Genomic DNA, 72,089 nt, shown 5'->3' with positions numbered 1-72,089 from the left:
AGCTTTTGAAAGCATAAAAGAAAGAACAGAATAGAAAGAAATTGTTTTGGAGAAAATAAAAGTTTTGGAGAAGGAAATAGATTTGGAATCATAGTTTATATAAGTTAAAGTTGGTTTGTTGTTGAAGCTTTAATGTCAAGTTTTAATGACAATTTTTGATGGAAAGTTTAAAGTTTGAAATTGAAGATGTTTTAAATGGCAAGAGTTAATTTTAGGTTGTTCAAGTTTTAATGACAAGAGTTCATCTAAATCTACCAAGCAGCCTAAATTTACCACGAAGCCTAAAAGATCATTTAATTCCCAACCACTTACAGCTAAATCTACTTAGACAGGAAATACAATTTACCTCTTCTCAGCTGTGAAATGATAGACAGAAGCTTTGATGTGATCATGCTTTAAGTCCTCCCCGTTGCCTTTCTTCCACGGACATCCTCAACCCTAACACACAAACAACAAACAAAGAATAATTAAAATCTTTCTCTCTATAATCAGATAAACGAAAAAAAAACAGAAAACAAAAACAACAAAGAAAGCACAATTCGATTCCACAAACAATCATTCCCACCATCGCTAACTTATATAAAACATAGGAAAAATTAAACTTAAGCATTTCGATTTCCAGAAACAATGTACTAGTAATCTAACAGTTTTCACCGTCCTCAATATTATCAAACAATCACCAACGACATCAATTTTAAAAGACAAGGATGTTCTGACTTATCTTGTTTCTTCTTCATCTTCAATCCGGTCTGACTCCTTCCCTCAGTGGTGCCTTCTTTTGAAGCTTCTGTCTTCTGAACTTCATAACCTGTGGAAGAAGAAGAAAAAACAGATGAATCACGAACAGAGAATGGGAGATAAACCAAACCGCAGAAACAAAATCGAGACAGCAGTAACATAAAGATCAGAAAATGAATGCTTTCTTACCGATAAGGAGATGGAGACGAGATTCCAGACGAGGTTCGAGAGAATTTTTGATGGAAAGTTTAAAGTTTGAAATTGAAGATGTTTTAAATGGCAAGAGTTAATTTTAGGTTGTTCAAGTTTTAATGACAAGAGTTCATCTAAATCTACCAAGCAGCCTAAATTTACCACGAAGCCTAAAAGATCATTTAATTCCCAACCACTTACAGCTAAATCTACTTAGACAGGAAATACAATTTACCTCTTCTCAGCTGTGAAATGATAGACAGAAGCTTTGATGTGATCATGCTTTAAGTCCTCCCCGTTGCCTTTCTTCCACGGACATCCTCAACCCTAACACACAAACAACAAACAAAGAATAATTAAAATCTTTCTCTCTATAATCAGATAAACGAAAAAAAAACAGAAAACAAAAACAACAAAGAAAGCACAATTCGATTCCACAAACAATCATTCCCACCATCGCTAACTTATATAAAACATAGGAAAAATTAAACTTAAGCATTTCGATTTCCAGAAACAATGTACTAGTAATCTAACAGTTTTCACCGTCCTCAATATTATCAAACAATCACCAACGACATCAATTTTAAAAGACAAGGATGTTCTGACTTATCTTGTTTCTTCTTCATCTTCAATCCGGTCTGACTCCTTCCCTCAGTGGTGCCTTCTTTTGAAGCTTCTGTCTTCTGAACTTCATAACCTGTGGAAGAAGAAGAAAAAACAGATGAATCACGAACAGAGAATGGGAGATAAACCAAACCGCAGAAACAAAATCGAGACAGCAGTAACATAAAGATCAGAAAATGAATGCTTTCTTACCGATAAGGAGATGGAGACGAGATTCCAGACGAGGTTCGAGAGAGAGTCGACGAGATTCGAGAGAGAGAGAGAGAGAGAAGACGGAGAAGTCGAGAATGAAAGTCACCGATAGAGCGAAGATGGAGAGGTTGAGACAGAGACGACGAGGTTCGAGAGAGAGTCGACGAGGTTCGACAGAGAGAGAAGACGGAGAAGTCGAGGATGAAAGTCACCGAGAGAGAGAAGATTGAGAAATCGAGACAGAGACGTCGAGGTTGAGAGAGAGACGACCGTGTTCGAGATAGGGACGCCGAGAGAGACACGACACTAGTCGATTCAGAGACGCCGGCGGAGACGTCGCGGAGCTCGCCCAGAGAGAAGACGGAGAAGTCGAAGACGGAGAAGTCGAGAAACAAACTCTTCTCTTCGGTTTTCTCGCGAGGAAGGAGAGAGACAGCGCGGTCCAACGAGAAGGTGCCACGTTAGGGCTCCTTACCGAATCTAGAAAGCCCAATTTAGAGAGCGGTACTTCATTAATTCAGGCTTTCTCATTTATTTTTATTCTGTTTTTAAAGACCTCTTGGACTAAGTACTCCCCAATGGAGTTGCTCTAGGCAAAGCTTTTAGCAGTGTCACAAAAAAAAAAAAAAAGGCAAAGCTTTTAGCATGTGTTTTTTTGGAACAGAGAAGTATTAAGTTGAACCAGAGTTATATCATCTTTACACTTATAATACGAATACAACATAGGGTAGTATTTGTAGACTGTAGTAATATTGTAATTTGATATATTATTGTAGAAACATATAATCTGTAAATATAACCATATATATACACAATACAGTTACAATTTAGTTAAGGTAACTAGAAAAGGTGTGTTAGTTTAGCTCTAAAATAATACAGAAATTTGAAACTTGCTGAAATGGGACGAAACTCTCTTAAGTCTAAACAAAACAGACTTGACTCCAGACTCGATAACAAAATTGATAGTATGGAGTTCATAGAGGCCATATATTTTATTTAATAAAAATAAAAATGTTCTCTGAATTTCTAACCTATAACAAATGTTACTATTCATGCTTTGTGTGACTTGTGAGTCACGAGTCATATGCCATTTTTCTTCTTCTGAGTACAGGGGCAATAAGGCTAAGACTGACAAGTTTTACATGTTCATGTTAGTAACGGGGTTCTTTGACAAACACAACAAAAGGATAAACGACAAAGCAAGAGAGGTCTTTGTCTGCTTGTGCAACTTCGAGAGTCGTGCGAACCTTTGTTGGCCTCGTTAATCCTAAACTTTTGCAGAACTGCTTGCTAATGCTCCGAAAACTGTTGGGGTAGGTTTGCAACCCGCACTTATCTCTTCGCAAATCTGAATTGGCCCAATAAACAAAAGAAATAAGTCTGGCCAAAAATGAAAAATTGGTGACCAAGTTAGTTGGTGACCAAGCTATTTTCACTATAAATATAACTCTCACATCTTCACAAAGAGAGATCCATTCACTTTTCTATTTATGTAGAAAACAAGAGAGAGAAACAAATAAAGGTTTTAGAGAAAAGTCTCTTTGGAAAATCTAGAAAGCCATCCGTCTGATGACGACACGCCGACGCTGATGTGTAATTGGAACCGTCAACACCGCACCATCACCGTCAAACGCCGCACCGTCACCGTCGAATGCCGCACCGTCACCGTTAAACACCGCACTGTCACCGTCAAACGTCGCACCATCACCGTCGAGCGCCCCACCGTCAACGCCGCACCATCACCTTCAAACGCTGCACCGTCATCATCGAACACCGCACCGTCAAACGCCGTCACCGTCAACGCCGAACTGGCACTGTCATAGCCGAACCAGCAACGCCGAACCGGCACCATCTTCACTGACGACCCGGGCATCTTCTCCGACGACTCCGTCACCGATGAACCGAGCATCCCTTCCCGACGACCTCACTCCGACGACGACAACCAAAACTATCATCTCAAAGAACTATGATTTCATATCTCACCATCCATATGCTCCCCCACTCTGATCTGGTATCAATCCTAATCTCAACTTCAAGATATGAAAATACCCTTGAAACTACCGTGTGATGAACTAGCTTTCTCTTACGAGTGTACGTAGGCAACTTTTCACAAGGTGCAACTATAACACAAAACCACCTTTTATCTCTTTGCCATCGCTAGATACAACTTCATTAATAAGATTCTCGGAGCTCTGTATCTTACATGGGTTAATTCTAATCCTTGTTTGACCATTTATCATATTTGTTGACGTTACCGGATTTGGGCTTCAACAAAAACGATAAAGCAAGCTACTACAACTAGATTTTCCATTTCCCAGTTTGACTAAAGTCACTAAACGGTGCTTAGCTTACAATAATTAGTGGTTACACACATTCAGGTATATTAGATGTTTAATATTGCCTAAATTTGTTTAGATTCCCTATATAAAAAATTGTATAAGCCGTTTATACATTAGAAAAACATGCATCTATCAAATTCACAATTTTACAACAAAGATATGCTTACACCATTTTGGAAGTCACAATAGTACGGACATTTACGTTGTTAATAACATTTGTGATAAGACGAATCACATAAGAAACACAATCAATTTACTATGATCAACTACTGCAGTTCTACTTGTTATATACAGTGCGTTTCCAATTTCAGGAACTGGCTTGCTTGTGCTCGAAGCCAACGCTCCTTCTCGAATCTCTTCTTCATGTTCCATCAATAAGTAATTATCAACGTACTCAATCATTTAACCAAACCATGTGCTTGTTTGCTCAAATCTTCACTAATAAGTTGCAGTTTCATGAAAATTATACCTCATCATCCGACCCTTCTTCTGATTCAGACTGAGATTCTAGCAGTTCGACTGTATCTTTCGCAACTTCTTTGTTCTACTTTTGCGCCTCTCTTGTTCTTTTAATTTTCTAAATCTGTTGTAATTCAATATAAACATCATTTGTTTGACGTACTTGTAAGAAAATATAAGCATCGTCACGTTGCGTTTTCACTTACTGCAGGCGTTGCACCGCCTAATTTACACAGCCATACTTGTTGGGCAGTGCTAAGTACATTGTTTGTAAACCTAAAATAAATTTGAATTCAAACGCAGCGTTTAAAATATGCAATTCAACAACTAGCTGCGTATATACATTCTGAGCATGAAGCCAACTATCTTTCATGTTTGTTCGCGTACACATCTTAAATAGAGGAATAATCTGTCTTATGGTCAATTTACACATGTGTAGATCAGGAACATGAACAAAATGGCTAGATGAAAGTTTCAAGGTGAGGGAAACCAACCAGTAGATAGATAATCCTAATGGGATAAACAATGCAAAGTAGCCGATCATGAGTGGTAGAAACTTGAAAACAAAAAGCGTCTTCTTCTGAGCAGGATCGTTTGTCCGTTAAAAGAAATGAAGTTGGGCTTAGAACTTTGACAATCATAACAAAATATTTTAGTTGTAAGGAAAATCATTTCTTCATTGAGGAGGCTTCATAATCTCCATTGACACATACTGCGGCTGTGTCACCCCATGTCCCCACCCCAGGCAATGGTGAATGCCCGTCTTGCACCACCGAAAGATATTAGACTATGATAAAAGTTTATTGCACACAAAAAATTTACTTGCACTCTCTCTCTCTCTCTCTCTCTCTCTCTCTCTCTCTCTCTCTCTCTCTCTCTCTCTCTCTCTCTCTCTTTTTCCTCGTGCCATCCGTCGAGGTTTGCTTTTCATGGTTGTTTTGTGTGATGTTTGCTTTTCACTTTCAGATCTATGTTTTAGATTTACTTTTTTCTCGAGATCTACTTTCCAGGTGAATACCGAATTGTGGGTCCTTTGTTAATGTTGTTTAGATATTGTTGATGATTGTGTTTATGAGATGAACTGTTAGATTTAGTTGTTGGTGTGTTGGAAAACACCGAGATGATGTTAGGTTGTTAAATGGTACGTGTGAATGAGAATGATTATGGTGGTTATGAGTTGTGTGATGATAATGATTGGAATAATGACTTGTGTTGAAGAACGATAGGGATGATGTGATGTATGATGAAGTGACACCGAGTCTGGGCATAAGTGACTATTGTACTGGATGGTGGACAGTTCCGGAGGGGCTAATGGGCCACGACCGGGTAGTTACGCAGGAGACACATGGTGGATAGTGCCAGTTGAGCTAACATGTCAAGAACAAATAGTCCTAGAGATCTAGGTTGAATGTTGTATGCTAGGTGATATCAGTTATAGTTGTGCTTGTTTTCTTGCTTGTCATGTGATGAGTTCGTAGGTTCTTTGAACTTATTCTTACTGAGTAATTTCCATTACTCACCCATCTTTTTATAAAAGTATGAATCATGGATGGTGCCACACATTTGAGATTTCATTTCTAAAACTTTTCCTTAATTATTTATGACTATGGTTCATTTTATCCGGGTTTTCGTTTGAAGTAAGTTTTTTTGCAAGAAAATTAGTTCTTTTGAATAAAACAAGTATTGAACATAAAGGAAGTATTGTGAGTATTGTGAAGGTGGAAAGCAATATTTTCGAGACGAGGGTAAAATCCTCGAGACGAGGATTACAGGTTTGATGTCATTGGATTCACATCATTGAGCTATAAGGCTTCTTAAAGCATAGTTTGGTGTGACGGTATCGCTTTGAGTCTTTGGAAACGTCGAGTGTCATCCTTCAAGCCACTTCTTAATAGTTAATACAGTCACGATCCTATGTCTTTAAAATATTTAGACGAGGCTAGAGAACAAACCTGGAACTTACTTAATTATTGGGCTGTAGAAACAACCCACGTTATATGGTGGGCTTAACTCAGGATTGGTTTGGGGATATAGCTTCTTTTTTTATATGTTCGCCAATAATAAGGGTTACTGCTATATTTCGTTAAATGACTAGTCAGAATCTTGGTCGAAAAGTCAGCTAATTTTGCATTCTTCTCATCTCCATCTAAAGACCATTTTCAGCCACCTAATTGCGTATAAGCAAACCCCATGAAAGCTACTTACCAATTTAAAATCTACTAATTAATTATCTTAATCACATCTTAATCCGTCTTTCTATTGGACAAACACCTCTCCTGAGTCTTGTTTATTTCTCACCACCATTAATTCGTATTAGTTAGATGGAGACTTTATCTATATTTTATAATAGCATTTTCGAGAAGTCTTATTTGAATTTAAAATGCATCATACGTGATCAATTTCAGTGTTTCTTAAATAAAGTATCTTAGATATTTGCAAAGTTACATCTGGCAGATATTTCAATTATATAACTCAATTCAAATTTAATTTCTTTTCATTGACATACCTGGCCTACACACAAAAAGAAGAAGAAGAAGATACCTTGTCTACATAGATAATTCTGATATCAGTTGCTCATTAAAAGATAATTCTGACATAAAATTTATCCACAATGAACTTATAATCAAATACTCACGATAGTATTTGGAAGAATCTTATGGGATATTATGTCATTTGATTTAACCTTTATGCTACATGTCAAGTTATTAAGCCGTACAAGCTTTAGAATCTAAGTGATAGGATTCTCTGATATTCTCTTACTTGTGCTATAACAAGATAAGTATTTCTTTGCTACTCAACGGAACGTTTAGGAAATGGATGTTTGTGTTAAAAGAAACATTAATGCTTTCTGATCTTATAACAAAATCATTGGAGGAATATCATTTGCTTAAGAAACAAGCCTTGCAATATTAGTTTTATGTGTTAATCTGTTCCTGTGTATATCAATCTAGTTATGGATTTACGTTTTTGATGTAGTGATTGAATATTAGTATTTTTATTGTCTATACTAATACAATCTAATACGTATAGTTAAAATGTTAAATATGTTTTGTGATTACTATTTCTGATTTGTTACTGATTTACCAATCTGAAAGACTTTGTAATATGTGAATCTGTTTTAATGGTTTTAAACAGAACTTGCCACATACGACATCTAGATCCACCAAGCAATTTTTTGCAATGAAAGTAAAGAGACTTCTTGATGTTAGTTTCTATATACTTAACTTCAGATCCCAGTAAATTTAAGACTATTATAGTAGATGTTATCTTTTTATTTTCACTGTTTATTTAAAGTAAAGAATATCATTTACTTGACAGGCTAATACATCAATAATAATACCTAACCAGAATTTGTTTTAAATAATGGAAGGGCCAAAAAGAAGTATTCCAAGTTAATAACTTTGCATTGACGTTATGAATCCACTTGGATTGTCTTATTTAATTTGTTTAAGCGATATGAAACAAGGGTTATAACTTATAAGTTTACTTCTTGCACACCTAGAAAATTCAACTGCTAACATTTTAATTACTACAGTACAATCCAGTTTAGCGTAGCTTAGTTAAAACAAACCCACTTCGCACTTTGAAGAAACCTTAAACAAACATTAATAAACTTTATTAGGAAGACGATTATTCGTTGACTATGTGAATTCATCATCTATGTGTTACAAATTAATGAACACGTGGTAAGAGAATGCTATTGTTTGTGAAGCTTGTGGCAGTATCGTTGCTGAAGATGGAATATGCATTTTCATAAAAAGTTCTTAAACTAAGAGCCCTGAAAAAAAAAAAAGTTTTAAACCCTGATCGCAAGTCGAAAAGGAAATCAGTATAAATAAAGATTTTTTTTTAAAAAAGTAGGAAAAGGAAAAAATTAACATAATACATATATAAATAAAAAGGCATATCAAGATAAAAATTCATATTAAAAAAATTTAATATAATTTAATATTGATTTTCTATAAGTCAAATTCAAAAACAATTATAACTAATCAAGTTGTTTTATTCCGACTTTCCAACGAAAATAAGATCATTCTCATGTTTAACAAATACAAGTTTATAAATGTGATCCTATAGAAATATTGAGAATTCTTTTTCTAGTCAGGGTTATCAAGGTGATTTCAAACCAACCAGTATTTCTCGTAGTTTCAAAACTAGGCTGAGCTCTATGCTCGGGTTGGACCTAGAGCAGAATGAAAAAATCAAAAATTAATTAGAGATTAGTTTTGAATTTATTTTTATTTTTAAAATAAATTCATGTATAACATGTAGTTTATGTAAGAGATGACAAGAAAATTTACGTGGTTCAGTGGTGGCAAACTTCCTTATACTAGCATAGGTCTTAGGTCCGAAGGAAGGAAACAATATTAGTATATGTTTCACCTTTTGGGGTTAATAAGGATAAAAAGATGGATATGCCCTCATCTTCAACCTTAAATTTGTAAGCACGCATGCGGTTTTTAACGATTTCATCAATTTTTTCACTTTAATCTCATGGATTTAAAGCGAAATACGTCAATTCTAAAACATAACATGCTATTTGAACTTAGAGCATCTCCGACTTCAAAATGAAGATTTGAGCGGGTGGTTACTCCAACCATGAATCCTCAAAAAAATTCTTAAAAATTTATCTACTTGCATTATAGTCCTCGACATTAACAAAAGTTACTAATAATGATAAAAACTTCACAAATACATATAAAACATATATTTAATATATTACACAACACACAATATTACAATATTATATAGCAAAGGATGATATAAATTTCATGTTTTTATATTGTGTGATCTTTATTTTAATGTTATGTAATATATATCTTATTTTATTTTATTATGATGTACTTAAATTATTCTAAATTAAGTTTAGTATATGTATTTATAAATACCACATTCATAGTACCACTTTTCATGTTTACACTAATCACTTTTATCCTCACTTTTAATAAATGGTAAAAAACATTTATACTCTTAAGGTTAACTAATCTAGACTTAGGGTTTAAAGTTGAGGGGCGAGGTAGGGTTCTTGGAATGTGAAATTTAGGATTCTAATAAATATATAAATAAATACTTTAAAAATATAAAAAAAAAAATTAAAAATAGTTTCAAACATAATTTTTCGATTTTCAAAAAGAAATGTTCAAAAAAAATAAAAAATAAAATTTCGAAAAACAAAATTCAAAAAAGAAAATTTATAAAAAAAGTTCGAATTTGAAAAGTATAATTCGAAAACATAAACTTTTTATTATTATTTTTATTTATTTAAATAATAATTTATTATATATATAGATAATAAGGGTATAAAAGTCTTTTGCCACTTAATGAAGAAGATATTTTTGAAAATGTCCATTTAGTAGTGGTAAAGATGAAAAGTGGTACTATGAAAGTGGTAAACATGAAATTTCCCCTTGATTCAACTAGTTATTTGCTTTAAAAAAAATTGATTTGTGTTCGTGCATAACAATAGCTATTAAAAGGAAAAATATATCATGTAAGTTCGAAAATACTAAAAGGAATAAAAAAATAAACGAGTCATGGTTAAAAGAAAATAAAAATAAACGAGTCATGGATCTTGGCTTGGAACAAAGACTCCAAAGAGGCGGACTTGGCGTGGATCTTCACGAATCAAGCAGGAGAAGAACTCAACCGGGGATGTGTTCACTAGGATCACGTCTCCTCGGTGATCATGGCGGAGGCTATAGCGGTTCGAGCTGCCCTAGGTCATGCTCTCTCTCTCTCAACATCAACATCATCTGGCTCAGATCATATTGCAAGGAGCCTATTCAAGCCATCATCACGAATCAAAGATTGGTAGAACTCTTTGGGGTACTATCTATCACTGAATCGCTTGTCGTTTTCTCTTTCTTTACTTTTCACGTATCTTTCATCTCTAGATCTTCTAATGGGTCTCCAGACTCTTTGGCAAAGGCTTCACTTTGTAACAGACTCTTAGTGTTGGGCTTATACTTTCTCTTTAATGAATTTATCAGCAGTACCGTCAAGATATTTGGCCCTTATAAATAAAATATTTATATATAAAAAATGGTTTGAATCACTCCCGGAGGGTCCACGTCGAATGCCACATCATCAATTCGTTCACCCGCGTGCCAACACGTGTCCTCCTTTAATGAAACGCAGCGCTTTGTGTTTTGTCTTTCGTCTGGGCTTAAATTTGGGCTTACCCTCATCTATTGTTCGCGGCCTATCGAACACCTAACTATGCGGAAACCCTAACTCGAGATGGTGAACGCGTTTGTGTTCTTCGTATCCCTTCGATCGGCAGAGAAGGTGACGATCCAGTTACATAACGGAGGCGTTGTGATTACTATGTCTTTAATCTTATTGTCTTTAATCTCATTAAATCAGACGCCCACTACGATGTCTTCAGATGCTTTGTGCAGTCGGCGATTTCGGTATAAATAGTTTCGTACCTCTCTTCTGCGAATCGCGATCTTGAAATCTCTCTGCAACTCATCTCTCTTATACTCGGGAGTGATCTAACATTTTTTTTGTTTCTTCTATATACTGATTGTTCCGAGTTATTATTCTCCGGTGTACTGTTATTATTTTCCGGTGAACTTTATTCTGTTTATTAGCACTGATAGTTTTTTCCGTGAACCTTTTTCTGTTATCTTCACTGTTACGCAACCAGAAAGGAGCTACTCTGTCAAACAACTGTTATAGAAACCAGACATCTTCTCTAAATCAACATAACAAATTCAGTTTCAATCAAAAAAGTTGCAGCCTCATTACTTTTTCCGTATTAAAGTCGAGTATGCAATTTTTTGTTGCTACTTTCATATTATCACCGCTACTCTGTCCAGTTTTGTCAATCTGATATTTTTTCTGATTATCTGATAATGGTTTCTCTTGCTGATTCCAGGCACTGAATAAAGAAAAAGGTCCACTGCCATCCTTCAAACCTGCCAAATCCGGAGGTGGAACGCAAAAGAAGGTAACCTCCTATCAAATCTCATCTTCTCTTGAATCATTTTTTTTGCTTACGTTGTTCTTTCCTTTTCTTGATTTGACATAAATGGAGCTAAGGAAAGCAAAACCAGAAGGTGAACAACTGTTTCTTTTCGATGACAAGCTTCGATCTGAAGCCCATATGTTCAAATTGACCAAGCCTTCTATTCTCGCTGACCGTCTTCTTCCTGTAAGTTACTATATCCACTTTTAAAAGATTCCAACTTTTCGACTCTTACATCGTGTGTGTGTGTGTGTTATTTTCTAGCTTTGAAAAGCTAATTAAATGGGTTTGAATAGTTATCATTATCTTTTGTATAAGTTAATGGTTCTCTTCGATGGGTTTGAATATCAATTATCAGGTTGTTGTTCGACGGCTGAAGCATAGAGGTATATGGGGAAGAAAGAGGAAGCGAGAGAACAAAGGGTACTTGCCCAACATGAAAACATCTAAACGCATGTCTATGGCTCTTTACATTGTATGTTTATGCCTCTTTACATTATCAGTACCTTTATATTGAACTTGAAGCTAGAATATCGTTATCTTATAAGAAGCTGCTGTTACAGGTCAGTTACTTCCCATCAGGAATGACCCGGTTCATCATGCTGAGAAGTATCCAACTCCACCTGCAGTTTACTCTGGGAAACATGGGTCAGTTAGCATATTAAACCTGTATTCTTCAACATTGCCACCTCTCACCAGGTACTTACATCTCCTTGAAGAACAGGTGCTTCCGGCAAACATCCACCGTTTCAGTCAACATTATTTCGTTTGCACTATAACATACTATTGGACTCAACTGTTCTATTAAGTTTGAAGTGGAGATTGCACCACAAAACATTATTACTCAGACAATTCCTTCACCGTCATTTACAGTCGTGACACCATTCTGGACATCCAAGTACCTAAGCTTTATCTCCATGTTTCATGTTGGAGGTTTATCAGTGAATAATTCTCTCTCTCTCTCTCTCTCTCTCTCTCTCTCTCTCTCTCTCTCTCTCTCTCTCTCTCTCTCTCTCTCTCTCTCTCTCTCTCTCTCTCTCTCTCTCTCTCTCTCTCTCTCTCTCTCTCTCTCTCTCTCTCTCTCTCTCTCTCTCTCTCTCTCTCTCTCTCTCTCTCTCTCTCTCTCTCTCTCTCTCTACTCATTTGTTTTGGTTATGTAATAGTGAATATTGTTGGAGGATGGAAAGTGAAGCCGGAGAGAAGTGCTTCGGGTGTACAGCCAGTTTGTTGATAGTTATACGGAAATGATAAACGATATATAAAGTAAAAATAATTAAAATGTCAATTATAACATCCATTTAAATATAGTTTTATACTATGATGATCTGCAATGATTCGTATATTAGTATATCTTTTGTTAAACTTTGATTAAGCCCACAATTTTTAGTTTGTTCCCATTTTTCTTTTTTAACTGCCATGGATTTTTTTTTTGAGTTTTAATAATTATACTTTCACATTAATTTAACATTCTCATAATTCTTGACATTATCTATTGGTCTATAATTCTGTGGATTTAAATTATTGTAATTATTGTAAATGACATACACTCAGAATCTTCACTATTGGAGTAAACCAAAATTTAGGGAAAAAAGGCCTAACAAATATAATATATATATATATATATATATATACTATTACTATTATACACGATTTGAAATTGAAAATTATGGAGTTCAGCTTAATAAAACACAGCTTATTCTAAGCAGGTTTAGGGTTAAAAATGCATTAATACAAATTTTCCTCCCATAATAATAAATTTGTCTCATCCAATCTAAATCATTTGTTTCTCTTGATAAAAAAGTTAATAATGTAAGTTCAAAACAATATGTATAGTTTTATAGTACGATGATCTCAAATAATTATGTCTCGTATCGGACCTAACTCTGAAATGAATTTTAAATAAAACAAGATTTTATCCACAAATAATATTTTGTTACTTTCATTATATGTTTTTCCATAACTTTACAAATAATGTTTGTTTATATTAGTTCAACAAAAAATCGTATTTGAAAAAACACGTCTGTTTTTTTAGATTAAGTGGATTTTGAATGTTCAATTTTAGTTTCATTTAGCCTCAATGTTTTTGCTTAGCTTTGGAAACCAAATTTCGTTTGAACTTATAACAAAATTTAATAATAATTATCCACTTATTGGAAAAACTTAAAAATGTTGTATGAATAAGGAATATAAATATAATTACAATGCTGTTGTGTAAATTATTCTTTAGAGTTTTTTAAACTAAAAAGGTTAGAGAAACCTTTATGATAGTTCAGAAAATTTATCCAATTGTTTTTAAAATACTAACATGTATTTATCTCCAAAATATATGAATTTCAAACATGGAAAATAATAAACTCGAATTTAAAATTTACTTCTTAATAGTTTTTAAATGTAATTCAAATTAGGATTAAAATGTCTTACCAGTTATACATATTAAGAAGCGTAGTTTTTAAAAAGAAAAAAGTAATTTGAAAATTTAAATAATAAATAGGGTATTTATCAAATTTTCTCTTTTAATGTGTATTTTGATTTTTAATTAGATTCCATATTGGATTCTATCGGCCTTTGACAAGAAATACCTAAATATATGCAAAGTTACAGAGGTTGATTGTTTGTGGTTTTTGAAACAGTTTTTGGTTTTTGTTTTTCTAAAGACTATTTTTTTTACCAATCAAGTTTCTTAGAAAATAGTTTCCCTAAATTATAGGGAAACCAAATTTTGAAAATAAGTACCACTTCTTAACAAAAACAAAAATCCATATTTCCTTGGCTTTTCAACAATGTACGTGAGTTTACTTTTTTTTCTTCTTTTCTTTTGTTAAAATTAATGCATTAATATAGCATAGTAATCTCAATATAAATAAACGGATCAAACATCTGTAGTTGAATAAATATAATTTATCTGACATCTAAAACCTAAAAGGAAAAATATATTTATATTTGTTAAATTTTGAAGCCTTGTTTAGGTAAACTATTTAATAATGTTTAACTAATATTTACCATAGACTATAATTTTAGAAAATATAACTGAAGTTGCTGTAAAGTTATAAGTACTATATGTTTATTTCACTATATATATATTTTGAACTTTAGATATTAATAATTAAATTACATAAATTTATATACTTATCATAGTGTTAAAATATATTTAAATTTTGTTTATTTTTTTTAAATAAAAATGAACTATTTTATGTGGTAATATTTTGTATTATTTATTATTTTTTGAGTGAATAATATATTGTATCAAATATTTTTTTTTTATTTAATCAACTTTAACTTTAGATCTAATATAATAACTTAAATATAGTCAAAATTCAAAAACTAAAAATTAAAGTACAATTCACCATTCATGTTTTTGAAAATCTAAAATTTACCAGAAATGAAATTTTATATATAAGAACAAAATTTTCATACTTGTAAAATAAATAGAATATCTTTTGATGCTAAAAATAAAAAATAAAAGAAATTTTAAAAATCTTTCAATAAGAAATTTTATTTTAAAAGTTACTATTTAATTAATTTCTATAGAAATTATTTATACAGAAAATAAATAACCTCATAAATATACGTTTAAAAATTATTTTGGAAAATGAATTTTATCGAATGTACGATATTAGTTTTAAATTTGTAGTATTTGAGATAAAATATGGAAGGCATTCGAGATTAACTTATTTTTAATATGTGCACGATAGTATTATTTTGTATTTACAGTTTTTGTTTTAAAATTATCTTATTAGTTAAATTTATTTGTTTTAATGAAAATATATTATACTTTATTATTTCATAACAGATATTTTATTATTAATAATATTTTTATTAATTTTTTTGAAAAAAAAACTAAAAACCAAAATCTAAAACAACCATTCAAGCTTTTCAAAAAACTAAAATCTATAGCAAAATCAAAAACTAAAACTCAAAAACTAAAATCTAAAAACCAAAAACCAAAATCCAAAAACTAAAAACTAAAATCTAAAAACTGGAAAAACAATCATCACCATAGTGAATTAAAAAAACTAAAACGTAGTCGGTGTGTTGGCGTTCATTGAAAAAGTGACCAATACATCCAGCCTCTGTTCTAAAGCGCGGCCGCCGTGACCGATTACGCGGCGGTTAAGCGTTCGGCGGTCTGTAGCCGTGGAGAGTTGGCACAAATCGGTTACAAAATCGGAGATAACAAATTAAACATCGATTTTAGCATTTTAAGCTTCAAAAACGAATAATATACTTCAAACCTTTTATATTAGTGCAAAAACCATGAAAACGAGTGTTAAAACAGAGTTTTGATGGATTTAAACTGAGTGGCCGCCATGTTTACAGCTTCTGAAATCGTGAGAAACCCTTGGGGAAGATGGTTTCGAAATTACCACTTTACCCTTACTTAATAAATGAAAAAAAAATTGGATATGCCTAGACGCGTTTCGAACCCTGTACTCCATATGGGGACGCACGTTTATAACCACTGGACTCTCAAGAACATTTGTAATTACTACACCAAATAATATATCTAAAAATATCGTACGAGCGTATATATATACCCTATATATATTTAACAATAGATTTTGTTAAACTTAATTGCAGATATAAATTTCAGTATACATAAATTATCACCTTATAGTGAATATTTACATTACATATTAATTTCAAATGTTAAATAGAATAAAAAATACTTAAAAACTAGGCCCCGCGTATACTCCGTTTAATTTTTGATTTTTTGAAAATTCGCTAGGCCCGGACTTGCCGCCCGACCAGCGCCTGGCGTAGTTCAGAACAGGGCATCCAGCACCCACGCAGATATAATAATCAGTTTTTAAAACAAAATTAACTTGCAAATGTTTTCCTTCCATAACAGAGACACATGTTATGAAGAATAAAATAGAATATTAACTCATTGGATGTTCCGAAGCAGTGGCAGAGGTAGAGAGGTGGTAAGGGGGGGCAGCTGCCCCACATGAATTATTGGAAAAAATTTATTTTCATTGATTTTTTGAAAATTTTATGATAAGTGTTAAAATCCCTTCTAATGCCCCTCATGATTTTAAGCTCAAACATTATATTGCCCCTGGTAAATCTTCCGGCTGGCTCCACCACTGATCCGAAAGCCCTTTCTCAAAAAGAAAAGAAAATTTTGATTGGATGATCTGTATACAACACCAACAATAAAGAAGTAAGTTTTTGAAGTTAAGATTAACAAATTAAAGGTATAAAAACATTTAAAAGAACAATATTCGATATCTGTATTATAGTTTGTTCCATGCAGGAACATCTATCCATGTCACAACAGATTTTGTAACCAAATGAGGATAATAGATTACTAATATGATGTAAACAAAATATGATATCAAAAACAAGAGGATACGAAAAATAGTTGTGGCTAACAAAGAAAACTGATAAGTATCAAAAATGACAGAAAGAAGAGTTCATCTAATTCCAAATGATGATGTAAACTAAGCTAAATAAAGAATGAAGTCCAGATTTTTTAATTAATCTTATATGTAATTAACATTAATACTTTCCAATCAAATAATAAAAAAATTAGGCTATTACACTTTCAAATTATCATGCATATGTTTAAACTTAGATTGTCATGCATAAATTTAAATTTAAAGTGTCATGCATATATTTAAACTCAAACTTATTTTATAATAACCTCAAAATCAACTATGCAGAGCTATTTGATTGTAGATCTCTATATCATTGATACACATTTTATTTTTTTAATAATATTGAAGATGTTCTGAATTATAAACCACAACAAAACCATATTTAGACTTCAAAAAAAGAAAAACAAATACTGAACTAAACAAATATTTAAATTTTAATTTAATAAAAATTTATATTAAATATTTACTCTAATTATTTCAACTATTTTCGAAATAACATCCCGCCCGTAGGACGGGCCGATCCTAGTTGTTAATAACAAAAGGTTTAGGTATTGCTCGAACTAAGGACAAGAAAATCCAACTTTATCTTCCTAAACTATTTAAGCTACAAACAATTTTGGTTAGTGTGGCCTATATTTCATTTTTATATTTGTGGCCTGAAGCCAATGCTTCACTGCCTTGAGGGAGGGACGGACCTGTTTATCAGTTGATCAAACAAAACAAAAAAACGAGTCATGGAAATAAGAAAATGTCGGTGAAAATAAAAAGTAAGAGAAAATATTGTCGAGTCCGACAAAGCTCGCGTGCCGATCAATTATTTATTATTCGGATTTGTCTCGATTTACAAGTTCATAAAGTTGAGTCCAAAAACTTCTGCCACTTCGGTTTTATCAACTACTCAGTCTACCGTACGCTTTTAATTTATTTAATTTTATCGTTTTCGGTTGTTTTATATCCTCCACAATAAGACACTCCTGGATTATTGATTTAGGAGTAGTCGATAACCTATAAAAATAACGACAGATGAGGATAAAATAAAATTATGCAAAAACAAAATATTGAGGTATGAGTCACTTCTTTATTAGGTCAACACGAATTTAAGACATGACGTTTCTATGGGTATCGTTATTTAATTTGATCAAAATACATAGTAGTGAAATCATAGCAATCAGGTTATGAACTTTTTATTAAAATGATTCTTGAAAGAAACAAATGACACAACTGTGAAATAGTTCTTTCACAGTCAGTCAGTCGATCATTATCATTCTTCACTATTTCTTTTTTCAAATTTACAATTATTATCGAATATGTAAGCATCACCAATAAATCAAATACCAAAACATCAGAAACAGAAACAAATCACGTGTAATGGGTCAGAGCAGGCAAGAATTTACACAATGAGTTCATCGACATAATCAATGTTTTATACAACTTTATAAAATATTAACTAAGAAATTGAATAAGGATCTGATGGTAGTTCATAAATTATTCAAAGTGAAAAAGTAAAAAACATTAATCTCTTTTAGAAAAAGAAAAAACATTAATCTCGTATTTTGTTATATAGAAATCCTGAATGGGGTAATATTAATTTCATAAGACTAATTGTGCGTTCCAAACATGGAATCTTATTTTCGTGCCTATTTTTCAATTAATTACGTCTAAATTTTTTGGGGAGCACAAGATCCTCATGACAAACGCCAATCTGACACACACACACAAAAGGTTATGTCGCCATGGGATAATACATGACATCATAAGTAATTTAATTAAAAATAAAATAAAATGATATAATCTATTCAATTAACACAAAAACGTGATCTATTGATATATGGATAATCTAACTATTTTAATATAATTATTTAAATTTCTTATTAGTCATTTAAGAAAAATATTATACAAACAAAAAAACACAACTCTTACTGGCTGGAATATAATGAACTCATCTAATCTATTAAAATAAAATCCTATTTTTTATCTATTGTTGTAAAGTTGTCACTTAAATTTGAAATGGTCTAACAAGATAATGTTACATATCTAAAACATTATAAATACATTTATTATAATTCAGTTACTAAAGATTTGATCATATGGGTTTTATCTAGATCTTCTGATAATTTTTAGCCAAAAAATAAACAAAAAAACAAAAAAAAAATAAAAAAACATAAATATGACTAAAAACACAAATATAAAAGTTAAATTTCTAATAAAATGTAAAACAAAAAATATAAAAAGACAAGTCAAAATCTAGTTGTGATTAAAGTTGGATCCAAACATCAGACATGCTTATAGACGGACTCCCTTACCCATACGGCCATACCACATCATGCTGTTACGGTTTTTTTTTTATCAAGCTGTTACGGATATTTCAGGATAAAAAATGGTAATTTGGTCAACTATATTAAAATATTTTCCTGCATCATTATGAAAATAGCCAAAATACAACATATATGATGAATATTATGAATATGATGCGTGGTGATTAATCTAAGTTAATGGGATCAATTAATAGAAAATGACACCCTGCAACGAGAAACCTTATAACTTGTGTTTAGACAAAAGAAAAAGCTGCACACGCACTAAACATCACGTATTTAGATAAATTACTATTCTAATAAATTGATTTTAATCCACATAGCTTTCACACTTAAGTAGATTGGTTTTACAAAACTCAACTATAAGAAAAGAAGTAATGACACCATCCATTTAAGTAAAACTGTAAAAGTAATTGTAACTTCGGATCGTGGACTGATAGAGGGCGGAAGCTACGTTGCGTTAAGGAAGCGGGGTTGATCGACGAACAACAGGTTCAGACGATCGAAGGGGTGAAGAGTACTCCTCTTCTAGCTATTAAAGCTCTAAAACTCAATATTCTTATTATCAAAAGCGTGTGTTACAACGAAGTCGTAATCGACTATAAATAAAGCCAAATAATAACTGAAAAACTAACTAGATGTTTATCTCTAACAAAGCATGCTTATCTTAAATAAAACCAACACCAAAACCGTAAACGATAAGTAAACCCATAAGTGGCTTAAGGCCCAAGACACAAGAGATGCGCTGCATCAGGTCTCTCCCGGTGGGGAAGGCTTCGCCCACGAAGCTGCAACGGTGTTATCTCCATGGAAAGGCGTGAGGTGCTTCACATTGAAGACATCAGCCGTGCGTATATGCGAAGGAAGACGGACACGGTACGCATTTTCGTTGATGCACTCTACGACTTCAACTGGACCAATCTTACGAGCATGAAGCTTGTTGTGTTCCCGCTGAGGAAGACGATCCTTAGTGAGATAAACCCAGACTTGATCTCCGGGATTAAAACGAAGCTCGTGTCGCTTCACATCAGCCGCGGCTTTGTATTTGGTAGTGGACTGCTCCAAGTTAGATTGAGCTTGGCGGTGGAGCTTCTGCAAGTCTGTCACGAAATCGACAGCTTCACCATGGTGACGAGTCTTATCTGGGACGGTCGCAAGATCCAAAGGGCACCTAGGAATAGACCCGTAAACTACCTGAAAAGGACAGAATCCCAAGCTTCTGTTAAGGGCGTGGTTGTGCGCAAATTCAGCTTGACAAAGCTTAGTATCCCAAGACTTGATATTGTCTCCAATAAGACAACGCAACAAATCCCCTAAGGCGCGATTCGTGACCTCTGTCTGGCCGTCTGTTTGGGGATGGTATGCAGTGCTCATATCCAAGCTAGTACCCAGAAGCTTCCACAACGAACGCCAAAAATGACTGAGGAACCGAGTGTCCCGATCAGAAACAATAGACGTAGGCAACCCATGAGGTCTGTAAATCTCACGGAAGAAGAGGGAGGCGACATTGATTGCATCTGTGGTCTTCTTGCAAGGCACGAAATGCGCCATTTTTGAAAAGCGATCCACAATGACGAAGATGGAGTCGAAGCCTCGCTGGGTGCGTAGCAGACCTAGGACAAAGTCCATGCTCACATCGGACCATGGTTGGGTAGGGATCGACAATGGTAAGTAAAGACCGGCGTTAGTTGCGCGTCCTTTTGCTTGCTGGCACACACAACAACGCTCCACAAATCTCTCCACATCTCTGCGCAAGGAAGGCCAAAAGTATGTCTGAGACACAAGTTGCAGTGTCTTGTCCCTTCCCACATGTCCTTCGTTATGTAGCTCTTGTATGATCTGCAAGCGAAGGCTACATTGCGGAACACAAATCCGCAAACCTCGAAAAAGAAAACCCTCGTCGCATGTGAAGTTGGCGGAGATGCCCTACCTCGCCTCATTGTATACACGACCAAAGAAAGGGTCTGTTGCATATAGGTCAGCAAATGATGCGAAACCAGTAACCGAGGTGTGCAAAGTAATAAGCAAGCTATGCCGTCGACTGAGTGCGTCTGCAACTCTGTTCAGCTTACCCGCTTTATGACAGATGGAGAACGTGAATTGCTGCAGATATGAGATCCAAGATGCATGGCGTGAGGAGACTTTAGCTTGGCTGTCAAGGTGCCGCAGAGCATCATGGTCTGTGTACAAGACGAATTCACGGTGAACTAAGTAGTGTCTCCAGTGTTTGATCGCTTGCACGATAGCATAGAATTCGACATCATATGTGCTGTAGCGACCTCGTGCACTAGACAACTTTTCACTATAATACGCAACTGGTCGTCCTTGTTGGCTCAAGACGGCTCCAACGCCTAACTTCGAAGCATCGCAGTGTAGTTCAAAAGTAACAGAGAAGTCAGGAAGCACTAATATTGGCGCCTTTGTTAACCTTTCCTTGATGAGATTGAACGCCTCTGTTGCTGCCTGAGTCCACTCGAACTTCCCTTCTCGCATGCAGCTTGTAATGGGCGCCATGATGGAGCTAAAGTGGCTCACGAACCTCCTATAAAAGGATGCAAAGCCGTGGAAGCTACGCACTGCAGACACTGTTGTTGGGATCGGCCAAGAGCGTACTGCCTCAACTTTGGAGGTATCCATCGCCAGACCTCTAGCGGAGACCACATATCCTAAGAACAGGACTTCGGAGACACCGAATTCACATTTGTGGCTTGCTGCGAACAGCTTTTCTTGTCGCAGAATCGCCAAAACCTGTCACAGGTGCACTGCATGTTCAGCCAAGGAAGGACTGAAGATAAGTATGTCGTCGAAGTACACCACAACAAACTTGCCGATGAATGGTCTGAGGGCCTGATTCATGATGCGCATAAAAGTACTTGGCGCATTGGAGAGGCCGAAAGGCATGACTAACCATTCGAATAGGCCTTCTCGAGTTTTCAAGGCTGTCTTCCACTCATCACCTGGTCGGATTCTGATTTGGTGGTACCCGCTTTTTAAATCAATTTTCGAAAAGACTTTCGCGGAGCCAATCTGATCGAGCAGGTCATCGAGCCTGGGGATGGGGAAGCGATATCTGACTGTTATTTTGTTCACATCTCGACTGTCGACGCACATGCGCCACGTCCCATCTTTCTTGGGAATCAGCAGAGCAGGCACTGCACATGGGCTAAGAGACTCGCGAATGTACCCTTTTCGTAACAGTTCCTCCACCTGGCGGCGAAGCTCTTCGTGTTCGAGAGGGCTCATGCGATAGTCGGGCCGATTCGGTAACACTGCGCCTGGAGTCAGGTCTATCTGATGTTGGATGTCGCGCAGAGGGGGAAGACCAGTCGGGAGATCCGATGGAAAGACGTCTGCGAACTCTTGGAGAATCGCTGAAAGTGTAGGAGAGACTAACGGTGGTGATGTAGTGTCAGCAGACATCGGTATTAATGCCAAAGTAAACCCCTCTGTTCGTAGCTCTGTCATGAAAGCACCGTAAGAACACAAGAGTGTTTTGCCATGAGGAGACAGCTCGTGATGAGGAGGAGACGGTGGGGCCGGCAAAGACGCATCCTTCGATGGAAGGAGAACATTGTGATGATTCTCACAATAGAAGCTGTACGTGTTCATGGCGCCGTCATGAGTGATTTTCCGATCAAACTTCCATGGGCGACCCAATAGTAGGTGGCTGATATCCATCGGAACTATATCACAGTACGTACGGTCACGGTAGTGCTCTCCGATGGCAAAAGGAACCAAGCAACGATGAGTGACGCGCAGATTGACGTTCTCATCTAACCATCCCAGTGTGTAGGGAGACGGGTGTGGCTCGCTGGTGAGTCCCAATTTGTCGACGGCGTGCTGTGCGATCATGTTGCGACAACTCCCTATGTCGATCACAAAAGTGCACGTGCGGTCCTTGATGACACAGGTAGAGCGGAAGATGTTTGTGCGCAACCATTTATCGTCCTGTCGTCGTGGGACCATCCAAGAACGTCGAACGACCAGAAGGCGTTCTTTGTTGTCCAGTGGCGGCAACACTGCTTCAACTTCAGTGTCCTCCTCGTCATAGGAGTCGTATACTGCCGCATCATCTTTTTTGTTTCCTTCGAGAAGGAGACTACGTCGCTGTTGATGTGGGTAGTTCGCTTGACGATGACCTTGTTCGCCGCACGAGAAGCATTTAATTGCTGATATACGCGACGAACGGCGTAGGTTTGGATCCTCCGTCGTAGTGGAAGGTCGTTGGTTCGCCGATGCAGGATCCGAATCCTTGGTTGGCTGGGTTGTTGTCGTTGAAGACTCGGTGGGTTTGGCGCGGGTAGACTGGGAAGACCAGTTGGAGGATCCAGTTCGACTCTGTTGTTCAAATGTCACCGCGCGTCTGTGTGCTTCAGCGATCGTAGTAGGATCAAATTGCGCCAAGGACGATTGGAGTTGAGGGCGCAGTCCCCCGATGAATCGTGAGACCAGTTGATCTTCGCTATCGTAAATATCAGTACATTTTAGCAAAAGAGAAAACTCCTCTGCATACTCTTCGACAGAACGGTTGCCCTGCTTTAGGTTTTGCAATTTGTTGTAGACAGCCCGATCATAGTTGTGTGGCAGGAACGTTGAGCGGAGGTGCTTTTTTAACTTTTCCCAGGTCTGAATTGGAGCACGACCCGTACGCGTCCGAGTGGTTTTGATTTGTTTCCACCAAGAGGCAGCGTGTCCTCTGAACCGTATTGCCACCAAAGGCACCCTGTGATCCTCCGGTACTTGTTTGAACTCCAATACTTCTTCCACCGACACCATCCAATCCAACAGTACGTCTCCACGACTACCACCATGAAATTCAGGGATCTCGACTTTGAAAGAAGATTCCCACTTTGAATCTGTGTTAGCAACACGGGGTGCATGATGAACACGCCTATCGTCGTTGTCGATATCACCACGTACCTGACGATTCGCAAAAGGATTGCGATTGTCCTCTGCACCATCTCCTTCAAGTAGAGGATTATTCGCTGGAAAACGTTGCAGTAACGTTTCACCCAATTCATGCATTGATTGTTGAATAGTTCGTTGAGTCTCCTCATGCATTGTGAACAAAGCTTGACGAAACTCTGCCCAATCACCTATCGGTGCATCCTTGGCCACATCGACTTTCTTTGGAGGCATGATCGCAGGAGAATTCACACCCAGAACGTTCTGCTCTGATACCAACTAATAGAGGACGGAAGCTACGTTGCGTTAAGGAAGCGGGGTTGATCGACGAACAACAGGTTCAGACGATCGAAGGGGATGAAGAGTACTCCTCTTCTAGCTATCAAAGCTCTAAAACTCAATATTCTTATTATCAAAAGCGTGTGTTACAACGAAGTCGTAATCCACTATAAATAAAGCCAAATAATAACTGAAAAACTAACTAGATGTTTATCTCTAACAAAGCATGCTTATCTTAAATAAAACCAACACCAAAACCGTAAACGATAAGTAAACCCATAAGTGGCTTAAGGCCCAAGACACAAGAGATGCGCTGCATCATGGACCTTAACACTTGCTTACTCGTTTCCCAGTGGTCGGACTGGTTTAAACACACTGGATGCAGTTGTGGGTGCGGAAGTTTGCGAAAATGGATGATTGTGGTTTTAAGCATTATTAAGTATTTTGTATGACTGACAAAACGTTTGAACATTGTTGCGTTTGCATGTTATTTTTGACTGGTTTACTCACAACAAAAATTAGTGAATTATTTAATAAAAAACATTAATTATAAAAATTAATTTTAAAACCCAATAATAATTATACAAATTATATTTATAAATCATATTAGTATAATAAATATGAAAAATATATTTAAAAATACATTTTTAACTTTTATATATATATGTATATAGTAATATTTATATCATCTCAATGTTTAAGACTTATTTAAAATTATTTATTTTATATTTATATAATTTTTGCAAAAATAAATAAATTTACCATCCCGCAATCGCCCGCAACCGCAAACACTAGCTGGAACCATCTTTTGATTTTCAGAAGTTTGGAACTGTGTAAAGCGGTTTATAGCATTTTGCGGGTGGTAGCGGCAAAACCATTTAGACCATCAGTCCATGAATAATACAACTGGTTAGTGCATTATTTTTTTTTGAGGCTCAAAAACTGTTTAATAACCATAAAATCAGCACGTGATTTTTCTCTATATTTTGATCTCATTTTTATGATATCACAAATCTTTTTGAGATAGGTTACTCATCTTTTAACTACTTCGACTCAATCATGCTTACCTTGAATTTTTCTTCAGATGTGAAAAGATAAGAAGACTTTAGGGATATAATTAGATAAATAAATTATATTAAATACTTCATTATATATCAAAAATTAAGATGTATAATTTATCACACTCACAAAGCATAACGTTTTTGCTGCGCACCAAGACCAGCCGCTCATGTCAGAACCGAAATAGCTAATCAGCTATGTTACCACTTGTAACGTCTTAACCACTTTCACCATTAGATCTAACGTCTGATTACTCATACGACATGTAGACCCCTGATAGCTCAAAGTTATAACCATAATTTCAATACTGTAAGTGCACATCAGTTCGCAGCAATACATATCTGGATCGGATCCACAAAGATTGGATAGTTCTCAAGGTCTAATGAAAGTGGATGACACTAAGATTGTAATGCAATTTAAATAAACCAGTAGAGTAAATTAACAATGAAAAACTATAATAAAGCGCTCAACAGTAAAAGAATCACATGAAATCAGATGAAAGCAAAACACTTATCACATAATTAATTAAACTCAATTCTAGAACTCAGAACACAGTTTTATAATTTATTCACTCTCACTATGTCTAACAATCCAATCAACTAACTTTCGTTGAACTCAATAGGTTAAACATGCATTAATGAGCAAGTTTTGATGATTTTACAAAGTTCTCTGACACCAGTTCTCGTTGATTAGATTATTTTGTTCATTTAAATTCTTCGAGATAATTCATCGAACCCCTTTTGAACGTAAAACAACTTAAGCTCATGAGCTAGGTAATCAAGTTCAAACAATAAAAGTAACTATAGATGAAGAAATCTAATGATATTCCTCGATTAAAAAATCCTAGTCATTCATTTTCTTGAATTCTTTTAAAACCCTAGCACCAACTATATATGAAGAACTCTAATGATATTTCCAGATTAAACAATCTTAGAAATTTATTTTCTTCTATTCCTTTGAAACCCTAACACCATGTATGTAACTATTCACACATAGAAGCAAAAACACAAGAATAGACTAAAAGAATGCATCATAATAAATAAAGAGATAGAAACAAAGGTTCATAGTTACAATTACAAAGTTAATTTAATTATTTTCAAATTAATTTTATTTTGTATTTATATTTTAAAATATAGTAAAAATTATTAGATTACAATCTCAAAAGAATCTGTATAAATAATTTTAGTTATTTTACTTTAGAAATATTAGAATTCTTAGTTAAATTGAATTAAATAGTTAAATGATATATTAAAATGCATAGTTAATATAAACATTAAAATTTGGTAATATCGTAGACTAATTAATCTTAGGTCTAGTTGTGTTTCAGGGTTAATAGTATTTAGTTTTCTATGATTTATTAAATTATATTTAAAAATGCATTGCCATCTTTGTATTTTTACGAAAAAGACTTATTCAAGTATATTTTATTGATATTAAGAAAAAGGAGAGAAAATATCTGCCCGAAATCAGAGAGTAAGCGAATGAAAAAGAAAAACGCTGCCCGTCGGGCAAACCTCAAACTCCAATACGACTACGAGTCATCTCACTCTCTTTTATTTCCACTTTCCGAAAAAAAAAAAGAAATTTAAAAATTAATATCTCAAAGCCAATAGTCATAATATCCTATCAAAATGTGTGCATAAATGGTGAAACTTCCCTCTTCTCTTCTTCTCCATCTTCCATCCCCAACCACCGTTCTGCGTCACGGTGGCGCTTTATTTTCACGGCGGAGCGCCTCACCGGTTGCAGACGGTGTCGTGATTCCCTACCCCCACTAACCTCATCATCATCATCATCATCATCTCTACACTAAAGATGGGGCAGAGCATGAGCTGCGGAGTGAGACCGGAGCACCACGGGATATTCGCCTCCGTTCAGTGCGGCGACGTCGTCACCGTGCGGAGAGTGATGGCCACGGATCCGAGTCTTTTGAATCAGGCCACTCCTTACGATCGCCACTCCGTTCTCCACGTCGCTGCCGCTAGTGGCCAGATCGAGGTTAGTTTCGGTGGTTTTCTCCGAGATCTCGCCGGAATCTTCTCGCTAGATTCGATTTTTTTAACTTGCGCATTTCTGATTTTGCAGATTTTGTCTTTGCTTTTGGAGAGATTCACGAATCCAGATACGTTGAATCGTCACAAGCAGGTTAACGATGACATCTGATTTGTTTTGTATTTTTTTTGATGAAATCGATATTAGCTGATTGTGTTTCTTGTAGACTCCGTTGATGCTGGCCGCTATGTATGGGAGGATCTCTTGCGTCAAGAAGCTCGCTGATGTTGGAGCTAATGTATTCTCTTATTCCTCTGACTGCTTTAGAATCAAAATCCAGGATTTGGATTTGGATTTGATTTTTTCTTTTTCTTCTTGCAGGTTTTGATGTTTGATTCTGTGAATCGAAGAACGTGTTTGCATTACGCAGCTTACTATGGACATGCTGATTGTGTTCAAGCCATCCTCTCTGCAGCTCAGTCGAGTCCCGTTGCTGTTCATTGGTGACTACTCACTCTCCCTCTCTCTCTCTCTCTCTCTCTTTGCATGTTTAGAACAATCTCTTTGCTGAGAAGTGTTTTATACCTTTTTTTTCCAGGGGATTTGCGCGGTTTGTGAATATTAGAGATGACAAAGGAGCAACACCCTTGCATCTTGCTGCTAGGCAGAGACGTCCTGAGTGTGTGAATGTTCTCTTGGACAGTGGCTCTCTTGTTTGTGCTTCCACTAGCCTCTACGGGTATTGAAAACATTAACATTTTCGTTAAAAGTTTCAGTCTTTTGGGAGATTTACTTATCCTTCCATGCTTTCTTGAAACAGGTCTCCAGGGAGCACACCGCTTCATTTAGCAGCAAGAAGCGGATCTATTGATTGCGTCAGAAAGTTACTTGCTTGGGGTGCTGATCGTCTTCAGAGAGACGCTTCTGGGTATTTATAAACTTTCTCTATTCCCACTTTCCTTGTGCTCGTTTCGGTCATTCAATCATCTTGAAATCATTTTTTTTTCAGGAGGATACCATATGTGGTTGCCATGAAACACAGGCACGGAGCATGTGGAGCGTTGCTTAACCCCTCTTCTGCAGAGCCTCTTGTCTGGCCATCCCCGTTAAAGTTCATCAGCGAGCTTAACGAGGAGGCGAAACTGCTCTTGGAGCAGGCTCTGATGGATGCTAACAGGGAGAGAGAGAAGACAATCCTCAAGGGGACTGCTTTCTCCTTACCATCACCATCTTACTCCGACACTGCCTCAGATGATAACATGTCCGAGGTAATAAACATCCTTCGTCTGTTTGATAACATGTTAAACACGCATATTAACTGAAGTATAAAACGTGTTTTACAGATGAGTGATTCGGAGATGTGCTGCATTTGCTTTGAGCAAGCATGCACGATTGAAGTCAAAGACTGTGGTCACCAAATGTGCGCACAGTGCACTCTTGCACTGTGCTGTCACAACAAACCGAACCCAACGACTTCAACCGTGACTCCACCGGTATGCCCGTTCTGTAGAAGTGTCATCTCACGGTTAGTAATCGCCCAGAACAACAACAACAACGACAAGAGCAAGAGCCAAGACGAAGTTGTTGATCGTGAGGCAGGTGATGTCAGCTCTTCAAAACTCAGAAAGCATAGAAAATCGATGAACCTTGGAGAAGAAAGCAGCAGCTTCATGGGACTATCAAGCATTGGATCGTTCGGGAAGATAACCGGCCGTGGCTCGGGAAGGATCGCAGCCGACAACGAGCTGATGGACAAACCGATACTGTGAGGAAGGGGTGAGAATGTATAAAAGATAGATCTTTTATTGTGGTGGGAGATTGAAATAAGGAAAAAAGTGAGTTTGTGTGATGAAATCAATGATTTGTTGTTTCTTTTGATCGAGTTAAAAATGGTTTGTTGTCATTAACCCTGTTCTTTTGATAGACGCTGCGTCTAGCGTCAACGTCTCCAATTAACCCTGTAATTTTGTTGCTTTAAAAGCATGATGGCAAAGAACCACTGAATCCGGTGTTAATTAAACGAGACGCGGCGTCAGATTTCCGATGATATTTGACCGCTTGAAATTCTAGCGTCAATTAAACAAGAACGCGGCGACTCCTTTTGCTGTTACGGCGACATTTTTTTCTCGTCATCTCTGTCCGCGTTTCTTTCACAAAGTAGTTGATGCGAATATTTGGTGACGCTGACGCTAGATACTGCGTTTATCAAAAGAACATGACTATTATTTGGTTACTTGTTGATATGAAAAAGGAACCTTCATCATCTTCTTGTCTTTATCTCACAAACAATTAAATTAAACTAAGATACTTTTATTAAAATTTGGAGGAAAATAGTTTACACGATCAAACCTATCCCGTAACAAAGCTAAACTCATCCTGTAAATTCGAGAAGACAAGACATGTTCACCAATTTAAAACAATTCAACTCGAATAATTCATGTTAAGGAATGAGTACAATCGTATTAGAGTTATTACTCTTGTTAACCAGTCTCCTAGTATTTTCACTCAGTCATCTCCTTTTGACTAATCTTTTAGTTTTCATAACTTTGTTTCTTCATATATCTCCAATATATTGTGTAAACACATATGTACTTCATCTATTTATATCAATTTTGGTAATCTAATAATATGAGATTCACACATCTTATACTTGACTTGTTTAATGTGTATAAGGACAAGAGATAATACATGTTGCATGTCTTCTTCTCTTTTCTTTTTTTGTTGTATCCTCACTAAATTAGACTTTTCTCCTGTTTTATTTTTAACAATTTAAAATGGATGATTAAGATGGGAACAAATGTTATGGGAATGGCTGCTAAGTTGCCAACGGAGAAAGAGAAGGAGAGCCAGAGAAAATAGAGAAGGAGAAAAGAGAATTTGGAAGGGCTGTTGACCTCCACATGATCCAATCACTTTCTTCTATCCCTCTCACAAGTTATAAACATTTTGAATATTTGCCTCCTTGTTTTTTTTGAAACACCACTTTCATTCATACTTAAACATCCAAATCCAAATTGCAATTAAAAGGAAAGTTGTTTAGAACTCTCCAAACAAAAGACAATACAACATAAAAGATAGCAAAAGCTCTAAGATAGTAGGACAGCGAATCCAGAACAACGCTCGGATGCGTCAATACAAAGTTTACGACATTGCCGAAACCTTGAGAAATAGTCACCGTATATCGTGACGTTGACATCTAATCCGCACCTCGGAATATCGTCGAGACGAAATCCGTTGTATCTTCAGGCCCCGAACGAACCACTACACAAGATAACAAAACGGCTATAGATATGGAAAGACACCTCCATTCAAAGATTGGAGGGAAAGCACTCCTCAAAGAGGAGGGAATATTTGCCTCCTTGTTTAAACTAAAATATATACATTTTTAAAATTAGTCAAGTTGTTACAACTAGTGCATACACACGGTCACTTTTTGTTTATTCCTTCGTGGACTATTCTTTTTATACGTGTAAGACTCGCTCTATAGAGTCAGTAGGGAAAGACCGATATATTCGGTGGAACTTTATGTTAATCGACTTTAAGGAAAAAAAAATAAACCTGGTGATTACTGTGACATATATAAAATTAGACAAACGAAGAAAATGAGTGTTAATTTCTTACTTTTAGATTTTATATTAAAAACGTGTTTGAGCCGAAAGAGTAGATTGATTCTATGTCGAGAAGAGGGGGAAAAGTGAAAGAAAAAAGGCTTTTAGAAGACCACAGGTTATAACTGTTTAACCTAAAACAAAACCTAACCAAATTTGAAATACAAATAAAAATTCAACATAGTTTACCAAATCATATAAAACTCTTCTAAAAACCGATAACTTTACAAAAGTGTCGGCGATCTAGTGATGATTCAAAAAATTATCGGGTTCAAACACCACGTAGTGTAGAGAGTTATTTTTTAAAACCAAATTTCTAAAAACCGAAATTTCTAAAACCGAAATTCCATAATAATAAAATAACCTGCAACTTTAAATTATAAATAGAAAACAAACATAATTGTCTGCGGTGGAAATACCGATTAAGGTTTAAAAGTTATACATCCAGGTTTGGGGTTCAAATCTCAGGCTATGTAATTTCTTGCAAATTGCGCTTTATATGAGGTCCATGTTTCAATTCCCGGAAAAATGATTTATTAAACAATTATGCAGACTATAGAAGAAATGCTTACAATTGATCTTCAATATGGTGCAAGTAAATCCGGTCAGACGTAAGTCTTCGTAGGACAGCTCAAGTGATGCAGGCGTAGATTCTCATAAAGCAGGTAGTATTGTCGATCGTCAAATCGTCTAATGTAATCTTTCTCGTAATTATAATACCATAATAAATCAGCGTTAAAAAAACACATAATTGTTTTATCATTTAGTTTAATATATTTGGTTTCCAGTTTTCAATTAAAAGAAACGCCAATACGTTTAACAAAACTATGGAGCGTTTGATGTTGTTTCAAATTTCCATTTGTTGGTCATTATAATTCATTTATTTTATCCTATTACATATAACTAGAGGATTACCGCGCTACTCGCGGTTTGTTCATTCATATTTTTAATATAATTTTGATGTTAAATATATATCTGAAATAATAAAATATAAAATTTAGAAAAAATGTTTCAAATTCATTTTTACATTTTCAATAAACTTTTATAAGGTAATGCAGTAAACTGTGAAATTAAGAAAATTTTTTTGTTTTTATTGAATTATGATTGGCTAAAAGTTATGGAAAATAGAAAATTAAGAGATAATATAATTATAATCAAAATTTAAAATTTTCTAATATGTGTGAAAACTTTAAAATATAATTAATACTTGCGAATTAGTAATCCTTTTAAATTAAAAAAATTCACCGGTTCCGAATTGAGCTAATATAAAATATGACAAAATTCAATAAGATTAAATTTTGAAAACCTTATGTAAATATATGTTCATAATATAAATATAAATTAAAAATTAATACATAAAGTTATTAGATAAATATAAGCAATATATTGTATGTTTTGTTTTCTATTCACAGTAATATTTATATTTAGTTTTTCTTAATATCTCTAAATATTTTGATGTTATTTTTTCATTTTACACTTAAAATGCATATACATTTATTGTATACCCCATATAATTGAATAAGAACAATATAGAATTTGTATCAATAAAATTTATCAGTACCTATACCGTGAACTCAAATGTTCTTCATATTTGTACGTAAAACATACATCAGAATATATCAATCTAAGAAGGACATTTTTGTAAATTAATAAAATATGAAACCCTAATATTACTAAATTATAGAGTTTCTACGGTATGTTTTTGAGATGGAGGGAGTATAAATTAAAACTCTAGGTTTTGAAACAATATTTTGAGAGACATTTTATTATATAATTTATATGTTAAAACCTCAAGATATTAGAGAAAAATATTTTGATTTTTTTTGTTTGTAATATCAGTTATTTATATTTCCTTATATAATTTATATGTAAACATAGTTACAGTTTAAGAATATTTTCAAAAAAAAAATAGTGACAGTTTCTATTAATCTTTTAGAAATCATATTTAAACTCTTTTAAAAGTTCAAATACTCTATATTTATTAAATTTTTAATTTTTTTTATTTATGTATATAATTTTTTTTATACATCATCTGATTTAATTTGAAGTTATCATTTAAAGAATAGGTTAATAACCTTAATTTCATATACATATATGTTTTCATAAATGTGTAATTATTTTGAATATTGAAATCAGCAAATTTTATGACGAATAAAGATGATTCAGTAATCTTTATATTTTGAAGCTATAATTTATTTTCAATAATATATTTTGGTATTTATTATTTTGTTAATTAAATTTTACAGTATTATAAAAATGTGAAAATTGTAGGCGATTTTGGTATGAACTTTATATGTTAGCTTAGAAACATATTTCCATTATTATTCTAGACTCTTAAGTTAATTATTGAACCTTTAAGAAGGACTTGTAGGAATAGCTAAAGCAAATCAGAAATTTTCTAAAATTTTTTTAAGCCATTCCAGAATTTAAAATGTATCGATTAATATTGCTCTAACCTAATTTGATCTTTACACAAACTTATTTGGTATAATACTATGTGGTACAACATTATAAATAAGCAATGGACAAATCTCACTGTATATTGATAGATTCGAAATAGCAATTAAAAAAAAATTGTAATGCAATTTACTGAACGTAATCAAAAGCAATAAACATGTCTTCATATTTTTACAATCTTTCAGACTTAATTTGGTCTGGGAACTGTACTACAATACTACTAATGAAACATAACGCAACATATTATCATATATAGGAAGAAGTGAAGATCTTGTAATGCTTTAATCATTCTCAACAGCTTAAATAGTGTAATTATAAAACTATAAGAGAGACTAAAAAGTTGTGATTCAGTTGGGAAGTGATGTTTGCTTCTCTTAACTCCAAGTATGGATCCACCTCCAGAAGCTGTCCCCTCTCAAGCTGTAGAGATTTATTGTTTAAAAAAAATTCCCTATTGTTTCTTGTCGTCTGCAGTTTTTGACTATAGTGGGTATTCTCACTTCTCTATTCTCCAAGCATCAGGATCAGAGAAGTACATTCCATAAGCCCATGCGTATGCTGTCGGATTTAAATTCTCTTAATCAAAGAATGCGAGAAGTTCATGTACTGAGCATACCAATGGAACAAACCGGCATAAGTCTCTACAACCCCGTTCACTTTCCTGTCCATATCAATCTCCGAATGCCCCGATAAATCCTTCTGCACAACTACATCATCGTCCAAGAAAATTATCCTATGCAGCTTCAGGTACATATCAGGTAAATAGAACGTCAAGAAAGAATTTCTGAAGATTTGGAGACTCCAGTGGCTTCACATAGGCACACCCGAAGATTCAAAAACATATAGTCCTCCAAAGCTTACACTTCTACATGAGATCCATTTTAATCCTTCAGCTTCAACATAACCTGCATCGCCCCAAGATTAGTGACAACTTGGAAGACATGTTTCCATGGCTTGCATTCTTCATAGCAGATTTCACCACCACTGACGCTGCAATCACATTTTCAGGAAAGATGGCTTAATTGAAAGATTCTGATCCTCAAGTTCCAGTGGTCTAGCGCATTCCCTCATCGCAATGCAACCCCTTTGGTCGAATTCACCGCAATAAATCGAGAACGTGCCTTGCTTCTTAGCAATTGGTTAAATGTTCAGTAACCGTGTAAAAATGTGTCTTCAGCTTATGTATCTTCAGATGATTATCAAACGACGTTTGGCTTCAGCGATCACTTGCCAAGTCATTTTGATATGTTCTATGATACCATAACGCATCCATGTTGTTGATATCGCTATTACTACCCCCTCCCCCATGTCCTCTCTTTCTAAATCTGTTCATATTCCGAAAACGTTAGCTCTGTGTCTCAGTGGGAAACACAATCACAAAAATAATCTCAATATTGGAAACAGTTTTAATAGGAATCACTACGACAGCAACAAAACAACTCAAACATACATATTTTTTCATTTTTACTATAATGTTATAAGTCCATACACTGAAAAACTCACTGAAAGTGGCAGGATCAGGTCATAATTTTAGTGGACTGTATAGAATTTCTTACCGTGCTTTCTCTTGCTCAATAGTCGAATAGATCTGTTTTCGATGGCCTCTTATGAACATGTCATAATTTTAGAAGTTGTCTCTGAGAGAGCTTTTAGTAAACAGCCGTAGACCTTCCACTTGCCCTTTAGAAGTTTTAACCAACAGTGGATCTGTTAATAATGTACGAAAGGTTCTATTAACTGAAATAAAGTCATTGATCTCTGTATGATCGTCAGCTAAATGACTTAAACCTGAAAACTTCGTCCTCTATTCAACATGCCCAACAGAGAAAGAAACACATTTTTTTTAAAGCAAACATTTTCAGAGAAATTAGATTGCAGGAGATACGTACCAGAGGAGGAAGAGAATCCAAGACGAACTTCCAAGCAGCGTTACTGAATCTTACGTGATGACAAATTAATACACATAGACCGAAACCCTAGACACGATGAGTAACAAAACATGTCGAGGAACTGAAAGCCCTATATAAAGGAGTGAAGAACAAAATTGATTAATCAAAGTGGTCGCGTAACGGCGAATTACAGAGAGCCGAAACGGTGACGACAAAGTGGAAGAGTCGGAGACGATCAACCAACAACGGATAAAAGATGGACTGCTATGGGCCATTTAAAATGTATTAACAGCCCACAAAAATGGTCCGAATTTAAACTGTGTAATGCGAAACCGATTTGACGTGGCACAACAAAGCTATATTATTAGATGATTTTTTTAAGTGATGTGGACAACCTAAACATTGAGCATATTCTCTTTTTATTATTGTGATGATCAATCGACATGATCTAGCATTACTATGAATGGCTCCACAATCAAATGAGTCGACAATGTTTCGGTTTACCATGATTTGACGCTTTGACGTGTCTAGTTTACTTAATAATTCCAAATCACAGTTGTTCAATTATCATGCTTTGGCGTGTCAATTCTAACATGTAGGATCCACTTATGGACTTATGGTACGACATTTACTTAATATTTCCATTCTTAATCTAAGCTAATCTAATCTAGTCACATTTGACATTTAAATTCTAACTTGTTGGAGCCACTTTCGTTGCTGAATCTACTAATCGGTTATGGGACCTGACCGGTTGATGAAAGCAAATTTAGACTAGACACCTTAATCCACCGAGTTGTTTAGCGTATTAAATACAAAATATACAATCGATATACTAATTACAGCAAATTTGTAACCATGGAAATTTTTAAGATTGACAAAATGTTAAGTTACTATTACCAAATGACAAAGATATATCAATAATAATTAATATGTAAAATTAATAAGTTATTATACTGATTGTCGAGATAAATTTATTTGATTTAATCTTCTTATAAATGACTTAACAATGATAAAAACGTTAAAACAGTAATAGAAAACCACAAAATAAATGTGGTACAAGCGGAATTCCAATCTTGATTTCATAAGATGCATCATGTTCGAATAGCCACATTGTTAAAATTCACACAGCAGCAGCGACAGAGTTAGGGAAGTGACCATTAAACAAATGTTTAAAAATGTGCTCTTAAAACCTACTTAACATTGTCAAAAAAAAAAACGCTACTTAACGCACGATACATATCTAGTTCCCTTTAAATTTAATTTTGCATACGTGAGATCATTTTTATCTGAGAAATTTTATTAGATAATCATTTTTAATTTATTTTCACAAAAATAGATTCGTAAAAAAGAAAATGATCAAAAAAAGTTTTATTGAAATGTAAATATGCATTTATACTATTAGGGTTAACTAATCTAAGACTTAGGTTTAGGGTTAAGGGGTTGAGTTTTGAGGATGAGTTATAATTTTTAAAATTAAAAATAAATATTAAAATTTTCAAAATAAAAAGAGTTATTTTGGTCATTTTATTTGTTGAGTGCTATTTTGTGACAAAATTTTTTAAAATGAGTATCTGAAACAATTATCTTTCTTATTTTCTTAAGTAACTTTTAAAATTTAAGTTGGTGGCTTAAACATTTTTTTTTGAGCTGCTGGTGGCTTAAACTTTATAAACAGAAATCGAGAATCTTAAAATATGTTAAATATTGAAGTCAGATAAAAAGCTGACATATAACATGTTATCGACTGCTTCACGTAGGTCCTATTATGTTTCATGTGGCTCTTTCCTATCGTATTTCTTGAATTTTATCGTTAATGATTATTTCACCAATAAAACTATTCAAAGTCAAATCATACGTAATGTCCTCTCCTTGATTAATATTTTGCTCGAGTCGTACCGTTTATCCTCCCTCTGTATATATATAATTTTTTGTCAACCTCCCTCTGCATTTATGTGTTCGAAACTGGTAAATAAAACGTTGCCCAGCAAAGGCCGGGTCAAAAGCCCAAAAGGCAACCGATAGTACCTATGAACTAATCCTAATCCAGTCAAGGCTAAACCTACAAAAACGACTGGAAGCCCAACGCCAGGCCCAAAAAATTACATACGGAGATTGAACGTGGGAGACCAAAGCTGAGGATGAAGCTGAGGTTGCTGAACGTTTCTTTCTAGAGAGAGAGAGAGTCCAATCTGAGCTTTACTGCCTCCTTAGAGCAAGTGCAACGGGGGTCCATGTCGGATCCTTAGCGCTAATCCTTAGCTTAGGGTTAATATAATAATATTAATTATCCGTGTAAACCTAAGGATTGTCCCCTCGAAAAGGATTTTAAGGGGCTGATCCTTGAGTACGTGTCCTCTTCTAACTGGGTGGGCGTCGGTTTGTGTTTCGTTGGGTCAAGAGAGAAATCTCATTCTCGACCGAAACCGTAGAAAAAAAAAACGTCCCGACAGAAAGGCGATATTGGAAGCGATTCATCTCTGTTTCGTTTTTGGTAAATCTTTCTCTAAAATCGTTGATTTACGCTTAATTAGATCAGTTATTTTCTTGTTTCCTCTCAATCGGGTTGGATAATGGGGGTTTATATCGATTTCGTTTAACGATTGAAATTAGGGTTTTAAAAAAATTTGGGGATAAATCGATTTGGGGAGATGGTGCGTTTGTATATAGGGTTTCGGATCGATTTTGGTTTCAATCGGAAGCGGATCTTCTCTTTTTTTCTTACACGGATTGAAATCCCATATTGGTTTCAATCGGTTCTAATTGATTTGTTTGATCTTGTTGATTCGATATGTTCATTTTAAGGGAGTATTCTTGGGGTTCATTTAAATCACTACTCAGTTGTATATATGCGAGTATTTTTGCGAATGTAATAAGTAATCGGCTCTAATTGATTTAACTGTGTTCTTCACTTCTTTCAGGTTAAAGAAAATGGGACAAGATTACAGCTACAGCCAGCCCTCTTCATCATCAGACTCTCTGGACATAACCTCCCTTCTTGAAGCCGAAGCTCAGATTTACGCGGATGAAACTGATAGTAGCAACTGCAATGCAATGCCGGTTCAGTACCCACGTCAACCAGAGGCTGATGATGGAATCCCCACGACATGCTACTGTGGAGCTCAGCCTGTTCTCGGCTGCTCTTACACTCCTAAAGACCCATACAGAAGGTACTTTACGTGCGATAATGCTGATGATGGAGTCTGCCACCTTTGGAAATGGTGGGAAGTGGAAATCATGGAGGAGATGAGGGAGTTTCAGAGGCAACTTAGTGATCTTAAGAAGACGGTAGATGAGAGTGAGCAGAAGCGCCTTAACCTTGAGAAGACGGTAGATGAGCTTTCAAAGAAGAAAGCAGGAATTAAGCTAATGGTCTGTCTATTAGTCTTAATAGGTTTGGTGTTAGTGATTCTGCGAGGTTAGTTTCTGTCCTCTTATATGTTACAATATATTACTTATGATTTGAGCTCACATGGCAGAAAATTTTCCATATATTGGACGAATTTTGGTACGAGTTGATAAAATAATCTTGTTTCTAAAATACTGGACACACACGTAAAAACACGTAAAAAAGCAATAGTTTTTAGTTTTGAAACAGTCTAACGCAATTGTGGAAACCTATGAAGATCAAGCATCAAGGGAATATGCTACAAGAAAATGAGAGTATTGTGACAAAATATTGCGTCACAATAAAAAAAAAATTAGTAACAATATAGTTATTGTTACATTTTTGTTACTAATTTTAATGGTTGCAATAAGTGTGTCACAAATTTTTTAAAGTAGCAAAAATGTCACAATGTTTATGACTAATATTTTTGTAACAATTATAATGTGACAACTATGTAGCTAGTAGTAACGGATCCATTGTCACAAAATAATAAATAATAAATTAAATCCAAATATAACTAATTATATTAGTAACAGATCCATTGGTTGATTTACTTTTTATTTTAACAAAATTAAATTTAAATTTATAATTTAAATTATTAAAATATAATTAATCATAATAAAATATTTAACATTACAATTAAAACTAAATATAAAATTCAGTACATACGAACTTTAATTATTTACCAATTTAAATTTGGTTTATATATTAAAACCAATTACAAATTAAAATTAGTTTATAAAAGTAAACCAAAAAAAGAAAACAAAACCTAATTGCTAAGACTTCCAGCCAACTCATCGCTTTGTCTCCATAGCCATCACTTCTCCACCATATTCTTCTTAAACATAAACACCTCATCATACTTCCCACTCATCCCCACACAATCTATAACAGCATCGTTGACAAGTTTAGGTTTATCAATCTGTTTCTCTTATTTCATAGGTGTTAACAAGCCATCGTATATATACAAATACAATCCCGAGTTTATAGGAAAGTTTACATAATAAAGATATGACTCAATCTTAGTAGATGGGATCTTAACATATCCCAATACCCCCCCTCAAGTTGGAGCATACAAATTTTGAATGCCTAACTTGTGAAGGAAAACATCAAACTCCATTCGTCCCAACGCCTTAGTTAGTATATCAACAAGTTGATCTTTTGAGGAGATATGACAAGGCTTCACATATCCTCGTATAATGTCATCACGTACAAAGTGACAATCCGACTCCACGTGTTTAGTTCTCTCATGAAAAACCGGATTGTTGCTGATATGAATAGCTGGTTTACTATCACACATTATTGTCATTGGTTTCTCATGACTAATACCAAACTCAGATAATAGAGTTCACAATCCTCGAAGTTCTGCTGTCAAATCTACCATTGCTCTGTATTCCGCCTCTGCGGAAGAACGAGAAACTGTATCTTGCTTCTGAGTCCGCCACGAGATTGGTGAGTCTCCGAACTGTACTATCCATCCAGTACACGATCGCCGGGACAGGGGACACCCTCCCCAACCCGAATCACACCATCCCGTCACATGTTTTGGTGTACCAGCACGGAGCAATATTCCTTGCCCGATTGTCCCCTTCAGATATCGTACTACCTTGAGTGCAGCCAGCCAATGTTCCACTTGAGGTTTATTCATAAACTGCGAGAGAACATGTATAGAGTATGCAAGATCTGGTCGAGTAGCTGCCAAATATATAAGACGTCCAACCAACCTTCTATAAGTCTCCGGATCAGCCAGATATGCGCTCTCTGATTTGGCAAGTATGTGATTCTGATCGATTGGAGATCCTGCTGGTCGACATCCAAGAAGACCCACTTCAGCCACTATATCAGACGCATATTTCCGTTGACACAGATAAATACCAGTCTCACTCTTTGCGACTTCTAAACCCAAAAAATATTTCACTGGGCCAAGATCTTTCATGTTGAAGCAAGTAGATAAGTAATCCTTAAATATTTGAATATCTTGATGTGACGTGCCGGAAATTATCAAGTCATCGATATAAATCAGGATGCGCAGCCGAACTTCTCTCTTAGTGTAGACGAAGAAAGAATGATCAGACCGTGACTGCGTAAAACCATATGCACGTAGAGAATGAGCTAGCTTTGCAAACCAACAACGCGGAGCTTGTTTCAATCCATATAATGACTTTTGGAGTCGGCACACACGGGTTTCTCCCTTGTCCCTGAACCCTGGTGGCAGTTTCATATACACCTCCTCCTATAGATCTCCATGCAAAAATGCATTATGAACATTCATTTGATGCACTTCCTGATTTTCTTTTGCCGCAATATCGAGAAAGAGGCGAACTGTCGTCATTCGCGCCACAGGTGCAAATGTTTCCGTATAGTCGATCCCTTCTTCTTGGAGATTTCCCATCACCACTAGACAAGCTTTGTAGCGTTCTATCGTTCCATCAGACTTGTACTTGATTGTAAAAATTCACTTGCAACCTAGTGCCTTCTTCCCCGGAGGCAAGTGCTCAAGTCGCCATGTATTTTGTTTCTCTAACGATGTTATCTCACAGTCGACTGGAACTCCCCATCTCTCATCTTTCATGGCTTCTATAAACGACCGTGGTTCCATAGTCGCCGAGAGAGCCATGACAAAGTCCAAGTGTTTCTGTGAAAAGCGATCACACGAAACAAAATTACAAATAGGATATTGCGTACCTGAGGATGTCTGAGGAGCGAGTGTTGTTGTTAAGAGAGAAGGAGGCTGTTTAGTAGTAACTCTCTGAACAACGTAGTCTTTAAGACGAGTAGATGTATATTTCTGTTGATGTCCTCTACCCTGAGGCTCAGAAGTGCTTGCCACTGGAACCGGTGTCGTTGCATTACTCTGACTTTCATTTGTAATTGTAGAATTTGGAGAAAGCGCATCATTAGTTGAAGGTGGTGATTCATCATCTTCATCACTATCACTGTCATGACCTACTCCAGGAGGAGCAGCTACCAAGTTACGATCAGATTTTTTAGTCAATCCACTGCCTTCAAACGGAGACGTTGTTTCTTAGAAAACAACATCTCTAGAGACAAATATGACATGTCGCTCCAAATCATACAGCTTCCAACCCTTTTTCCCATACGGATATCCCAAGAACACGCAACGACGACTACGTGTAGCAAACTTATCACCTTTGTGATCACCATTATGAGCATACGCCAGACATCCTAGAACCCGCAAGTGCTTATAGCCAGGTTCATGTCCGAACAATAATTCAAACGGAGTCTTGTTCTTTAGCAATGCAGAAGGTGTCCGATTGATCAAGTACGCCGATGTAAGTACGCATTCTCCCCAATACTCAATAGGAAGCTTTGCCTGGAACCTGAGTGCTCGTGCAATATTCAGTATATGTCGGTGCTTGCGTTCAACACGTCCGTTCTGTTGAGGTGTATGAACACAAGATGTCTCATGAACAATTTCTTTCTCCTGAAAGAATCGTGTCAAGCAAACAAACTCAGACCCATTATCACTGCGAAAACGTTTCACCTTTTTAGAGAATTGTCGTTCGATCATGGCGATGAAATTACGAATCTGTAATGGTGCCATTGTTTTATCTGGAAGCAGATACAACCAAACAGCTCTAGAGTGATCGTCGACGATTGTTAGGAAATATTTAGATCCACAGAAGGCGGTTGTGCGATATGGACCCCACAAGTCACAGTGAATCAAATCGAAAATATCTTTTGCATTATTTATACTATCAGGAAAACAATGTCGAGTTTGTTTAGCTCGGAAACATACATCACAACTCTTAATAGAAAGCTTACTACTAGTACTATTAGATGACTTCCGCACCCCAGGTATGCATTCAGTTACTTGGAGAGACAGATGACCCATCCTATTATGCCATAACACCAAATCAATACTAAGTTCAGAATGTAGGGACTTCACGATCTCCATTCCTTGAAACCGGTACAACCCCTCTCCCTCTCGTTCACCCGCTCCAATCAGCATCCTCGTTACTCGGTCCTGTAAAACCACAAGTCGATCAGTTACTTGGCCCACTAAATAGTTGTTTGTCACAAGCTGTCCAAACGAAATCAAGTTCGTATGAAATCCATCAACAAAATAAACATCTTTTAACAGCAACTGAGCCGTTAATCGAACTGTTCCTTGTTTCACCGTCACGACATCTGCGCCTGCTGGCAATACCACAAACACTGGTGTAATTTCTCGAATGTCCTCGAGCAGATCAAGTCGTCCAGACATATGATGAGTCGCTCCAGTGTCTAGAATCCATAGTGTATCGTGATTCTTACCCCTCATATTGTTTGCCGATTTCCCAGTGTTGATAAGCTTCTGAATCGTAGCCCACTGCTCATCTAACAGGCCACTTAATCCTTGTCGATCATGCTCTGTTAGCTCACTGCTTGATCCCACAGCAGCTGTATTGATTTGAGTGACGTTAGCTCTGGGAGTAGAGCCACGTCCACGACCAACTGAAGATGTCTAAGAACCATGGTTGCCAGTTCTGTTTCTTGATCGATCTCCCCACCATTCATGATATCCTATGACTTTAAAACATGCTGAAGCCTCATGCCCTGGTCTTCCACACAGCGAGCATTGCTTCAGCCAGTCGCGATTTCCTTTGTGCTCCGCGAGAGCCCGTAGATTCTCCGTAGTTCTGCTTCGATACATCTCTTGTGTAAACAGAACCTGATTTCCGATTAGAAGACGTCTGAGCTGTGAAGCTCATCACCGGAGTATCAGTCGTTGTGTTCAGACGCTGGGTTTCATTCTGGGACACCGTTTGATACACACTGTACAAGTCTGGAAGCGGAGAGATTGCGCAAATCTGTGATCTAATCACCCCATGAGCAGAGTCATCTAGACCAGATAAAAAATCGTGAACTCGCAGTATCTCCTTCTCCTTCTCATGCGCTGTATTGAGGTCACATTCGCATTTATTGCAGGTGCATGTTTTTGTGTTCATGCATTCTGTAATACCATCCCATATTTTCGTCAGTCGGCCAAAGTAATCGTCTACTGTTGACCCGTTTTGCTTACAAGTAGCAAGCGAGTTCCGAAGTTGCTGCAGTCTTGCACCACTTTTGAGGGAAAACCTCTTTTTAATTATGTCCCAAAGGTCCTTTGCTATCTCTCGCATAGAAAGAGAGGACCGTACCTTGGGATCAATCGTTTGTTTGATCCAACCCACCAAGAGATGATTGTTTGCCATCCAGTCTTCAAGGTAAGGCGAGTCAGACGCTGGTTTTCGGGATGCTTCCATCAAGAAAGCCAATTTTTTTTCGAGATCTAAGCGCCATCCTCAAGTTCATGGCCCATTCATCATAGTTCAAACCATTGAGTAGTGGCTGAGAGATGACTGCGCCAGGATTATTACTAGCACTTAGATCATAGGGTGAGATCGTCTTGTACTTCAATTCACTGGTTTCATTCGTGAGCGCCATCGTTGATTTCAGTCGTGGTTTGTCTCCCTTGCGATTGCAAGACGAGGTTTAAGAATTTAGGTCTGGCTCTGATACCATGACAAGTTTAGGTTTATCAATCTGTTTATCTTATTTCATAGGCGTTAACAAGCCATCGTATATATACAAATACAATCCCGAGTTTATAGGAAAGTTTACATAATGAAGATATGACTCAATCTTAGTATATGGGATCTTAACATATCCCAATAATCGTAAGTAACAACATTCGGCGCAACACCAGCTTCTTTCATCTTCTATAACATCTCAATACACTCGTCCACTTTCCCTCCTTTGCAACACACGTTAACTGCTGTAGTGAACAAGTAAACATCAGGAGAAAACCTTCTTCTTCTTCTTCTTCTTCTTCTTCTTCTTCTTCTTCTTCTTCTTCTTCTTCTTCTTCTTCTTCTTCTTCTCCTCTAAACTAAACAGTAAAAACATTAATAAACTTTAGAGAAAAGATGAGACTCAAAATGTTAAATTACAGGCTTAGAATTCAATAATAGTAAACATCAATTCTATGCCTTTTTTCATACTTTGAACGTTATCAACAGTTTTCAACTTCTAAGTTACTGAACAAGAGAGATCTGCAAGCAAAGGAATAAATCCATCACCTTAGGAGTAGGAACCGACGACAGTAAGGGAGAATGAGATCTGAAACAATGTCTTTAACCGTTCACAGATTGAGAGATTGAGATCTGAAACAAATGAAAAGTGAATCAAATTAATGAACAACAAACTGAATAACAACTGAGAGAGAGAGAGTGAATCCAACATAAAAGAAATTGGGGGAGAATAAATCAGAAGGAGAGTGCTCTGGAATCAGAGAGAGGTGAGCTTGGCTACGATGCTCTTGATGCCTCTGCTCTTCAACGAGAATGACAGATAGAGAGATAGAGATCCAGAGAGAGCAGAGGCGGTGAGACCTCTTTCTTAGACCCAGCTGCGCGAGATAAAGACTTAGGTTTAAAAAATTGGTAGATTGGTACAATTTTCCCGTGCCCTCATATTCTAGGTTTATAGTTTTTACTTAATTTTCTGTTTAATGTAAATTTTAAGATTATATCTTATAAATTTAAGCTTGATTAATGCATTTAAAGTTTAATATTATATGTAAATGTTTTAAATCTTTGTATATATGGATTATTGATTATATTTTGCTTTTATAATATTTTATTGTTTTAAATTTAAAAGACTAAAGATGAAGGGTTATCTTAATTATGATTTTAGGTTTTGAGTTTGGGATATAGAGTTTGAGTATAAGTGTTAAGTTAAATCATTTAAAGTATTAACTTTCATTTTATGGTTTATAATCTAAATTTGATGATTAAAAGATTAAAGTTTAGAGATTTAATGTGAGCTGATATAGGGTATAGGGTTTTAAATATAGGGTTTAAATTTTAAGTTTAAGATTTTATGTTAAAGTTTGAAAAATAATATTTGAAGTTAAAGTTTCAAATTTAGGGTTTAAGTTTTAAAATATTAGCTTTATATCACTACAAGAAAACACCGGTATTCCGACGACAAATATCGTCGGTATGTCCTCGGAATAACGGTATTCCGAGGACATACCGACGAGAATGGTCGTCGGAAAGTAAAATTTCCTCGGAATTTCCTCGGAAAATTCCGAGGGAATACCGAGAATTAAAGATTCCAAGGACATTCCGAAGAAACATTTCCTAGGACTGTTCGTCGGTATCTCCTCGGATATTTCCGATGGAACGGTCCTCGGAAACATTCCGAGAGAAAAGAGGTATCGGAATATTCCGACGAACCTCGGCCGTCGGAATATTCCGAGAAAAATCTCATAGCTTATGCATTGGGTAAATCTTCCCCTCTAAAATGATCATTTACCATCTGCTCAGTACCTACACCATAATCTACATCCATTCTAATTGGTTCTTCTAACCTAACCGCAGGCTGAGGTTCGCTAGTACTACCATATTCATAATCAGTTTCTCCATGATGATACCAAATTTTGTAACTTCGTGTAAACCCATTCAAATATAAATGAGTCCAAACATCTCACTCTTTAATAATCTTTCTATTTTTACAATTAGAGCAAGGACATCTTAACATACCCGTTTCTGCTTCCGGTTGTCGTTGAACTAACCCCATGAATTCGGTTATACCTCGTTGGTATTCTTCCGTAAGCAATCTCGTGTTCGGATCTAAATGAGGTCGATCGATCCAAGAACGATAATAATTTGAAGAAGACATGCATTTTTCAATCAGATTCGTGTGTAAATATAGTATGTGAGATGATGGAGAAATGGAATGAATGAAGTGGTTGGGGGGGGGGGGGTGCATGTATTTATAGATGAAATGCTGCCGACAGTACCGAGGAAATTCCGACGAAATACCGATGGCAACGGCTCTTTCCTCGGAATTTTTAAAATCCCCAACGGCTCTCTAACGGCTATAATATATCCTCGGATATTCGTCGGTGTTTTCCGAGGAATATGACTTCCTCGGTATTTCATCGGTATATTCCGAGGAAATTCCAAGAAAACCCAAATTTTGGGTTTTCTCGGAATTTCCTCGAAAATTCGTCGGAATATTCCGAGGATCTCATTTTCCGTCAGAATGTCCGTCAGAATTACGATGTTTTCTTGTAGTGATATGTCCTGTATGTAGGTTTCAATTTGGGGTTTAAAGTATTAGATTTAGGGTTTCGTATATAATTAAAGAAAAACTGTAACTATACCGTGGCTAAATAAATGGTAAATGAAATAATGTGGCAAAACTGTGGCTACTATAACTACGGATTTTTTTGTCATATTTTTTATGAATTCATCACGAACACTTGGTTTCTCTATCGTCGCAGATGGAGACATATGAGATAGTCACATTTTAGTCACTACGGTAACATAAAACATAGTCACAATTATGTCACATCTCTTGTCTCGTATATTTTCGTCATGTTTATGTCACTAGATGTGACAAAAGTTGGTTACTATAAAATTGGTCTCAATATTATGACCAAGTGGCTACTCTTTTTTGACATAAAAGATTAGTCACAAATTAGTGTCTATTACGTCATAATTTTGTGACGAAAAGATTTAGTTTCAAAAATACGTAACAATAAGTAATTTTTCTTGTAGTGAATGCTAGAGTGAAGCGAGCACAACTTCAAACACTTCGTAAAATCTTTGAAACCTTGGAGATGCGTGTTGGTGAAGGAGCTGCAGGATACTTTGTGAGATTTATGGAGTTCGCAAATGACGTGAAGATCGTGGAGAAGATTCTGAGAAGTCTCACTGAAAACTTCAGTTTCGTGGTATGCTCTATTGAAGAATCAAAGGAAATTGATAGGATCACAGTAGACGACCTTCAGGCGCCTCTACAAATCCATGAAAGTAAGGTCACTGAGGGAAGAAGTGAAGAACAAGTCTTACGAGTGGAAAATGAACCAAGGAATGGTAGAGGAAGAGGAAGATGGAACACTCAGTCAGGAAGAAGCAACTTTAGAGAGGACGAGGGAGATGCCGATCCTTTGTGAATCGATCAGCCATAAATTGCTTCAGATGTGGAAAGCAAGGTCACTACCAGTTTAGGGATTTCCACACTAATCAAACTTAGGTGAAAGTTTTAGCATTAAAATCATATCATATATGTAGTTAGGTTTCATCTCTACAGCTGTTTGTGTTCTCTTACATTGTCAATTGCAATAATATTTTAAAAGGAAATTCATAACTCAACCAGGGCAGAACTGTTTTACGATCAGCTTGTCTTATTATACATAGACTTATGAAGTTATAGTTGAAGCCAGAGAGAAGAAATTTACGCCACCTTATTTCAAAATTACAAGAAACGATGGTGTTAACTTGTACAAAATGTATAGTCTTTCAATGGTTGTTGCATCAAGTTACTTTTTGACGAAAACACATGTAACTCGCATGATTTAATCTTTCATTAGCCACCTTTATTGTGGATAAACTCTACTTATTTTCTGCGGGAGATGATTGAACAAGCATTGGAGTAGCATATGATCTTCGCATTAGCGATTTTTACTTTCTAATGATTCCATACAATGGACATTTGGCTTGAGGAAGAAGTAGAGTTTATTTATAATATAGAAGCGTTTATATATATATATATATATATATATATCCAGATTTTGAAGATCATGGAAATTGTCTTTCTGTTTGTTATGATATAATGAGTTCACTGAATGTACATGTTTATAATATCGGGGGTTTCAAGGAGGTTCAGTTATAATAATATTCATACAAAATGTGGTTCTTTTAAACTCCATCAAATACAACTTCTTGTTGTATAGACAATAGAACATATTACATATACGGGTTCTCTCTTAAAAGAGTTAAAGTAGTTCTTAGATGGATCATTACTGCAAATTGACCAATGCAAATACCTCTGGAGTCTGGACTAAAAATTCTTCTACTTGGATGTCGAGTACAACGACAAAGTAGGCTTGGATATATGTAAATTGAGAAAAAAAATACTATCACTATGTTATAAAATCTTTATACGGCCAAATTTGCATTTTTAAGAATAATTAATTGCATAGCCTTTGGCCCTTGGATAAGCAAAATGGGAAAACACGCTTGCCTTGATTTCAGTGATCGAAGCATTTAAATCTTCTTTTAGTTAACAAAATGTCATTAGTTTTAAATATTGTTTCAAGACTAGATTCCACTTTACATAACCAAAGTATTCACCAACTCTATTCTGCTTTCCAATGCTTATAGTTCATGTATTCTAATTACCGATTATTTCCAATTTACAAAAATCACGAGAAAAAAGCATGCAAAAAGCGTATGCGCCTCTAAATATTTCACGGACAATATTCCAAATTTTGAAAAGCCTTGTCACTTTCCAAACGAAATAAAAAAAGCAACAGAAAAAAATATGTTAAAAATAAAATAAAAATAAAATGTCACTACATTATTATATAACTCGTACGTAGTTTATTACAATTTGGTTACATGAGCTATACGTACGTTATACATACATGATACCATATGAAACATCAAATATGTCTGGCCTTTTTAATCTTGTTACACAGAGATGTTGAATGAAACATACAGTCGAATTCTCTAGAAACATTCAGAATGATCATTCTCCTGCTTTTATAACAATTTCTAACCTTCAAACTCCTCGACGGGACTCCCTTAGGTTTCCTCGGCGCCGGCGGACAGGTTTGTGGGATCGCCGGGAGAATTTGATCAAGACGTGTCGGAGTCTTACAGCAATCTTCTTCTTCTTCTTCCTTCTTTACTTTTACTACTTCGGATAAGCAATTGGTTATGTCTAGATCTTGATCTTGTCCTAATTCTCGAACGCTCCGGTCCGGAAACCCTAGTTCCGTTTCGCGGAGATTGTTTTGATCGGAGAGACGACTTCCAGCATCAGCGAAACTCATCTTTCAGAAGAAAAACGTAAAAGGGAAGGTAGCTAAATAGTTCTGATGAGAGAGAAAAGAAAGAGGCAGAGAAGAAGTTTATGGCTTTGAAGGCTTAGTTTGGTTTATATAATGGTAAGTGGTAACACTACGTACGTGTTGTTTTGAATTGTGTATTTTGTAAATTTAATTTTATTTGAGAGAACATTCGGGGTTTTAGTTAATGTTTTGAAGGATCCGATGCAACAAATATACTTTATGTAAGCTTGCTTTTTAATAAAGTAAGGTTCTCGTCGATTTGGTTAATCTCTATACCAATAACATGTTTCTCTTCTTTTAAGGCCACAATTTGCTATAAGATGAAGATTATTTACAAACCCCAAATATTTAGCAGGAAAGAAAATATAAAATGAGGTTTGAATGAAATATAAGAATACAAAACCTCATTGTTTTAAGTTATTGAAAACAACAATTAAATTGCAAATGTGTTAAGATTTGAGAGAAGATTTGTGAGAATGTGTTGTATATTTCTTATTGCTTACACCACTATATATAGTGGTTCATACAAGGTGGAGTCAAAGAGAGAATTAATTACAAAGATACTCTACATAATGATATGGTCAAACTCATAAAGACATAAGGTTGAATGGGTCTTCCATGTGGCTGGATGTAAACCCCCAATGGACTCTAGTCTTGAACTTGTATGGTCTAGGTTATGGACCATTCACTTCATGATTCATAACACTCCCCCTTGGATGCCATAACCATATAGGGTTTGTAACATGCTAATATTGCCTCATTAAAACCTCTCCCGGAAAACCCAAAACCCAATGTGGTAAAAAGAGAAACCAGAGAAAGGAAAAAAAGTACAACACACATTACTCCTCCTGATTTGGACATCACTGAAGGTCCTTGAGTCTACGCGTGCCAATCTTGTTGCGTGAACTTCCTGAATGTGCAAGAGGGCAATGATTTGGTGAAGAGGTCGGCTGAGTTTTCACTAGACCGGATCTGAAGGACGTTGACCTCTCCAGCTTTCTGCAACTCATGGGTAAAGAAGAACTTGGGTAGAATATGTTTGGTTCGGTCACCTTTGATATACCCGTCTTTGAGTTGAGCAATGCAAGCTGCATTATCTTCATATATGATGGTCGGACCCGTTGGGTCGCATATGGACGCATAATGTGGTCCTATACCTTTTGTTCAAAGATGAACTTCGATCTTATAGCTTATCTTTATGATAGCTTATTCATTCATACCACAGCTTGGTTGGTTCATGCTGAGAATTCGACCAACCATAAGTATTACCAAAATTTGGCTAATTTGTGGTGATGGTCTATAACCTTTTCTAAGGTTTAATGAATAACCATTTAACCTATCTTAGGCTGGTTAGTATAAAACACAAGGAATTTAAAATTCCTCTATGGACTGATTTGAATTGTTCTTATAGAACTCTTCACTTGCTTACATGTAGTAATTTAATTCAGTCCATGAACAACTTTAGGAAAATGCTGTTCAAGAGAACTTCTTTTCTCATCTTTTGATTCTGAGCTCAATACCGTTTGGTAAACCTTTTGGTACCAATAATATTATCATCATCATCCAGTGAGTCATATATAGCATACTACATCTTTTGAATTTCTTCCAGACATCATATGTAGTGAAATATGTAGTAGTATCCACCACATTGGATTATATAGACCTTTCCCGGTCTGTCTCACGATTTATCCTTCTTTCAGGATTTATATATTCACTGGGCATCATATGGCGTTTACATATTCATGGCCAATACAATACGCCTTTTATATATCACTTTAAACCCCACGTTTCTTTCATTATTCATTATGAGTACTCTTGTGTGGGTTTATGATCCTCGATACATATCTTTGTATTCATGTGCTACATACTTGCGCATTTTCTATGAATGTATGTGTCGACACACTTATATATATATATATATAGTTCCTTTTAGTTCCAGACATGGTATAAATCAATTTGAGATTTCATTATCTAGGACCTTAATAACCTTATAACTTGGCGTCCCAAGCTATATGGTATGGTACCTAGTTGTTCAGCTGGCCAGCCTTATATCTCAATGTCTGGAATGGTTTCCTTTAATAAAACTCGGATTTTATCTCATGCACCTTTCTTTCTTTCCGAGGTTCCTTAGAATTTATGGAACTTTATTTGGAACATTTATTTGGTCTATCTTATATAGACTTTGTAGCAACTTGGTTGTGTCTTTAAGACATCAAAACCGTGTGGTGCTAAGCTGGGATGACATAGTCATTCTTTCTCTCGGGTCAATGTGTCTGGCATTTTATTTTGCTATCATTGTAGCATATGGACGTCTATAAATTATTTTCTAGTCCGAGGATCTTTGCCAAGACATTGATGGTTGATACCAGATGGTAGATACCATTCTTTATCATTCTTTATACCAGCTTATTACTTTTCTCCTTTCATTGTTGGATATTCGGATTCATAAACCTTATGTAATCCTTGTTCCTTGGTCTATAATTAGATCACCCATTTTGGCTCAAGGTTTCTTTTAAACTTATGGAGAAAGTATATTCATAATATATATCCAACATATATTCCCAATCCTCTTTATGAGATTCTAAGATCACATGATCTTAGATGGCACATATATTTGTGGTGGATTCTTTCATAATATCTTAAGATGATATATGTCTGGACTCATGACCCGTATCAGTCTGAGGTGGGAATATCTATGATCACTTATATGGCCTGATGCAGGTTCATTCTTTTATAACTCATGGTGTCCCCAAGCATATGGACTTTTAGAATTTGAACCTTATAGGTAATGGTCTTTATATCAAATTCAACCAATATGTAATATGGTTGTGGACCATGTTTCACGGATTTTAGTATGGCCATGTATCATGGGATTTGTCCTCACTCCCCCTCATGAACATACTCAAATTCGTGGTGCTTGAGACAATAAATTCCCTTGTGCATAGATATATTGCACACACGTGAGATCTTATGGGATAACATTTGTGCCCTTTAAATATTTGCATCATAATCCAAATGGCTAAGTATGCTAATGCCATCTAAGTGATAAATTTAGTGGGTTAATCAAACATGATTGCCCTGGCTATTTGCCTAATATCATATTGATCACTAGATCAATAGAGAATGTAGTCTCGACCACTTAGGCGATTTTAATTTAGGTACTCTTATTCCCTTTTGTCCATTGTTGGAAACCATTTTTTCTTCTTAATTCAATGGACCTTATAGGGTGAATATAATGTCATTTAGGCAAAGCCTTGGTCGAGCTTCTTTTCCTTTCTTTCAAGGAATGTCCAGTTGAGTTCAAGAGTATTTTATAACTGAGCCTGGATGGCAGAGCATGTCGTGCCATTTGTCAAAGGCTTCTTTGAACTCTTTGGAAAAGTGAGTTGGAGTATTAATCCTCAATCATATTTATCTTGGCATAATAAAGGCATATAGATATAGTTTCTTATCAAATAACAGTTAATGATGAACTCAAAGTAATTCATTTTATTAATGAAGTCGTGCATAAAGCAAAGTATCAAAGCAATTCATGAAACATAAACTCAGGAAACATGAAAATGAGAATGTCAAAAGACAATTATATAATATGGCCTTCACAATGCATGTGTTGCCATATGGCGCTCAACTTCAGCTTCATCAGCTATAGGAGGCCTCATCTCATTATTCTTTAGCTCAATGTATCTTTTCTGAAGCTGGTCAAATCTGTTGATGGTATCTTTGATTTTCTGCTTTCTTTGTTCAGAAGCCAAAAGATATGACAAAAGGTCATTATAAGTGGTGAACTTCTTAGCCGTGTGTAGCAACAGCACATCCTTTGGATGGAATGTGGAGTAGGTCTTATATAATAAAGAATAATGTGTTATCCTTTCACCACATAGTTCAAGACTATAAGCAATATCCATCAGAGCAGAATTATATTTGTCCACGGATTCAAAATCCTGGAATCTGAGGATCTCCCATTCATGGTTGGCCTTTTGCCACGATACCGGTTTGAACCTTTTCCTTAACTGTAACCAAAGGTCACAAGGATCCTCAACATGGAGATACATGTCTCTTAATTCCTCAGTGAGATGATAACGAATAATCGTTATAGCTCTATGCCTTTCACTGTCAATGATATCATTGTACTCATTGATGCATTGTCCGAGTCCTCTGGATCTCAGGGCAACAAGAGTATTCTTTACCCATTCTAGGTAATTATCTCCAGAGAGATTTAGGGCAGAGTAATCTGAGGGTTCAAATCTCGACATCTGAATATTTAACGAGTAATTCAAGCACTCAGAATTCTATGTAAGCAATAGAATAAATCAATGTATATGATTTCAATAAGGCTTTCCCCCAAATCATATAATCTATTTGCTTAAGCAATCTTAGTATGAGAATGATCAATTGATCATTGCATCTAGTAATCCTTTTAATTATAATTCAAATTGGATTGATTATATATATAGGGTATTAAGGCCCTTTAGAATTTGAATAAGGATCAATCATCATTTTATTAAATGAGATCAAGCAAGATGGATGAAATCAAGCAAATGCATGGATCAAGAAATAGCTGAATGCATGTTCAGAACTAAGCATTGGACTTAAACAATCTATATGTGATTCCTAATGCATGAGGATATTTGGTTTTTAAAGAGCATAAAATAAAACTGATTCCTTCCCCCTTTACAGGGTAAACAAAGACAAGAAAAATTATAATTTTCAGGATATGTCTAAACAAATTCAATTAGATTTTCAATCAATTTGGTTTTAAGGCATGTTTATTATTTCAATTAAAGCAAACATGCTTAGTTTAAACAATAACCGATTTAATCTAATTAGATGCAAGCAATATGAATCAATTAGATGCAAGCAAAATGAATCAATTAAATTTTAATTTAAATGCACCATGATCAGAATAGTCAATGATATGCAAGCATGCATGATCGGTTTTAACAAAATGACAATCGGATGCATGGAAAAAGGTTGGTTCAAAATAATCCAAGTTTGATCTAATGATTTACTAATCTAATAGATGCTATCAGGTATGCATATAAGATCAGTATATAATTCAATCATCACAAAATCAGTCTTCAAGGATGGTTTTAGATCAAGATTAATTTAACAAGCAACTATGTGATCAATGTTCAGTATATGATTTAATCATCACAAAATCCGGTTTTAAGGTTGGTATTAGATCAAGATAAATTTATATCATTTGTTCAAACTATAATGAACCGATTTCAAGGCCGGTTAAGATATAGATAAATTTTGACAAACAATAATGTGATCAAATGATATCAAACCAGAATTTATTTTATCTTATGACATATTAATTTAAATCAAGACTATAGGTTATAATATTTAAAATACTACCTAGTCAAAGATATGCATTTATTAAAATCAAATATGCATTTATAAAAATTAAATATGCATTTATAAAATCAGAAAAGTTTTTAAAATTTTATCAGTTACAAAAACAAACATCAATGGTCAAAGATATGTATTGATTAGGATTTATTTCGATTTTATTTGGTTTGACTGATTTTCAAAGAATCTGGCCGAATATGGCTCAGGATGTTTTTGATTGTTTTGAATTTTGGATTTGCTGGTTGAGAAAACCAAGCAAGAAGGATCTAGGAGATTGATATGTATAATGACCATCAAGATACATATTTAGATTTAAGGATTTTGATGGTGAGGTTTTTGATGGCCGGCTTATTCATCCTGCTAGAATAGCTGGTGATGCGGATGATCAAAGGGTTTGATTATGGGTTTTGATCCTTTAGATAATCCGGATTTAAGGTTGGATCAAATAGGAGAAAAATGGAGAGCCGATTTAAAGGCTTATGATTTTATGATTTTCTCTAATATTTTTTATGATTCAAATAGTTCTTAGAATCAAGATTTATATAGATCTTTAGATGATTAATAAGTTTTATAAGTTTTTTTTTTTTAGAGATACTTAGATCTTTAGAGATTTATAAGTTTTTAGGATTCAAATAATTTTAGAATCAAAATTCATATAGATCTTAGATTCAAGATTAATATTTGAGATAATTTTAGATCTATAGATTTTTATAAGTTTTAGGATTCATATAGATCCAAGATTCAGATATATGATGTTCTTAGATCTTTAGGTTTTGATTAGTTTACCTTTTACACCACAAGGATTCTGAATGGACCACCGTGAGAGAGAGGGAGTGATCCGCGGATTGAGGTGGTTGAGAGAGAGGTGGAGGAGCTGGCCGGAAAACCGTGAGAGGGATAGACTTGGCCGGCGGAGCAAGGCTGAGGGCCGGAAGAGATGGCCGGAAAAGAGATGATCGCCGGCGGATGGGATTGCTCAGGTGGAGAGAGTCTCGTGCTGATAACGTGTTAAGATTTGAGAGAAGATTTGTGAGAATGTGTTGTATATTTCTTATTGCTTACACCACTATATATAGTGGTTCATACAAGGTGGAGTCAAAGGGAGAATTGATTACAAAGATAGTCTACATAATGACATGGTCAAACTCATAAAGACATAAGGTTGAATGGGTCTTCCATGTGGCTGGATGTAAACCCCCAATGGACTCTAGTCTTGAATTTGTATGGTCTAGGTTATGGACCATCCACTTCATTATTCATAACAAAATGCATATTATTCCTTCCAGATATTTTAAGATATACTAGTTTCGTGTCCGCGCTACGCGCGAATTACATCTTTACGATTAAAATTTTATTTTAATTACTTTGTAACATGATATGTTTGAATTTGTTTTAAAAATATATATTTTAGTATTTTTATTTTGTGATTAATTTAACTATATATATTACAGTAATAAATTAATTTGGAATAGTTTGTTGCATAAATTTTAGTAAACTTTAATGTAGGCCATCTTTTTAATTTTTGAATTCTTCTTATGAAAATGGTTATGAATAATGTATTCAAAATATTTTCTTCAATATTTATGTAGTACTTTAAATAAAAGCAAACATATAATCTGATGATAAAACAAAAAATTAAAAGGTTACTTGAGATAAAAAAAAATATGAATGAAAAAAATACCGAGAATGGTAAGTAACAAACAAAGAGACAGAATCACAAAGAATCATTTTTCACACACCTATGATAAAATCAATTATATGAGGCTGTGAGATATAGCGTTTGGCTAGACTACAGATAATAAAAATATAGACTTGATCTGTACGCAATAATCTCAATTGTTTTGGTACTGAAAAGAAGTCAAAAGATTTTTGAAGAAGCTTAGATGGATTCAACCTCATCTTTAGTTGTTTTTTCTCAATGCCTCAAATAATCTTTTAACTGTTTTATTCTTTCATGGATCAAATAAAACCAAACCAAGAGATATATATGTTTTGTTTTAATTCAGTACTTTTGTATACTTTAATGATGTCAGTGATCGGGAAGGTTTTAAACCCGATGAAGCAGAACGTCGAGAAGTTACTTCAGACGATGCCTGCACAATGGGGCATGGCAGAGAGAATCACGGCTAATGATCTAGGGAATGGGAAGTTTTTGTTCAACTTCTCAAGCGTGGAGGATCTTAACTACGTCATGGCAAAGGGGCCATTCCATTATAACTTTTGTATGTTCGTGTTGGTTCGTTGGGAGCCAATCGTTCATGACGACTACCCGTGGATCATTCCGTTTTGGGTACAGTTGATCGGGTTCCCTCTCCATCTGTGGACAGACACGAACCTAAAGAATATAGGTCGCCAAATTGGTCATGTTGATACTATTGAGCTCACGGAAGGACGTATGCTTATTGATGTCGACTCACGACGGCCTTTGAAGTTCTCCCGAAAGGTTGAATATGAAGGAGATGAGGTCACGATAGAGATTAAATATGATAAGCTCTTCAAGCATTGCACCACTTGTGGCATGCTCTCACATGAGAAAGGGTATTGTCCCTCCATCGAAGTCATACAACCCTCACTGGAACGATCAGATGTATTCACACGCATGCAGTTACCAGCTCGTCAAGGTGCTAGTGATATTCAAGGTAGTGACCGTAACCATCATCAGTCTTCGCTGATGAAAAGGGAGATGTATTCTCGCAACTCTCACGAGTATGAGATAAGGCCGGACCTGCGTAATAGGCTACGTGAGAGTAGCAACAACTACTCCCGATCATGGGGCAAGGATCGAAGTGATAGAAGTCACTCTGATAGGATTATCAGGCGCAAAGATGAGTCCAGGAGGAGCGACAGGTATGGTGGTGGACGTGCTCGTACGGGGCCTTATGATCGCAATGAAGGACGATCGTGGCGAGTTAAACCAAAACTCATTAACACAACAGACTCTGAGCTGAATGGTAGTGGTGCGGCTGACAAGAAGAATGAGATTGTTCCATATGAACAATTCTTAGGTGCGGGACCTCAGGAGCCTTTGAACTTCGGTAATGACCTTTCGAGTAGTGAGGGAAAGAAAGAGGACACACCTGGTACTAGGAAGCTGGCTAGTGCAATTGTCACTCCGTAACGATTGAGATCTACAGAAAATGTGATGGTTCGGAGCAGGGTTGACGACATTGCAGATGGAAGGATTCTCACGTTCTCTCCACAAGCAAAAGGCCCCATGGATGATCAGATTATTGGAGCTTTAAGTGATATGGACCTTGTGGATCAACAGGACAGCAGATTAATGGATACTGATGTTAATGAGGATGATCTTTTGGGAGATGAGCTCATGGAGATGGAAGGAGATGAGCTATCGAATGATGATGGTGGAGGGGCTGTATTCGAATGATGATGCTACTTCAGAGGAAATATCGGAGGCTCTGAAGGAGCTATCTACTGCTCTTAAGGCAGAAGAGATGTTTTGGACACAGAAAAGTAGGGTCCTCTGGTTAAGGGAAGGTGATGGGAACTCAAAATATTTTCATGCACTAGTGAAGCAAAGGAGAGAAAAGAATAGGATAACGCAACTCCTTGATGAAAATGGAAATTTGGTGGAGGATGAGGAGGGATTAGTAGCCATTGCTACTAGCTATTTTAAGCAAATATTTGAATCGTCTAACCTAGAGGATATAGCTGAGGCGCTATCAGAGGTTTCGACAACTATCAATGGGACGATAAATGCGGAGCTTACAGCCCCAGTAACTGAATGAGAGGTTAAATTGGCGTTGTTCGCTATGCATCCGGAAAAAGCTCCAGGACCAGATGGAATGACAGCACTCTTTTACCAGAAGTTTTGGGATATTTTTAAAGATGATTTAACTCGTATGGTTAATCAATTCCTTTTCGAAGGGACAATGGCACATGGCCTTAATGATACGAATATTTGCTTAATCCCTAAGATGACAAAACCTAATGAGATGACTAAATTTAGACCTATCAGTCAATGTAATGTCAGCTACAAGATAATTTCTAATGTCTTATGCCAAAGATTAAAGAAGGTTCTTCCACAGAGAATATCAGAGACCCAGTCGGCCTTCGTAGCTGTGAGACATATTACGGATAATATCATGATAGCTCAGGAGATGTTTCACGCTTTGAGAACTAAACTAGGAGGACGGGTTAAACGGATGTCCATAAAAACAGATATGAGCAAAGCATATGATAGGATGGAGTGGTCGAGAAAGATGGGTTTTGCAGAAATGTGGATTGACTGGATTATGAGATGCATCACTTCGGTCAAGTATAAAGTCCTCATGAATGGAGAACCAAGGGGAAACATTGTTCCTGAGAGAGGTTTACGCCAAGGAAATCCTTTGTCTCCTTTCATATTTATTCTATGCACGGAAGCGCTCGTTAGCCTTCTTAATCAAGCAGAGAATCAAGGGAAGATAACGGGGATGCGAGCCGCTCGCGCTTGCCACTCGGTATCTCACATTCTCTTTGCTGATGATAGCCTTTTCTTCTGTAAGGCGGAGCCCCGTGAATGTGAAGAAGTTATGAAAGTAGTAAGGAAATATGAGAAAGCATCAGGCCAACGCATTAATTTTGACAAACCCTCATTACTCTTTGGTAAAAGGGTTCCAGCGAATGATAGGCAGCGAATGATATGCAGCAAATCAAGAATACTCTTGGTATACAAAACGAAGGCGGGATGGGCTCATATCTAGGAATCCCAGAGGATATTAGTGGATCAAAGTGCAAATTATTTGCTTTCTTAAAGGAGAAGCTCCTACATAGGGTGAATGGCTGGACTGGTAGATGGCTATCGAAGGGAGGAAAGGAGGTGTTGATTAAATCGATATTGTTAGCTCTTCCGACCTATGTCATGTCCACCTTTCTTCTTCCTTTGGAGATTTGTGAGAATCTAGCGAGTGCCATTGCACAATTCTGGTGGAGGTCGAACCCTCCAAAAAGAGGAATCCATTGGGCAAAATGGGAAAAGATGTGTGCGCTTAGAGAGGAGGGGTGGAATTGGGTTCCGCATGATCCATGAATTTAATCTAGCTCTTTTAGCTAAACAGCTTTGGCGACTTGTGCAATTTCTGGACTCATTAGTAGCGAGAGTTCTTCGGGAGAGATATTATCGTCTCAGTTCGCCGTTGCGAATGGGCACATCAGATACCCCATCGTATGTATGGACAAGTATGACTGCAGTGAGGAAGCTATTACTTTTGGGCATCAGAAGTCAGGTGCACTCAGGGTATGAAATTAATGTGTGGGAGGACATTTGGATCCCTTCGACGCCAGCTAGACCAGCTCGGTCCCGGGCTCCAGCAGTGAACCCAAAGATGATCGTAAGCAGTCTTATCAATCCAGCTACAAAGGAATGGGATGTTCGTTTACTGGAACAATATATAGCTCAAGAAGATATTCCGCTGATCCTGAGTTTGGCCATAAGCCCTACCCATCGACGTGATACATTTTGCTGGAGCTATTCAAAGAATGGACAGTATACTGTTAAATCGGGGTATAGGGTTGCTACAAACTTGATGAGGGATGAGGAGGATTTAGAAGTTCTACAACCCAGCATTACAAAACTCCAAGCCTTTGCTTGGAAGGTAAAAGCGCCACAAAAGATCTGCCATCTTATATGGCAATTAATATCAGGACAGGTAGCGGTAACAAGGAATCTGGTACGCCGTAACATGCGATGCGACAATTATTGTCCAAGATGTGGAGCACCAGAAGAGACCGTTACTCATGCTATCTTTGAGTGTCCACCGGCCTTACAAGCATGGGAGTTATCATCAACGCCATCGAGCCCTGAAATCTTCCCGGTACCAAGTATTTACGCTAATATGGACTATCTTTTTTGGAGAAAGAATGGTATTCTGGAGCCAGAAGACGATAGAGATCCTTATCTTTGGATAATTTGGTACATATGGAAAGCTATAAATGATAAGTTGTTTAGAGGCATAAATAGAGATCCACTGGAACTAGTCAGGTATGCAGAGAGTAAGTGCCAAGCTTGGTACAACGCAAGAGACACTGAACCGGTATCGCCACAGGTACAGACTAATGAAGAAACACAAGCCTTAAGCTTGGGTGATATTTGTATTGTGGATGGTTCATGGACCTCTACAGCTCAATTCAGTGGAATGGGATGGGTTTGGAAGGATACAATAGGGAAGATACAACTCATGGGATCAAGGAACTTGCAGAGGAGGAGACAGCATTACACTCGGAACTGGAAGCGCTACAGTGGGCAATGGAGAGCATGATACAGCACTCGTACTGTCAGAGGTTTGGGACGGACTGCAAGGACCTGATTGCGATGTTAGAACAGCCACAAGATTGGCCCAACTTCTCAACAGAGCTTGAGATCATTCAAACTCTTCGGTTGTGTTTTTCAGACTTCAAGATCAGCTACTTCCCCAGGATGCAGAATGAGATTGCGGATTCGCTAGCTAAGAATGCACGTTCTTTTCATAGATCTTTATGTTTTATTGGTTATTCTATTCCGGTCTGCCCCCCCCAGGCCACCTCAAGTTTGAGTAATAGAATAGCCGTTTGCCGTCAAAAAAAAAATGATGTCAGTGATGATGAACATAAAATCTTATTTCACATATAGATATGAAATATATGGGAATCTAGACATTATTATTTTTTTATATGAGTTAGCCTTAACCGAAATCGACATTGCATTCTTTATCAACAGGTTTTGTTGGTGTAGATAGGTTAAATAATTTTGCAAATTCGTCTTTGAAGTACATCTACAAAAAAAGTAAATATAATGTAGTCTTTTATTTTTTTTTTATAAAAATAGCTTTTTATTTTTGTTACAAATTGAAAATTTTACACCTCTTAAATAACGGCTATGGTATTCACCAAAATGTGTGTAGATATTTCTTTAGAAAAATTCTGAATGCTTTTGTCGGCCAAACAATGTAACAAATAAAATTATTTTAATTTTATATTTTATCAAAAAAGAGAAAATTTATTACTGCAAAATCTTTTTGCTAATAAGCGATGTTTGTCGGTGCTCCGTAACAAATTTATCAATATTATTATTCTTAAGTTACAATAAAATAAGATTCTCATCGTAGTACATCACTTCTTTTCTGGTTTTTTTAATATTTTTGGGTGTAACATACAATAGCTTTGGAGTTTGGAGGACCATATCACAAATTATTTTATCGTGTTTCTTTTTCCCAGCCAAAATGATTTCAACTTTACGCAACCCTTTGACCATCATCCAACAAATCTAGCTCTTTTCCTGATCTCTTCTCCGCTATGTTAGACATGCTGTAAAGAACAAACCTGATACTTGAATGCACAAATTCCTTCTTCGCACGTGCACATGAACATACATCTACTTTTATTTTCACGCACAAGAGAACGCTAATCTTGTCCGAGTCTCTTCGAACCCCTTACCAAAAATCCAATTTTGTCGGTTACCCTTATTCATGCCAAAATATTATGCCTCACAAAACATGTAACTTCCCATTATTTCTTCTTAAGACCTCTCCCTCTAGATATAATTGAATTCCCCAAATGCTAAGGTCCTACCATTAGCTTTTGATTTAAGAGAAAAGCTTACAAAACTAACATCTCTCTTACCTCAAATAGTTCACTTTCCTCTTACGAAAATCTAATTTTCATTTTACATAAGATAGATTTGAAGTAACCAAACCTTGTATTTTGGTAATGTTGGGATGATTAAGTCCCAAGTATCACAATCTGTCTTACGATGGACCAAACAATATCTGGTTCAAAATTGTCGAACCTAGCCTTCTTGGAAGCCACTATTCTTCATGTTTCAGGCTCTGTGCACCAAACACGCTACTATACATCCCTTGTCCGATCTGCTAAATCAGCAGAAAGAATAACATAGCAAATCATATCCTCAGAATTGAAAAAGAATCAGACCGACGACAGTTGAATGTGTGCATAACGAAACACATATTTTATGAAAGAAAAACGTAAAGTAACAAAATATTAGCTGAGAATAGCAAAATACTACCCTTGTTCGAGTTGCCAGACGCTTGCGCCTACTTCTCCTATGTTTGAGAGAATCTTTTTTTTTGGCGCGAAGTTGAGAGAATCATAACAAAAAAAAAGAAGGAAAAACTCAGATTAGATCAATCAAGTCTTAAAATTGTATGTATCCACACAAAATTAAAAGTCTTACGGTGGTATGTTCTTTCTTCTCGCCCAGTTTCTTGTTGTAGCCGGAGAAGCAAATAAAGATAAATCAAGCAAAGGTCCATGGAGATGAAAATATCAGAGAGAATTTTAGTTTGACACTATGAATGTCATAACCTTTATTAAGCTTTTCAAAAGCGTTTGATCCAAACTGGAACCAACCGTGGATAGCCTCACCGGCGACTTTGGTCAGCCACATAAGACAGCTGGTGCGGACCTGCTGTGGGAAAAGCTTGGCTAGTGTCAAACTTTTAAGCATCTAATCCTATGAGAAGTCAGAGAAGCGATTTGTAAATTACCTCAACCGAAGGAACAATGGTTCAACAGAGATCCGAAGCCATGGAGATTTGGCGTTTTGGAAGTAACGACGGGTTGTGAGGATTCTATCTGACTTGAACCTAGCCACTATTATATAGCGAGGATGGGAGGGTAAGGGAAGGTAAAGAGGTGTCGATCTGATGGCGTTAGTAAATTGAAGAAGCAGTAAATAATTTGTAACCGGTGAAAATTAATTCATCAAGAGGAAGAGGAAGCAAAAGAAGACGACGAAAAAGAGATTGTATCAGTGACACAGCAATTTAATTGGCTCTGAATATTTCTGCTGATGTGGCTTGTCTAAAATTGCTTCAATTTAGTTCTTTTTATATAGTAGAGATATATATATATATATATATAGTTTATTGTGTCTCATTCTCATATGGATTAATCAAGTTATTCTTTCAACAAATAAATTAAATTAGCAGAACATATATAATAATTATGTAAGGATATAAGAAAGCTCGAAAGAGTATTGACATAGAAACGGAAAAGGCCAGTTTTGTGGTTGAAAAGAAAAAGGTCAATTACTTTCCTTTATTCATAAGCTAAAAGAAATTATTGAATTTAGCGTCCAAAGTAAGATAGAATGTCTCTTTCATCTTATTCAAATTAGTTAAAATCATCATTTTCTATCATACTTTCTCTATGATCCTAACTTTGATGCATGTGAACAGTGATCTCACATGCCTTCTATGTTATCACACCCACCTATACATAATACACTCATGTACATCAACATTTAATATGATCTATCTTACATCCATTACCTTTTGTGTGTATATATAGTCTAGATCGATATAACTGACATACTTTAACGAATCGTTATAAACTAGACTCTATGGCGATTAAATAACGATCCAACGATATTAAACTACCCACCTAACTGACAAAAATCTTAAATGTGTACGATACACTTTCAGATTTTATCGACATTTCTCAACATTTGTCAATGAAAATTAAGAAAGGCAGCGGAAGTCAACACTACTAATAGATAGTGTACATATGTTTTGTCTCTGTTACGTATAAACTAATAACACAACAAAAAACGATGGCAAACCGGGCCTCGTGGTCTGGTGGTATAGGAACCTCGGCTGAGGTGTCCGCCATCACGAGTTCGAACCCCGGCCACAGCGGATTTAACATCTCTTTCGTTGGGGCGCTGGACCCCCTACGGGGATAGTTGGGAATGTGGCTGCCCAGATACCAGAGTTACCAAAAAAAAAAAAAACACTATGGCAAGATACGTACAAAATATTTAAACAGAAAACAAACACCTAAGAAATATTATTGTAGTACCTTTAGCGTAGTGATAATTTATTATACTTCGTAGAAGAGTGTGTTTTCTTTTTCAACGTAGATAGAGACGTTTCTATCAAATCACGAGAGAATCTTGGTAATCCTAACCGGACAAAAATAGCAAACTTATAATATAGAAAATGATAAATTACTGCAAGTAAATCGTCTACTCCCTCCGTTTCATATTAAGTGTCGTTTTATAGAATTTTTTTCGTTACAAAATAAGTGTCGTTTTCGATTTTCAATGCAAAATTTATTTTTCTATTGGTTGAAATATGGTTAGGTGTATAGGAAATGTACAAAATTAATTGTTTTCTTAATCCGTGTGCCGAAACCTAAAATGACACTTATAATGAAACAGGAGGAGTATATAAATAATCCAAGCGGCTTGGTCAGTGACTAAGGACCCGACTGGTTTCAACGCAGCGGTTACGGTTGCGGGTGCGGAAGGTTGCGGATGCGGATGGTTGCAGTTTCAAGCGTTATTAAACCTTTTGTATGACTGGTACAACGTTTAAAAATTGTTGCGTTTGCGGAATATTTGTAACTGGTTGATTATAAGATATTGCAGCGGTTTAATAATAAATTATCCATATCAACATATTATAACATTAAAAAAAATATAAAAACATACTATTTTAATAAAATATAATTATTATCAATATAATATGATTAATAAAAATATTATGTTTATTTATAAAAAATTTAATTTAGTTGAAAGTTATAATTTTAATAAAATTTGTTTTGAAGATTTATATTAAAAAAAATATTTTTTATTTCGCTTTATATATGTGTATATCTTTATATATGTGTGTATATAAATTTTTAAAAATTCTAATAAATAGTTAGTTTAAAGTTTTTAGAAAGCAAAATATGATACTGTTTGTGAATTTTAATTAATATATAAAATATGTATATATTTTTATTTATAATATTTTCATTTTAAAATTTTAATTTTAAAATATTTTTGAAAATAATTTTATATTTATTTTTCCACCCGCAACCGCCCGCAACCGCAAACACTAGCTGGAACCAGCTTTTGATTTTAAGAGGTTCGGAGCGGTCTAGAGCGATTTGTAGCGGTTTGTATGATTGTTTCGAAATGTTGTCAACTTCTACCAACCGCAAAAGTTGCGTTTGCGGGTCGTAACGGGAAAACCAGTCAAACCCTAAGTGGTAGTTCGATAGGGACTTGGGAAAAGAGGATTGCATTCTGAACTTGTGGTGCTTCTGAGTTCGATTCTACGAACTAAGTCGTCGTTTTGTTTGGGCCATTTAAATTCTTAGGCTTCCGCTCAAATGCTTAATTTGTGGTGCATTTTTGCATGGCTATGATCAAGTGGTATTCAAGATTCAGGAATATACTAAAACATTTTTTCCAGATTGAGTTTCTCTTGAAACAAAATCATACCTATGTAGAAATGTAGATTTGACCTTCGGCTCAAACAATTTAGTTTGTAGTCCGGTAACATGCAATTCAGCTACCGTCTGATATTAGTTGAAAAGTCTAAATTCGTATTAGCATAAATCCACACTATAGAACTAAATGTGTTTTTATCAAGGCCTGTCAAATTAACTGATAGGATGCTCATTCTTAAGAGCAGTTGACATTGAGTCCATAACTTCAGCTTTTAAGAGTTAGTGATCGGATACTCGATCGGTGCTAACCTAACAAAATAGAACTTGGAATAACCAAATTGATTAGACGATGAAGAATCTCAATAGAAGTAGAGAACAAACACACCATAACCATATTTGAATGATAGAACTTTAAATATATTACAGATATCAAATTTTAATTAATTTTGTAACATTCGATCGGAAATTTTTCTAGAAAGTTATTTTGATGAACTAAACAAATCAGTACAATCTCTTTTTAACCAATGAAAAAATAAATTAAAGTGCTGATCTTAGTACAATTCTTGGTGCCTTTTGGTGCTTATTGACGTGCCCTTTACACAAACGTAACAAGCAAATAGTGTGAATGGTGGCAGCAAATGCATTCGTTAGATTTGTTGTAGATCACATTTTTATCACCATCTGTCACCAAAAGTATAACACTTTTTCCAGTACTATTTTAAACCAGAGAGAATCTAGACCTAAATTCTCGGGATTTTATCTCAATCAACAACTGAAGTTAAGCAGATATACCATAATATAACTTCTTGTTCAGAGAAAAGTTTAAAATCAGATAGCTACCCACTTTTACCAGTAAGCACGGACGAATAAGTAAGCATAAGTTAAGCAAACACTCTTATGGAGCATTATTGAATCTTATCTCATGCTCAATCATTATGTCCCCCATCTTCTACTTTCTCCTTCTACCATTCTTGTTTCTTCCATTTCTTCCTCTTTGAGTTTAGTTTCAATTTCAGTGTAATTACAATCATTGACTATTAGTAATATAGTTTGGCGAACATATGTCTCTATTGGACAATAAAGATCATTACAAAATCTTTTCATGTTCAGGCATGATTTTTCCAAGAACTTATTATCTGTTTATAATAATGTTTTTTTTATTTAGCACTAAGGAGGAATTACGAACTTAAACAATTAACATCAAAACGCATACAAATGTTTTGAGTTATATTTTCATTTTATTCATTTCAAACCATTCATTGATTCTTCTTTTTGGGTCAACATAAGCTTTTTATAGATAACTACTCTCCAACCATGGGGGTAAACGTTCCACAAGAGATGATAACAAAGCCTAACCGACTAAAAGAACAGCTATTACACTTGCAAAACGGTAAACAAAGTAGGAAACGATAGATGCAACCATAACGTCAATGTTTTGCTGAAAAGCAGAATGATGCTAAGGTGGATAGAAATCGTAAATGATGCTCCAGTGACCGAGGTCAAACAACAAATGAGTCGGGAAACACAAGCAGGATAACAAGTAGTGATTCAGCATCCATAACAGGGGCGACAAAGCTCAGAACTATTGAACAATTTGATAAGTCAAACACTATGCCAAAAAAAATCAACTGCCATACGCAGTCTGCCATAAAGCTGATATGGACTTTTCAAGCGTCCAAGGTTCAAATCAAAGTAATATTTTAGATGTCAATTCATTTTTAAGTGTTTCAATTCAAAGAGAATTCAGGTTCATAATTAAACTAAATGCATTCAATGTAATGAAGTGATTTGATTAAGCTAACAAGACTCTAACACAATTAACTACCAACTTTCAAGCAAATGGATAAAGGAGGAATCATGGGTATAGGAATCTGATTTCAAATGACTAAGATTCAATCTAAAATGGCAAAGTTTCAATCAACACATTCCCCTAAGTCTAGATAACAATTCTAAGCAAGTTCTTTATCAAGACAAAAGCTTATTTACTCTCATTGATCAATCATCAAATACTTTGGTTTGTGTCAATCAAGCAATCATTAAGAACAGATCATTCAACTTTCTAAACTACCCTAACATCAAATGCCTTTAGTAGGGTAAGCTAAAGCATGTTGAGTTAGCTCAGACATTTCATCGAACACCTTCCGGGCAATGAAATGTATAGGTTTCTAATCTAAAATGGTCAACTCTAGATTAGCATTAAGATCATTCAATCAAGCAAGGAAACATATTAATCTACTCTAAACATTCTAAATCATCACTTAATCATCCTAATCATCCTAACCCATGAATCCAAAGATGACTACTCACTCATTATCATGGTAGACACTAAAGCAAACACAAAAGATAATTATCAAGATTAGATCTTTCACCTAAAAGTGGCTTTTTGATTAGATAGAAAACAAAATAAGTCCTAATTTTAGGTTTAGAGAGTATTTATAGAACTCGTAAGACCTAATGGGCTGATTCAATACCTCAAATGGTGATTGCCCTTGCAGGATCAACGTTGGTGTCCTATTGATGGGATAACAAGCTGTAGCAACCGCATCACTCCAAAACTTCTTAGGCACATTGGATTGAAACATCATGGACCTGGCTACTTCCATCAGATGCTTGTTCTTCCTTTCAGCCACTCCATTCTGTTGTGGAGTATATGGACAGCTTGTCTGATGTAGGATTCCATGTTTAGATAGATGACTCTTGAATGCTTGTCCTGTGTACTCTCCTCCATTATTTGATCTGAAAATCTTTATCTTGGCATTGTAATGGTTAGTTACATAGGATTGAAAGTTCTTAAATGCATCAAGTACCTTATCTTTGGTTGAGATTAAGGTTAACCAGGTGTATTTGGATTTTTCATCAATGAAAGTTACATAATACTTATGGTTTTCTCTAGATAATGTAACTTTCATTATCTAACTTTCATTGATGAAAAATCCAAATACATCTAGTTAACCTTAATCTCAACCAAAGATAGGGTACTTGATGCATTTAAGAACTTTCAATCCTATGTAACTAACCATTACAATGCCAAGATAAAGATTTTCAGATCAGATAATGGAGGAGAGTACACTGGACAAGCATTCAAGAGTCATCTATCTAAACATGGAATCCTACATCAGACAAGCTGTCCATATACTCCACAACATAATGGAGTGGCTGAAAGGAAGAACAAGCATCTGAAGGAAGTAGCCAGGTCCATGATGTTTCAATCCAATGTGCCTAAGAAGTTTTGGAGTGATGCGGTTGCTACAGCTTTTTATCTCATCAATAAGACACCAACGTTGATCCAGAAAGAACCCAAATAAAACATAAATTTTCGATCAGAAAAAGATAAACGCGTGCGGGTGGTTGAGGTCGCTCCGTCAGGTCGCTCTGCTTCCAGAGCGGGTTCGCCACCTCGCTCTGGGACTCCGCTCCAAATGCATGCTTCATTTCTTCATATTGCGCGCGGGTTGCTGACCGCGCTCCGGCTCTCGAAAGTCGTCGACGAAAAGTTGAGTTCAAAGCGGGTGTCTCACCTCGCTCCTGGGCATCGCAATGCATGCTACGTTTTTTCATTTTGCGCGCGGGTTGCTGACCTCACTCCGGCTCTCGAAAGTGGTCGACATATATTGGGTTCAGAGCGGGTGCCTCACCCCGCAGCGTAACCTCGCTCCATCCTTCGTTGTATCTGGAGCGGGTTCGGTAGGTCGGTGTGGAAACCCGCTCCGGTGCTCTACTCGCCCAAACAACACTTTACACCTTCTTTTTGATTCCAAACTCCTCCAAATACCTTCAAGAACTCAAATGGACACTCCAACACCTGATAAAGACTTATGCAATACAAAAAGAACCTAAAATGCACAGTTCCTAATCTAAATGAACAAATTATGCAAGAATGAATGATTAAAACAATGCAAATATGCATGATATCAAAAGCCACTCAGTTAATAAAGTGTGAAAATGAAACAAAATGTAAAGGTAGGATTGGAAATTTAGATAAAGAGTAAGAAACAAAGCAACCTATAGAAAACTTTTTTAAAAAAATGTCTCAAAGCGTCACAATCAAATAATTTTCAAATGTAAATCAAATAACTATTTTAAATTGAACAATATCTGTCACCTATAATTTTTTCACTAAAAAAATAAGATTCATAAAAAATAGACTTAAACAAAACATAAAATCAAAACCGGCAGAATAAATTGATATCTCCAGAGAAGAGGCCCTATAAAACGGAAACAGAGACAGAGAAAAAACAACTCCACCCCCAAATCTCTTACAACTATATCTCTATATATATTTTTCTACATATATTTTCTTAAAGAAGTGTTTAAAGCCACAACACGAAAGCAATGTCTTATTTCCTTTTACATCGGTTATATGCCCGATGGATGAGCGAATTCTCATTAGCACTACTTAGTGTCTTTCACTGGAACCACTACAAAACTCAATGACCGCATTAGCAGGAGCTCTAGTCTTAAGAATCATTTCCTCAAACTCATCTTCTGGGTTTGATAACGCTACAATCGCTCCTCCTGCTCCAATGGATGCTTCATCCTCATGTATCACGACTGTTCTTATTACTATATTCAGATCAAACGTACCATTATACGAGAAATACCCTATTGACCCCGAGTAAAGTCCTCTCGAACAGTTCTCAAGCGAATCAAGAATCTCAACGGATCTTAGTTTCGGAGCACCGGTCATTGAACCGCCAGGGAAAGCTGCTCTCACACATTCCACTGGACTAATGTCTGTTTTCTTCAATCCACGGACGGTGCTCACCATAGTGTGTACCGTTGTGTATGTCTCCACGTCCATGAGGTTAGGCACATGGACTGAGCCAGGCTCACAGACACAGCCGAGATCGTTCCTCAAAAGGTCGACGATCATCAGATTCTCAGCTTGATTCTTCTCACTGATTACATGACAAAAAGGTTAAATCAATGTTTAAAAGCAAAGATTCTATAGAACAAAGAGTAGGGTGTTTGGTGTTTACCTGAGTTTCAATTCAAATTTTAATAGTTCATCTTCTTCGGGTGTGGAGCCACGAGCTATTGTACCCTTAATGGGCTTTGCTTCTAGCATCCCATTTCTATCCAGCAGAAGAAACCTTTCAGGAGACGAGCAGCACAAAGACAAATTTGCATTTGAGAAGTTGAGAAAGGCTGCATATGGTGCTGGGTTCTTCTCTCTCAGGTGGAGATAAAGTCCCAAAGGATCAGTGTTCTCTATTCTCCATCTGTTCTGTGTAGTTAGACAAAGCTCGTAGCTCTCCCCGTCTTTGATATACTGCATACACCTCTCCACATCGTTGATATACTGCTCTCGTGATTTGTCAGGGACAAAACTTGCTTTGCGTTGCGATGAATCTATAGCAGGAAGAGTTTGATCCTTCCACTTTCTTGTGGGCGAAACACTCATGGTGATGAGCTTCTCTTCAGTATCATTCAGGAAAGAGGTCTCTGCAGTGTCCAATTCGTGGAGAGATAATACATAAACGTCATCAAGTTGATGATCAATGGCGATGACATTATCCGCCAAGAAGAAACATGCATCTGGAGCTTTGGATTTGTGCCGATTAATAGGCATTCCACATTCTACTTTAATATCATATCTGCAAATACAAGAAAAGGTAAATAAACATTCATTAGGTATTAGGACCAAACTGTATTGTTTATGAAAAAAGGGTTTAGTCTAAATGATGTAACACGTACCCAATACAACCTACGTATCCACCACAAAAATCAAAAGGCAACCCTTTGAAGTCCTTCTCTTCATAAGAGAGAGATGAAAGCTCCTGGTAAAAATACAATTTTAATGATTTTACAGCAGAAATATATCAACTCTACTAGACAAGCTATCAAGTAAAAGAAAAAAAAAAAAAAGTCTTTCGTCATACCTTACGTAGAAAATCAAGAAAGCCTTCTTCCAAGAATCGTTTCTCAGTAGAACCGTGAG

The 72,089-nt window shown here is 35.8% G+C and overlaps 8 protein-coding genes, 1 long non-coding RNA gene and 1 pseudogene across 14 annotated transcripts in view; 3 read left to right on the top strand and 7 right to left on the bottom strand.

Moving 5' to 3' along the window:
• The window catches only part of LOC106433232 (glutathione S-transferase T3-like), a 9,268-nt gene extending 7,433 nt beyond the window's left edge, over window positions 1–1,835 (bottom strand). For 2 of the 6 annotated variants that reach the window (XR_007322359.1, XM_048754494.1), the window contains exons 1-2: window positions 1,747–1,835; window positions 347–1,627 (exon numbers count right to left, since the gene is read on the bottom strand). Coding sequence is in view for 1 of the 6 variants with exons in the window: in XM_048754496.1 (XP_048610453.1) it covers window positions 1–92 (92 nt within the window). In the remaining 5 variants the exon portion in view is untranslated. Of the gene's footprint in view, window positions 1,628–1,746 lie in introns of all 6 variants that reach the window. The other 4 variants (XR_007322360.1, XR_007322361.1, XM_048754495.1 and 1 more) reach the window with 4 other exon arrangements.
• A 20,126-nt stretch (window positions 1,836–21,961) lies between these two features.
• LOC106433223 lies at window positions 21,962–24,349 on the bottom strand. The gene has a single exon (XM_013874076.2). It carries the CDS (start codon window positions 24,347–24,349, stop codon window positions 21,962–21,964), a length of 2,388 nt encoding a protein of 795 aa, XP_013729530.2.
• A 2,661-nt stretch (window positions 24,350–27,010) lies between these two features.
• LOC106433237 (putative E3 ubiquitin-protein ligase XBAT31) lies at window positions 27,011–29,352 on the top strand. The gene is made up of 8 exons (XM_022711928.2): window positions 27,011–27,451; window positions 27,539–27,598; window positions 27,672–27,743; window positions 27,827–27,948; window positions 28,044–28,184; window positions 28,266–28,373; window positions 28,455–28,713; window positions 28,789–29,352. Exons 1-8 carry the CDS (start codon window positions 27,269–27,271, stop codon window positions 29,212–29,214), a joined length of 1,371 nt encoding a protein of 456 aa, XP_022567649.2. The 5' UTR covers window positions 27,011–27,268; the 3' UTR covers window positions 29,215–29,352.
• Window positions 29,353–29,516: 164 nt separating this feature from the next.
• On the bottom strand, window positions 29,517–34,818 carry LOC111211064 (annotated as a pseudogene).
• A 2,980-nt stretch (window positions 34,819–37,798) lies between these two features.
• LOC106433226 (uncharacterized protein At4g04775-like) lies at window positions 37,799–39,827 on the top strand. Its single transcript, XM_048754493.1, has one exon. It carries the CDS (start codon window positions 38,328–38,330, stop codon window positions 38,817–38,819), a length of 492 nt encoding a protein of 163 aa, XP_048610450.1. The 5' UTR covers window positions 37,799–38,327; the 3' UTR covers window positions 38,820–39,827.
• Window positions 39,828–40,132: 305 nt separating this feature from the next.
• LOC106433227 (uncharacterized mitochondrial protein AtMg00810-like) lies at window positions 40,133–41,335 on the bottom strand. Its single transcript, XM_013874080.2, has one exon. It carries the CDS (start codon window positions 41,003–41,005, stop codon window positions 40,133–40,135), a length of 873 nt encoding a protein of 290 aa, XP_013729534.2. The 5' UTR covers window positions 41,006–41,335.
• Window positions 41,336–44,304: 2,969 nt separating this feature from the next.
• Window positions 44,305–45,612, bottom strand: LOC106433236. Its single transcript, XR_001286552.3, has 3 exons — window positions 45,011–45,612; window positions 44,850–44,933; window positions 44,305–44,659 (listed from the first exon to the last, which is right to left on the bottom strand). It is a non-coding gene; the product is annotated as an uncharacterized LOC106433236 (long non-coding RNA).
• A 1,789-nt stretch (window positions 45,613–47,401) lies between these two features.
• Window positions 47,402–47,737, top strand: LOC106433228. Its single transcript, XM_013874081.1, has one exon. It carries the CDS (start codon window positions 47,402–47,404, stop codon window positions 47,735–47,737), a length of 336 nt encoding a protein of 111 aa, XP_013729535.1.
• A 1,385-nt stretch (window positions 47,738–49,122) lies between these two features.
• On the bottom strand, window positions 49,123–49,784 carry LOC111211067 (cyclin-dependent protein kinase inhibitor SMR10-like). The gene has a single exon (XM_022711929.2). It carries the CDS (start codon window positions 49,619–49,621, stop codon window positions 49,229–49,231), a length of 393 nt encoding a protein of 130 aa, XP_022567650.1. The 5' UTR covers window positions 49,622–49,784; the 3' UTR covers window positions 49,123–49,228.
• Window positions 49,785–70,306: 20,522 nt separating this feature from the next.
• Window positions 70,307–72,089, bottom strand: part of LOC106433238 (aminodeoxychorismate synthase, chloroplastic) — a 4,728-nt gene continuing 2,945 nt past the window's right edge. The window contains exons 11-14 of the mRNA XM_013874085.3: window positions 72,031–72,089; window positions 71,846–71,928; window positions 71,128–71,745; window positions 70,307–71,046 (exon numbers count right to left, since the gene is read on the bottom strand). The exon at window positions 72,031–72,089 is cut by the window's right edge and continues 44 nt beyond it. Of these exons, the coding sequence (XP_013729539.2) occupies window positions 70,545–71,046; window positions 71,128–71,745; window positions 71,846–71,928; window positions 72,031–72,089 (1,262 nt within the window). The 3' untranslated portion in view covers window positions 70,307–70,544. The remainder of the gene's footprint in view (window positions 71,047–71,127; window positions 71,746–71,845; window positions 71,929–72,030) is intronic.

Source organism: Brassica napus, chromosome C4, assembly GCF_020379485.1.
Source record: "Brassica napus cultivar Da-Ae chromosome C4, Da-Ae, whole genome shotgun sequence".
Classification (NCBI taxonomy): Eukaryota; Viridiplantae; Streptophyta; class Magnoliopsida; order Brassicales; family Brassicaceae; genus Brassica; species Brassica napus.
Note: the sequence above shows the minus strand (reverse complement) of the source record. Positions and strands in the feature narration are given on the sequence as shown.

Excerpts from the sequence above, each read along its gene's own strand:
- LOC106433237 (XM_022711928.2), top strand. The coding sequence starts at position 27,269 with ATGGGGCAGAGCATGAGCTGCGGAGTGAGACCGGAGCACCACGGGATA. Across the intron at positions 27,599-27,671 it reads CGTTGAATCGTCACAAGCAG|ACTCCGTTGATGCTGGCCGC; the intron begins GTTAACGATGAC and ends TGTTTCTTGTAG. Across the intron at positions 28,374-28,454 it reads CTTCAGAGAGACGCTTCTGG|GAGGATACCATATGTGGTTG; the intron begins GTATTTATAAAC and ends TTTTTTTTTCAG.
- LOC111211067 (XM_022711929.2), bottom strand. The coding sequence starts at position 49,621 with ATGAGTTTCGCTGATGCTGGAAGTCGTCTCTCCGATCAAAACAATCTC.
- LOC106433223 (XM_013874076.2), bottom strand. The coding sequence starts at position 24,349 with ATGCCTCCAAAGAAAGTCGATGTGGCCAAGGATGCACCGATAGGTGAT.
- LOC106433227 (XM_013874080.2), bottom strand. The coding sequence starts at position 41,005 with ATGAAACTGCCACCAGGGTTCAGGGACAAGGGAGAAACCCGTGTGTGC.
- LOC106433226 (XM_048754493.1), top strand. The coding sequence starts at position 38,328 with ATGGGACAAGATTACAGCTACAGCCAGCCCTCTTCATCATCAGACTCT.
- LOC106433228 (XM_013874081.1), top strand. The coding sequence starts at position 47,402 with ATGCGTGTTGGTGAAGGAGCTGCAGGATACTTTGTGAGATTTATGGAG.